At 42.1% G+C, this 71,434-nt stretch overlaps 3 protein-coding genes and 1 long non-coding RNA gene across 8 annotated transcripts in view; all 4 read right to left on the bottom strand.

Moving 5' to 3' along the window:
• The window catches only part of LOC104592338 (3-ketoacyl-CoA synthase 11-like), a 3,111-nt gene extending 1,945 nt beyond the window's left edge, over nt 1–1,166 (bottom strand). The window contains exon 1 of the mRNA XM_010251661.3: nt 622–1,166. The gene's annotated coding sequence lies outside the window, so the exon portion shown is untranslated. The remainder of the gene's footprint in view (nt 1–621) is intronic.
• A 35,395-nt stretch (nt 1,167–36,561) lies between these two features.
• On the bottom strand, nt 36,562–42,803 carry LOC104592337 (uncharacterized). Of its 4 annotated transcripts, XR_016079697.1 has the most exons (5): nt 42,507–42,795; nt 42,236–42,399; nt 39,385–39,504; nt 37,301–37,765; nt 36,562–37,118 (listed from the first exon to the last, which is right to left on the bottom strand). XR_016079697.1 is itself a non-coding variant. In XM_010251659.3 (4 exons), the coding sequence occupies exons 2-4, from the start codon at nt 42,387–42,389 to the stop codon at nt 37,548–37,550; spliced, it is 492 nt and encodes a 163-aa protein (XP_010249961.1). In that variant the 5' UTR covers nt 42,390–42,399; nt 42,520–42,803; the 3' UTR covers nt 37,252–37,547. The 4 variants fall into 4 exon arrangements, 3 of the variants coding, with proteins under 3 accessions (XP_010249961.1, XP_010249962.1, XP_010249960.1); XM_010251659.3 differs by lacking the exon at nt 36,562–37,118 and having other exon boundaries at nt 37,252–37,765; nt 42,520–42,803; XM_010251660.3 differs by lacking the exon at nt 36,562–37,118 and having other exon boundaries at nt 37,252–37,765; nt 42,525–42,802.
• A 915-nt stretch (nt 42,804–43,718) lies between these two features.
• On the bottom strand, nt 43,719–47,351 carry LOC104592619 (uncharacterized). 2 transcript variants are annotated; one of them, XR_016079699.1, is made up of 5 exons: nt 45,238–47,351; nt 44,902–44,987; nt 44,685–44,806; nt 44,321–44,596; nt 43,719–44,119 (listed from the first exon to the last, which is right to left on the bottom strand). It is a non-coding gene; the product is annotated as an uncharacterized LOC104592619 (long non-coding RNA). The 2 variants fall into 2 exon arrangements; XR_016079698.1 differs by having other exon boundaries at nt 44,321–44,534; nt 44,902–47,351.
• A 1,723-nt stretch (nt 47,352–49,074) lies between these two features.
• On the bottom strand, nt 49,075–54,783 carry LOC104592336 (uncharacterized). The gene is made up of 7 exons (XM_010251657.3): nt 54,098–54,783; nt 53,280–53,590; nt 52,179–52,916; nt 51,166–51,294; nt 50,447–50,650; nt 50,070–50,270; nt 49,075–49,588 (listed from the first exon to the last, which is right to left on the bottom strand). Exons 1-7 carry the CDS (start codon nt 54,360–54,362, stop codon nt 49,454–49,456), a joined length of 1,983 nt encoding a protein of 660 aa, XP_010249959.1. The 5' UTR covers nt 54,363–54,783; the 3' UTR covers nt 49,075–49,453.
• Between the last annotated feature and the right edge of the window lie 16,651 nt (nt 54,784–71,434).

Here is a 71,434-nt window from a genome sequence, read left to right as displayed (position 1 = left end):
GGTGAGCAAGATGAAAACAAACATAAGCAAGAGATGGCTTGGTGAAGAAAATAGCAAAAAGCAACAGGCCCTTCAGAAGTCGAAGGCGGTACTGTTTAACGATTTTCTATAAGAAAAATAAAGATATCGAAAGCAGAGGGTGAGTTCTAAGATCTATTGAAGAACAATGGTTCTGAAAACTGGATTTACTACTGATTCGAGAAAACCAAAATGTTCTTAGTTTGCCCTCGGAAGAACTGATGAATCAAATGAAGAAATAAAAATTGGAGACCTCTATATTCCATTTCAGGGGACTAAAGAAGAATCAGAAAAGAGGACGAAAAGGAACTAGTCCTTTTGGTGGCAACCCAAGTCCGGCAAAAACTGCAATGCGGGCCTGAGAACAAACCAAACCCCATTGAAATCAAAGCCCACCAAAAATCATTGAAACAAGCGAGAAGCAAAATAGTTTTCGCCCCCTCGCAGTTTTGCTCCTCCCAAAATGACCTCGTCTGTTTTCCTTAAAATATGGATCTAGAGAACATCGGCATTGCAGATCGAACCCAATAACACATTTCCATGTTTCCGAGAAACCCATTAAAGAAATTCAAACATAGAAGAAAACTCAAACAAAAGACTTACCTTTGTGCTCCAGTAATCAGTTCCAAAATCGGCAAAGAGAAAGAGGTTGCGGAAGAAGAAACGGAGAGACTCAAGAGGGAGATAGACCCTTAATTTTGAAATTATTTGTAGAATGTGTTGGACTCTTTGGCCTCGTTACGAGGGTGTTGACACCTTATATATGGAATTAACCGACCCGATAGGCGGGACAAACACGCGTTTTTAAGAGATATGCGGGCGGCGCCGGCCGAATTTGACCGGAAACTGTTACGAGTAATCACTGTAAACGAGTAATCAACGGTCGTGGGTTATTTTAATCCTTGGCATTTGGGCAAATCAACGGCTGTGAATTCTTTTGCTTTCTTGCATTTAAAATCATTTTGAAATCTGAGAAATAAGGGATCAAGAATAATTGTTGAATTTGAAGCGAAAAAAACAGAATTTAATCGTTGAATAATTAGTTGTCCGTTGTAATTGAAGTGCCGAGTTTAGAATAGGTACAGCTATTTGGATATGGAATTGCCCTCTTTCTAGAAGACTATGTTTCACTTAGGCTGCGTTTGGTAAGACAGTTAACCTGTTTGTTGTGTCCTCCTTAATCCTAATCTTCTATAGAATACAGATTGGAGTTGGACCCACCAGGAACACCTTAGCTTGGAGATCATCAATCAGTATGATTATTCAATCCTGACCCTTGGATGGTTATGACCAAGTTCAGAAGTTAGAACCATAGTTGTGAGTTGTGACAAGTTTTCTTTACTTTTGGCTTTATTCTTGGTTTTGTGCTTGCGTGGTGTGTAGTTCTGAGGCTCTGAGGCAGTATTTGGGTTGATATGCAGGTGGGTGGAGGAGTTCACCAGAAAAAGGAGAAAGCATGTGGGGGTGGAGACTGGAGACTGCAGATTTAGGACTCAGGACTGTGTCAAGCTTCCAAAGCCTCAAGACGAAATAATACACGTCCATGACACGTATCATGGTCTCTCGAAAACCTCTTTCCTTCTCTATTGAATCGACCCAATTTGATTACCAAAAGAAAAGAAAAACCCAATTTGATGATGCAAGAGTTCCTTCAGATATTGACATTGTGATGCAAGTATAAATTATTATTTGCTTTTCCAGGGAGTGGTTTTAACTTCTGAACTTTTGATCTGATCACCCAAACCCTTCCTTTAATGGGCTTTACTCAAGTAAGATGGAGTCTGGGTGACAAGTTTGGTGCTTGGCTTTCGGTCCTCTGGTGTGGTGTTCATCAGAGCTTTCACGGGTGGAGAATCTTGCATCTGACAGCTCTTTGGGTTTTGGTATCACAATATGCCAGTCTGGGTTTCGAACCCCTATGCTCCTTTAATTTTCCTGTATAAATCCTAATAGACAAAAAAAAAAAGTTGGCTTTTCCCCACTCAAACCCGGCTTGGTTTGCATCAACATGGCAACTTCTGCAAGCATCGAACAATTCAGCTACTTCCTGCTGGAGATGATTTGGCTATTAGCAACGACGGGAATTGAGAAACCTACAAGAGATGAATAAGAGAACCCGGGGTGGCTTACCCGGCGAGGTCACTCCTACGGTTAAGTTAGCACTTAGTAGAGAGCTTGAAGATGATAATAGATTGTGAGAGAGCTAGAGAGCAGAGATTACGCATCATATCGCCCTTGGGGAGTGAGGTCTTTATATACTGGAGTCATCGCGGGTTTGGTGGAGTAGTTCCTGGATCCCCGCTGTGATGGGATCCGTTTCCGTTTCTGTGTTAGGTGGGGATAACGTCACCAACCGGTAAGGTTGCCCATTTCCTCCTGAATCGGGGAGTGGGTGAGCTAATATAGCCGTTACAAGGCATGATCCTGTAAGACGCAGAGTACGGCGATGGGATCCCCAGGGTTGCCATGCGGTGGTTGGTCAACATTGCCTGAGCTCGTGCTCTTTAGATCCGACCTGATATGAATGCCGAAGTGCCTTGGGATCGAGGTGGTCCTGATGTGACCTTGCGCCGAGGTATACTCGTCCCGAGGTAGACTTGTCCCGAGGTGGTCTTGTTATCCGAGCTCGATTCGTTGCGGACTTGGCATGTCAGAGTGAGCTGTCGGCCTGCTAGTTTAGGTCGTGTCCACGTGCCTCCCTATTACTAGGTCGGGCCAAATTACCCTTCATCAATTGCCCCCCACTCCCCGAGCCAGGGGTCCTGACCCGGTGCGGGGAGTTCATGACGAGCCAAGTGGATTTGGTCCGAGGTCTAGGCAGCTAGCCAGATGATTCATGGGTCGGACTTGTTCGGCCACCCGGTTCAACCAGGAAAACCCAGGTCGCGTCTGGCCTACACGCGGACGTCACACGATCTATAAACTCCGCGGACGTCAAAAAGCGCGCTAAACCGATTTTATCCATGGGGTTGCGCAGCCGGTTCTCCTAGGAGTCGTTGGATCGCTTTGATCTCGACCGTTAGTTCTCGGACATAGCGGCTATAAATAGGGGGCCCGCGACTCATTTTTCTCACCACAAATTCACAAGTCTGTTCTGAGGTCGCGTCAGAATTCTTCATCACGCTCTTTTCTTTGTTTTCCGAGGTCATCCTTCTTTTCGGTGAGTCTGTGTTTTCGTGTTCTTCCTTTGTTATTTAATCATGTCCAGTTCTAGCGTAGACAGACTTTTAGGTAGTTCTAGCGAGGTTGAGGGTGCCGTGGTGCAATCCACAGCCCCTACTAGGGAGGTCAGCTCGCTGTAGTGTGACGGATCAGCCACCATCAGCGCCATCAGCACGCCATCAACACGCCTTCTAAGTGTCTTGGGTTGGGTCATTGTACTCTTTTTGTAAAGGGGGGGGGGGGTATGCCAATGGCAATTATGTAAATAGTAGTATGAATATTCAGTATTTTGATGTATCATTCTATCACTCCCCCAAAAGCTTAACATACTCTTTGAGGGGAGGTAGGTAGTCAAGTGAGCTCATAAGCGTGTAAAGGTTAAGCACGAGATCCCCTCGACATTGCACAGTGTGCTTGTGCTTACCACTGATTAATGCAATACAAGTTGCCTTTTGTCTAATTTGTGTGCATTCTTGTTTCCTTTTGTGTGTTGTTGCTTGCATTTGTAGGCTTTCTCGACCCCATCGAGCGCCGCACGGGACCCCATCAATTAACCCCGTGACAGTTGGTATCAGAGCCTCGTTGACACTAGCGGTTGTCAAGCCCAACGACTCCCTGTCGTGCCCCACAACAACACCAGCCCGATGAAGAATCGTGATATGCGAGAGGAGATCCAAGAAGGGATCTCACGGGTTTATGATGAGGACGAGCCTAGAGGTAGCTCTCCCAAAGACAAAGGCGTCAGCTCAAAGCCTAGCAAACGTGACAAGTCAGTTGACAAGCTTGCGACCATGGACAAGCGCATCATGTGCTGTGAAGCAGTGGTTGGGGAAACTCGTGACCGTGTGGACGAGCTTCAACTCAACCTTGAGTCCGTAGCAGCGGTTGTGGAAAGATTGGAGGACCAGTCCGGTGACAGCTCCAACAGGCCAGACAACCCACTAGAAGACTTGGTGAAGTGCCTACAGATCCAGCTCGACGACGTGAAGGGCGAGGTGACCCTTCTGAAGAGGCTAATGGCCAGTACAGCCAGTGCACCTGCTGCTCCAGCCCCTCCAAAGATCAAAGTCCGCGAGCCCACCTCATATGCAGGGACCCGCGATGCCCGGGAACTTGACAACTTGCTGTGGCAAATGGAACAATATTTCACCGCTACCGAACTCGTTGAGGAGGCGGCCAAGGTGCGTACTGTTGTTATGTATCTTACTGATGTTGCTATGTTATGGTGGCGCAGGAGATGTGCCGATGCGGAGCGAGGATTATGCTCCATTGATACCTGGTCCGTGTTCAAGAGCGAGATAAAGCGCCAATTCTATCCAGAGAACGTGGAGTACCAAGCCCGTCGGAAGCTCAAGAACCTAAAAAACACGAGCTCATTGCATGAGTACGTAAAGGAGTTCTCCGCACTATCGCTCGAGATCACGGACATGTCAGATAAGGACTTGCTCTTCAACTTTATGGACGGCCTACAACAATGGGCCGAGCTTGAACTCCAGAGACGAGGTGTGAAGGACCTTGCCACAGCCATGGTCGTTGCTGAACAACTGGTAGACAACAGGCGACCAAGCAAAGACGGCTCCAAACCCAACTCATATCAGGGCCTAGGGAAGATAGGAGGTGATAGGAAACCTTACTACGGGCCCAATGAAGACTCCAGGCCAAGTAAACCCAACACTTTTAAGTTCTACAGGAGACCTGAAGGGGACTCTGGATACAGAGGTGGCCAGTTTGTGAAGAGAACACCTCCAGCACCATGCTTCATCTGTGAGGGAAAACATTAGACCAAGGATTGTCCTAGTCGGGGGAAGCTCAATGCCTTGCTTGCAAAGCTTAGTGATGATGAGCACAGCGAGGAGGAGAAGGAACTAGAGGAGACAAGAATGAGGGCTCTACGAAGACTCAATGCAATGAAGAAGAAGGCGAGCTCGCAAGAAGCACCGAAGTTCAAGCCGAAGGGACTGATGTATGTAGACATTCGCTTGAATGGTAGGCCCACAAGAGCCATGGTGGATACAGGGGCTACACACAACTTTATCTCTATGGAGGAGGCATCCCGAGTAGAACTTGCACCTACCAAGGAAGTCGGATGGTTGAAGGCTGTGAACTTTAATGCCAAACCCATACAAGGTGTAGCTCGTGGGGTGGTCTTGCAACTTGGTGACTGGGAAGGGATGATAGACCTCTCAGTCATGCCCATGGATGATTTTCAGGTTGTTATGGGCATGGACTTCTTAACTCAAGTAAAGGCGGTGCCCATGCCCTTCCTCAATTCAGTGTGCATATTTGAAGATCAGGCTCCTTGCATGGTTCCAGTTGTGCCAGAGACCAAGTCCACCCCCAAGATGCTCTCAGCATTGCAACTCAAGGATGGAGTGCGGAAAGGAGAGACCACTTACCTAGCCACATTGGTGGACTCCAACCTGCCTGACCTACCAACCGGGCATATCCCGCCAGCAATTACAGTGGCACTAGAAGAAATCCAGGATGTCATACATTCCATATTGCCGAAGAAGCTTCCCCCAAGGAGAGAAGTTGATCACAAGATTGAGTTGGAGCTTGGAACTAAACCACCGGCACGCCCGCCATACAGAATGTCTCCTCCCGAGCTGGACGAGCTACGAAAGAAGTTGAATGAGTTGTTGGATGCTGGGTTGATTCAGCCTTCTAAGGCCCCTTTTGGAGTACCAGTCCTGTTTCAAAAGAAGCGTGATGGATCTCTTCGGCTCTATATTGACTACCGAGCTCTCAACAAGCTCACCATCAAGAACAAATATCCCATACCTTTGGTAGCCGACCTCTTTGACCAGCTCAGTAGGGTCAAGTACTTCATTAAGCTAAACCTGAGGTCGGGGTACTATCAAGTGCGTATAGCCGAAGGGGATGAACACAAAACAGCTTGTGTTACCTGATATGGGTCCTTTGAGTTTCTCGTCATGCCCGTTGGGCTCACTAATGCTCCAGCCACCTTTTGTACATTGATGAACAGAATACTTCATCCCTACCTAGACCAATTTGTTGTTGTGTATATTGATGATATTGTAATTTATAGTAGAACCTTGGAGGAACATGTTGACTACCTCCGTACTGTTTTCCAGGTCTTGCGAGACAATGACCTGTTTGTTAAGAAGGAGAAATGCTCTTTTGCCACAGAAGAGGTGGCCTTCCTCGGCCATATAATTTGAGCAGGCACAATCAGCATGGATCCAGCTAAAGTCAAGGCCATTCAAGATTGGGCACCTCCCACCAGGATCACCGAACTTCACTCCTTCCTTGGTCTCGTGAACTACTATCGAAGATTCATCTCTGGATTCTCAGCACGAGCCACTACCCTCACCAACTTACTGAAGAAGACTAGCATGTGGACCTGGAATGAATGTTGCCAAACAACTTTTGATGATTTGAAGAGAGCTGTCTCGGCAGAACCTGTCCTCGACTTGCCTGACCCAAGCAAGCCGTATGAGCTACACACCGATGCTTCTGACTTTGCCATTGGTGGGGTCTTGATGCAAGAAGGACATCCCATCGCCTATGAGAGCCGTAAATTGAATGATACAGAGAGGAGGTACACTGTGCAAGAGAAGGAGATGACAACCATCGTCCACTGCCTTCGCACATGGTGACACTACCTGCTGGGCTCCAAGTTCGTGGTCAAGACTGACAACATAGCTACTAGTTACTTTCAGTCACAGAAGAAGCTGAGCCCTAAGCAAGCTCGATGGCAGGATTTCTTAGCAAAGTTTGACATGACTCTAGAATACAAGCCAGGGCCGATGAACAGGGTTGCTGATGCACTTAAAAGGAAGGCCGAGCTTGCAGCATTATCCACAGGTGAATGTCCCTATAAAAGCCAGATCAGACTGGACCTCATTGAGCGCATCGAGAAAGGACTCCAGAAGGACCCCATTGCTCAGAGCTTATTGACAACTTCTCGTGAAGGGAAGACTAGGCGATTTTGGGTTGAAGAAGAACTTCTTTTGACAAAGGGAAGGCATGTATTTGTACTGAGAGTTGAAGACTTTAGGAAAACTCTCCTATGTGAATGTCACGACAGCTTATGGGCAGGACAACCTGGGTGGCAGCGTACCTTGGCACTTCTACAACATGCCTACTATTGGCCTCATATGGAGCAAGATGTTCGAGAATACACAAGGACATGCCTGATTTGCCAAAAAAACAAGCTTGAGCATGCCAAGCCTCTTGGACTCATACGACCTCTTCCAACGCCCTCACAACCTTGGGAGAGTGTTTTCATGGACTACATCAGTGGTCTTCCTAAGGTGGGAGACTATGCATCCATTATTGTTGCTGTAGATAGATTTTCCAAGTATGCCACTTTCATCCCAGCACCAAAGCACCTTTCAACTGAAGACACGACATACCTTTTCTTCAAGCACGTGGTGAAATATTGGGGAGTCCCACTGAACATTGTTAGTGATCGGGATCCCCGATTCAATAGTGCTTTCTAGACAGAGCTATTCAAGCTTCTTGGTTCGTACTTGAACTTCTCCAGCAGCAGCCATCCAGAGTTAGATGGTCAGGAAGAGAGAATGAACTCCCTCTTTGAAGAGTACCTCTGTCATTTTGTATCAGCTACACAGAAGAATTGGGTTCGATTGCTGGACATTGCACAGTTCTCCGTCAACACACAGAAGAGCTCCTCCACCAATCAGAGAGTCCTTTTGAAGTCATCACCGGCCAACTACCAAGATGTCCGCACAACATCGTCAACGACCATCAAGGGAGAAGCCCTCGAGCCTTCACTTTCACCAGGGAATGGAAAGAATGCCTTGACATCACACGAGCCTCACTAGAGAAAGCCTCCAAAAGAATGAAGAAATGGGCCGATTTGGGTAGACGACCCGAGAACTTCCAAGTAGGTGATCTGGCCTTAGTAAAACTCCATACCCATTGCCTTAGGTTCTTTCGAAGAGTACACCCCGGGCTTGTGAGAAAATATGAGGGACCCTTTGAAATCCTAACCAAAGTAGGAGCATCAGCCTACAGATCCAAACTACCTCCTTGGCTAAAAGTACACCCTATCTTTCATGTAGGCCAACTTAAACCCTACCATGCCGACAGCCAAGATACCTCCCGAAACCAAAGCCAATGCCCACATCCATCCTACCAACCACCCAAGAATCGATCCCTTGACTCCATCCTCAACCATAGGTTGTCCCAATCCTCCCAAACATCAGAATGGGAGTACCTGGTTAAGTGGAAGGGACCTGCAGAAGAAGTCACCTAGGAGATTGCAGAAGACCTCCTTCCGTTCGCAGTGAAGCTGGATGAGTACCTGAGGAAGAATCTTCGAGGATGAAGATTGAATTGAGTGGGGGAGACTGTGACGGATCAGCCACCATCAACGCCATCAGCACGCCATTTAAGTGTCTTGGGTTGGGTCCTTGTACTCTTTTTGTAAAGGGGGGTATGCCAATGGCAATTATGTAAATAGTAGTATGAATATTTAGTATTTTAATGTATCATTCTGTCACTCCCCCAAAAGCTTAACGTACTCTTTGAGGGGAGGTAGGTAGTCGAGTGAGCTCATAAGCATGTAAAGGTTAAGCACGAGATCCCCTCGACATTGTACTGTGTGCTTGTGCTTACCACTGATTAATGCAATACAAGTTGCCTTTTGTCTAATTTGTGTGCATTCTTGTTTCCTTTTGTGTGTTGTTGCTTGCATTTGTAAGCTTTCTCGACCCCATCGAGCGCCGCATGGGGCCCCGTCGATTAACCCCGTGACAGTAGGGTGACTCCCCTCTTCAGTCTTTAGTGGAAGCTTCTGCTCCCGAAGTTGAGCCATCCCAGCTCGGGGAGACCGAGGTTCAGGAAGAGGGTCCATCCTCTAGGATGGAGGCCCCATCTTCTTCCCGGGCTCGGGATCCAGATGACTTCAGTCATTCTACTCTAACTTCTGATAGGCTAATGTACCTTGTAGCTCACTATCGTCTTCCCAATAGCTTGGTTTTTAGCCTTCCCTTATGTCAATCCCCTTGGGGTCATGATCACCATGAGCTCGCGGTCTTTGAGGAGCAGCTCGTGGCCAGGCTACGCTTCCCGCTTCACCCTTTCATTATAGAGGTAGTTAAGTTTTTTAACATTACCATCGACCAACTACATCCGAACTCTATTCAGAATATAGTTGGTACTATCTCTTTGTTCCACACATATAACCGGCCTCTGTCCTTAGACACCTTCAGCTTGATCTGTGTGATCAAGCGAAACTCTGCTTGTCTATGCGGGGACGTTAGACAAGCTATTATATCTCATCTCGGCCTGGTTTCAAAATCCTGTTGGGCTGCCCGAACAGGGTTCCATCCCGGAAGAGGAGGTATTTCATTGTCTGAAATCCTGAAGGGTGATCTTTTCCAACCCACTAGAGGGTAGCTATCAAGGATCCCGGGGTGAGCTTGGATGAAGAAACTAGGGCAGTCACCAACTCGTGGAGGGACCTCGGCCTTGAGATGAAAGATTTCTTAGCTGAGGAGAAGCTTGTGCGAGTTGGTCTAAGCCCTCCTGGTAGGTTTCCACCTTGGTTCTTTATTTTAAAGTTCTTTTTAATTCGCGGCTAACCTTTTGCTCTTCTAGTTACCATGCCGGAGGTCGATGCTGAGAACCTTCTCAAGAGCTCTCAGAGAGGGAAGAAGAGGAAGGCTTCGAAGAAGCTTCACCGGGAAACCGGTCCTTTAGCCCCTGCCCCATCTGAGGTCCTGGCCGTAGAGTCGATCTCTGCTGAGCTCCTCGGGGAGGAGGTTTGTCCTCAACCCCCTTGTGGTGGACCTGGATGACGACCAGGAGGAGAGTGCTCAGTCTCGTGAACCGGGGAGCACTTCTGTACCCGAGCGGGAAAGTGTCCAACCTCGTAGGCTGGAGAGCACTTCTGCACCGAGACCCAGGCCTTCCAATTAGAGCATAATGACTCTCAAGCTCGCAATGTGCAAGAGCAGGGATGCCGCCTTCTATGACGAGGTCGCAGAATGGGCTGACATGTCCACAGCCCTGCTCGGAGCCCGAGCTACCGGTTACTGCATGGTGGTAAGTATCTTACTTTACAGTTTATTTCTTTGTTAATTTCAAATGTACTTACTTCGGTTTTGTTTGCTAGGTGAACTCCTCCATTCAATCGTTGATGTGTCAATCTGAGATCCGTCTGAAGCGGGCTTTGGAAGCCGAAGAAAAGGCACGTGAGCTTCATCGTGAAATGGACCAAGCTCGGGGTGAAATACTTCAGGCCAAGAATGGAGCCCGAAGTCAATAGGAGCTGATTTTGGCCATGACTGAGGAGAACGAGAAGCAGTAGGAACTAATATCCGCACTGACTGAGGAGAAAATGAAGCAACAGGAGCAGATCTCGACGCCGACCAAGGAGAAGGAAAAGCTTCAACGAGAAAATGAGAGTCTCGAAACGATGATTCAGGAGCGGACTGAGATCTTCGAGACCGCTATCCAAGAGGCGCGAGCTGAGGAAAGGAGCCACACTGTCGAACGCTTCAAGGAATCCTCGGAGTTGTACGATCTTCAAGTCAAGTATGGGTCGAGCTCCTATCGTTTCGGGTTCAAGCTGTGCAGATACTTGGTGTGACAGAAGTTTATGGACCTCGATCTCGGAGTCCTTACTATGTCGGGCCTTACCCCCGAGGTGGCGAAGGCGGCGAACAAAGAGCCCAGCTCATCCGAGGAGGAAAGTGACGATGAAGCCGAAGAGGCGGGCCCCTCGGGTCAGGAGGACATGGAGACCGACCCAGCTGGCAATCCTCCTGAGTGATTCTAGCTCTTTCTTTTTCCTGTGTTTTGGATGTATGCCCCGAAGCCACCGAGCTCGGGTTACAACGAAGTCTCTGTACTCACACTTTTTCATTCAATGAAATATAAATTTTTCTGAGCAATCCTTGTGCAAAGTAAAAATTGTATAGGTTACCCAAATTGCCGAGCTACCGAGCTGAACAATAAGTAAGGATAACCAAAGTAAAAATTTATCTAAGTGTTCGTTACCCCAAACTTTCTACTTGGACTATTAGTAGGGGCAACTTTACGTAATGCATGCCGAGGTGAGTGCTTGTGCAAAGTAAAAATTGTAAAGGTTACCCGAATTGCCGAGCTACCGAGCTGGACAACAAGTAAGGATAACCAAAGTAAAAATTTATCAAAGTGTTTGTTACCCTGAACTCTCTACTTGGACTATTAGTAGGGGCAACTTTACGTAATGCACGCCGAGGTGAGCGCTTGTGCAAAGTAAAAATTGTATAGGTTACCCGAATTGCCGAGCTACCGAGCTGGACAACAAGTAAGGATATCCAAAGTAAAAATTTATCTAAGTGTTTGTTACCCCGAACCGTCTACTTGGACTATTAGTAGGGGCAACTTTACATAATGCACGCCGAGGTGAGCGCTATTGCAGAGTATAAACCCGATCTGTCCGCACACAGGCTACTCATTTGAATGCCGATTGTCCCTTATGGGTCCAACCTGTTGTTACGTAGGGCTTATACCCGAGCCATGTATGCCTTAGGCATTAGAGGTAACTTGCCTATGCCAAAGAGGCGACTAGGACTTATCTGCCTATGCCGAAGAGGCGACTAGGACTTGTCTGCCCTTGCTGAGGAGGCGACTGGGACCTGTGAAGTGCCGAGCTGCCTGTGAGGTGCTGGGTTGACCAGGTGCCTAGCTGCCTAGGTGTCGAACTGCTTGTGAGGTGCTGGGATAACCAGATGCCGAGCTACCTGTGAGGTGCCGAGCTTCCTGTAAGGTGCCGAGCTTCCTGTGAGGTGCTGAGCTGACCAGGTGTCGAGTTGCCTGTGAGGTGCTAGGCTGACCAGGTGCCGAGCTGCTTGTGAGGTGTTGAGCTGACCAGGTGCCGAGCTGCCTAGGTGCCGAGCTACCTGTGAGGTGTCGGGCTAACCAAGTGCCGATCTGCACCAAGTTGTCATGAGGTGCCATGTGTCACAATATCATTGGAGGGCCAAATCTGCCCTCTTCACTTTTTGCCCTCCTCTCCCGAGTTGAAAGTAACTCAGCGAAGGGAGTAGATTTCTCCTTTTGTCCCGAAATTCGATGAGCTCGTAAGCGCTGATTCAATTCCTTAGGCTTTGGGAGCGACTTGCAGTCCACTCCTGGATTTTGCCCATGCCGAAGAGGTGATTAGGTCTTATGTGGTGCCGAGGTCTCTACCAGTTCGGTACTTTAGCCCTTAGGCTCTGGGAGCGACTTGTAGTCCACTCTCCTTGATTTTGCCCATGCCGAAGAGGCGACTGTGTCTTATGTGGTGCTGAGGTCTCTACCAGTTCGGTACTTTAGCCCTTAGGCTCTGGGAGCGACTCGTAGTCCATTCTCCTTGATTTTGCCAATGCTGAAGAGGTGACTGGGTCTTATGCAATGAGGAAGTCTTTTATCAGTTCGTTAGTTCGCGCTTGGGCCAGGCCGCCAAGTTGGCGGCCACGCCAGGTCGGTGCATGTGCTAGGCTGCCAGGCCGCCAGGCCGTGCACAGGCCGTTGGGCCGCACGCAGGTCGCCAGGCTGACGGGTCGGCGCCATGGAGCTATGATTGCACTGCATCAGCCTCAAGATGTTGGTCACCCACTCCTACAAGAAGCTACTAGGAGATCAACCTTCGGGGGCAACACTACTAACTTTAGGTCGCCAGCTCGCACGGGAGCCTTGGAAGGCTCGACCAGCAAGGGCGCCCATGTAGTCTGTTGGCCTTCAACTCCCGTGGAAGCCACGAAGAGCTCATCTTTGTAGAGGGGACCTCGCGAAGAGAACTGATGAGGTTTTATCTAAATTGAAAGTAAAGTTGGTAGAGCTGCTTAGTCTGCTAGCTTTCTGCATAGTCTTTGAGTTCATAAAAAATGAAAACTATAAAGCGAGAGCTTAAGTTTCTAAAAGGTGAGGACTTAGCCTTTTGGGAGAAGAGGACTTATCTTTTTGTAGGATGAGAACTTAGTTTTTTGTAGCGTTTCCCACAGAACCATAGAGGGTTCAGTGAATGTCGCGCCGACTACAGGAGGGAGTGGCGTGTTCACTTGTGCAGTCGCTTGGGGCATCGTTAGCGCTGGGACCCTAGCTGCAGTAAGCATTATGGTGAACTTACCTATGCAGACAGACGGGAACTGAGGTTTCCCCCCGGAGACGTTCGCTTCGTTGTTTTGCCTGGCATTGCTGAAGGAAGTCATGGGTTTGATTTTGAGTTTGAGACTTTTGAAATGGAGGCAAAGGCTTTTAATAGCGATTTCCCACAGACGGCACCAAATGATGTGACGATGGGAACTAAGAAACCTGCAAGAGATGAATCAAAGAACCTGAGGTGGCTTACCCGATGAGGTCACTCCGACGGTTAAGTTAGCACTTAGTAGAGAGCATGAAGATGATAATAGATTTTGAGAGAGCTAGAGAGCAGAGATTACGCATCATATCGCCCCTGGGGGGTGAGGTCTTTATATACTGGAGTCCTCGCGGGTTTGGTGAAGTAGTTCCTGGATCCTCGCTGTGATGGGATTCGTTTTCGTGTTAGGTGGGGATAACGTCACCAACCGGTAAGGTTGCCCATTTCCTCCTGAATCGGGGAGTGGGTGAGCTAATATAGCCGTTACAAGGCATGATCCTGTAAGACGCAGAGTACGGTGACGGGATCCCCGGGGTTGCCATGCGGTGGTCGGTCAGCATTGCCTGAGCTCGTGCTCTTTAGATCCAATCTGATATGAATGCCGAAGTGCCTTGGGATCAAGGTGGTCCTGATGTGACCTTGCGCCAAGGTATACTCATCTCGAGGTAGACTTGTCCCAAGGTAGACTTGTCCCAAGGTGGTCTTGTTATCCGAGCTCGATCCGTTGCGAACTTGGCATGTCAGAGTGAGCTGTCGGCCTGCTAGTTTAGGTCGTATCCATGTGTCCCCCTATTACTAGATCGGGCCAAATTACCCTTCATCAAAACCCATACCAGCAAAATTGAGAAATGAAGAAAAGTGTTGCTCATTGAATGAATGATGATAGAATGGTTGAGGTGGAGAATTGCATTTCGAATATTATGCAATCTGCAGTCATTGAGGATGAAGTTAATGTTCTATTTGGCTGCACGATAAAATGAAAAAAGAATTATTTTTTCTTTAGAAATTGTGATTTTATGGTGTTTGGTTGAATGTAAAATGCCTGTGGAATAGGAACATTTTTCAACAAGTAAGATTAATTATAGAAATTTACATTCCTTATGGATTGACTATCTTAATTCATATCTTGCAAAACTCGTACAATTCTCTACTATTTAGGTTTGTTTTCTAAGGCGCGCTATGATTGGTTTCATAGAAAGGTTCTCTTCTTTTTTAATTTTTATTTACTTGGGTATGTGAGTTTATCCCACAAGTGTTTTTCAATTAAAATTTGTCTGAATAAGTTTTATTTCAGCATTCTTGTATGACATAAGTTATTCAGTCAGATAAAGATAAAGAGAGAGGTGGAAAGGAGATAGCGTTATCAACGTGTGGGAAAATTGGAGATTCTAGAGATCTTTACTTATCATGAGACCTAATATAACAACAAATGAATGTAGGAATTGTGATTAATTAATCAATTAATAAACCGAGCAAAAATTGAAAAAAAAAGTGAACCCAAATTTCCTACTCACTCTCTACCCACAGTGAATTGCAGTCACACATCTCTCAATTTATAATAGAAATGTGTGGCTGTAATTCACGGTAGGTAGAAAATGGGTTGGAAAAGTGAGTAGGAAATCCCAATTGAGGGAAAGTTGGTAGGAAATTTTCCTGAATTTTCTGTTTCTATCTTTTTTTCTGTCAAACCAAACACTAAATAGACCTAATCGGAACACCATGAATTTTTGGGATATATGGTCAATTTTTTATTAAACACAAATTTTGAGGAAACCCCTCATTTTCCATCATCATACATGCAACCCTTGTAGCATAAGAGAAAAGTTTTATAAAAATACGCACTATTCAATGATAAAGAAGCTAATTGCTAAAAAGTGCAAATGAGAGACACAAGATGAACTCAACTATGGGGGAATCATGATTAACCCCTTTTATTTGAAAAATGAAAAAAAAAAGTGAACTAAGATGGTTGGCGATGTGTAAAGACTGAAGTAAGGGGAGTACATATAAAGCGCCGCCCCACAGTATATTCCCACCCACCGTATATTGAGAATATTTCTCGATGATAATAACAGTTTTGATGATTATTATCGGAAGATGTTCCCCATGGCGGGGATGTACTGTGGGGCGCCCTCTTGTGTGGCGGAGATGTGATCTCAAGGAAAAAAGACTAAAGAGGATGCAACCCAAAACAATGAAAAATGGTGTAAACTCTAAATTTGTCACAAGTGGCTCTTAATGGGATGCAAGTGTAGAATGGGACTAAGTAGCCACCTCAAAATAATTAAGGTGAGGTTTTGTTAAGTCGAGTTTAAGGGAACAAGTATAGGTGAATTACACGCCATTCTTATGGAACATTGTGTCAGTACATATGAATCCCATATCTCACTCAATGTTCTAGATGTCGTTTATTTGCAATACTCACTTTTTTTTGGAAGAAGCATTATCCCATTCAATTTCCTTAGAAGCCATATTCTTGTATATTCATCTATAAGGTAATAGGGGTAGGTAATTTTTAACTAGAGGTGTAAATCGGATTGTGTTGGATTGGCATGGTATGGTTTATGCAAAGTGTAAGTCATGTCATACCATACCGTGCTGGTCCGTGGGCTGAGCTGGGTTGTTCTTCCCTCCTTTGGAATACTTTGGGGGATCGGCTCGACACGGTCCATAGCTTGAGCCCACGTAGGCCTGTGTCGTGCCGTGGATCGAGCTGATCTATGGGCCGAGCCTTGGACCGGACCAAGCTATGTTTTTTAAAAATTTTGAAAAAAAATAATAAAAATTTTAACATAAATTAAAAAATAGACAAAATTAGAAAAGATTTTAAAATTTTATTTTATATATTTTTGATGTATACAATTATTTATATATGCAATAATAAAATGAAATAATATAATAAAATTGAAAATAAAATTATATATTAATATATTATATAACTATTATATAATATGATAAGGAAAACAACATTTTCATTGTAGAAAGTGCAAAAATATAGCTACAATATTCTTACATTTCCATCCATTAGGGCTATTCACAAACAATGCCAAACTGACCAACCCGGTTTGACCCAACCTGATTTGGCCGTTTTTTCTTCACCACCAGTCGATTTCGGGTTGTGATGGGTAAACTGATAATTTGGTTTGGTTTCGGTTTTTACACATGAAAATCGAAACTGAACCGAGTTATCTAACTAGGTTATCTCTATCCTACTTATTTCTAGTTACTTACTAACTTAGTTACTTATTTTTAGCATTAATTTTTTAGTTACTTCTTTTTAGTTACTTACTGACTTAGTTATCTATTATTTCTAGTCTTTAGGATTGGCATTAATGGCAAGCATTGCAAGGCAAGAAAAATCCGTAGTCCCTACACCTTTAGAAAGATTGGCTTCTTGCATTTTTTGAAAGATTAAAAGAGAGGTTCTCTACTCTCTAGGGTATCTTACTATCCTTTACAACAAATAGGCAAATAGGAGTCATTTCTTTCCTAGACTAAAGGTTCTCTACTCTCTAAACATTGCAAGTCCTAGTCTTCTTCCAAATTTCATTTTCTTTGACTTTTTCTTTCTTGGTTCGCCTCCTCAAGGCTCAAGCACTCTCAAGATTTTCAAATTTCAACATCACTTATTCACTTGGCTCTCCCATCTTCTCAAATCTCAACTCTCATTCTCTCAACTCTCAAGTTTCAACTTCTCAAGTTTTAAGCATCACATTCATAGGTTAGTATTTTTATTTAATATTTTTAAAATTTAATGCATATTAAAAGTCGATATATTTTATTTGTGTTTTGCTTAAGCTTTGAAAAAAAAATTCTAGTTATTTATGATATGATTGCACAAAAAACTTTGGTTTTAATTTAAATATATATATTTTATATTTAAAACTGTTAAATATAGATATTTCGGTTTTGCATAAAAACCAAAATATTTGAAAAAACTATATGATGATGCGCAATCCGGCCGGTCTTAGTTGTCAACGACCTTGCCTCTGAACTGAGTAGCAAAGAACCTGAAACGGAGGAGATGAGGAAGCTCCGAGGGGAACCCGACGTAAAGGCTCCGAAGCTTAAGTTAGAATCCTTCAAAGGCAAGGTAAAACCAGATAGCGCAAAGTTTGCATACCTCCTCTTTGGGGGTGGAGAGCCTTTTATAACCATCTCGCGCACTCACTCCTAGACTCCTGTCAGGTCGGGGATGAGTATTTTCGTGCTTCTGCCAATTCGGGTGTCATCGCCTCTACTAGGGCAGAACCGTCACTGCTCTTTTTGTCGGAGCCGTCTTTGTAATTGGAGGTAGCGGTGACAGGTGATGGTGGCAGGTGGCCGTTTGAAATGCGGCCGTCAAGCGTCAGATCCCAAGTCAGTCAGGTGCGCCGCCCCTGGATACGGACTCCTTCGGTGTCAGGTACGGCGTGGTTCGTCCAGTTCAAGGCTCCGGAAGCGAAGTGCCTGTAGCGGTGCGTGAGGCGAAGTCTTGAGTTCGGATAAGGGGGGCCCCGAACTGTCATAGGACGAGGCAGTTCGGGTCTCTGCTTTGTGCGACTCGGGGCCAAAGGGAGAGTTTGGGCTCCTCGTAGGGAGTTCGAGCACTAAGTAGGGAGTTCGGGCACCTTGCAGGGAGTTCGGGCTCCTTGTAGGGAGTTCGAGCTCTAAGTAGGGAGTTCGGGCACTTTCTAGGGAGTTCGGACCGCAGGTTTCTTCCCTTTGGCATTTGTACCCTCGGTACGCTGTTTTAAGTGCCGAGCTACTTGTTTTTTGCCACGTGACGTGATTTGCGAGGTCGGGCCAAATCTTACTTCATCAATTGCCCCCCACTCCTTGTGCTAAGGGTCTTGCCCTGGCGCGGGGAGTTCGCAAGGTGTCAGGTAGATTTGTCCTGCACTTTGAATCTTGGTTTTGCTGGCGCGAGGTGCGTTGTCAGGGTTTCTTGGGCTTCTTCAAGCGTCAACTTATGCGGGAAGCGCGTCGGCCTGTCTAAATGCTGATAGATGTGGCGGCGCGCGCGTTGTTTCAAAATTTCAAAAAAAGCGCGCCACATGGGGGCGCGATAGCAGGCGTTTTTTCAAATTTGAAAAAGACGTGCCGCTGCCGTTTTTTCTGAGGAGACGTGCACTGGCGTTCCGTCAGTTTTGAAAAGATGTGCGCCGGCGCTGTCAGTTTCAGAAAGACGTGTGCCAATCACGTCTTGGTCTCGGGGGACGTGCGGTCAGTGCGGCTGTAGGCTGTCGGATTGGCTTTGATCTAAGCCGTTGCCTTTCGGTCACTGTGAGCATAAATAGCGGGGGGGGGGGGGGGGACCCCAGTTGTTGTCACTTCTGTATTTCTCTCGAGCTTGCGTCTGAGTTTCAGCTCGCATCCAGTTCGCGTCCAGGTTTTTTCAGTTCGCGCTCAAGGTCTTCCGTTCGTCCGAGCTCCTGTGGTCTACAGCTTTTGTCCGGGTGAGTACTTTCCTGGATCTCATCACTCCGATGTCTAGCTCGGATGGCTCAGATAGTCCTTTCAGCGGGTCTGATGCAGGTTCTACGAACCAAGTTGCATCCCCCGATAGCCCTAGCGAGCCGGAGGTAGTGCTCGAGGAAGAGTTCGAGCTCGTAGGCCATGGTGCTTCGGGCAGTTTGGCGTCCACTTCTCGCCGGGGTCGGATGTTAGACAAGTTCGGCCCTTCGACCATGACGCCCGAGGGGCTCCAATCCCTCATTACTTACTATAACTTTCCTGGGGAGTATGCTTATTTCATACCTTCGGGTGGCTTTCCTTGGGAACACGGTCCTGATGAGATCATGATATTTCGGGAGCAGCTTGTCGTGGGGCTGCAATTGCCTTTCCACCCCCTCTTTGTTGAAGTCTTGAACCACTTGCGTGACGGTCGGCCAGCTTCACCCGAATTCCATTCGAAACTTGGTGGGGACAATCTCCTTTTTCTGTGACGAGAGCTTTCCGTTGGACTTGGAGATTTTTTCTTCAATCTTGATGCTTAAGAAGCAAGCGGGTCCCCTCCCCTGGCGCAGGCGGGCTTACTACCTGTCTCCTCGCCCGGGCTTTAAGCTTTTACACGAGCTCCCCAACAAGGTCCCAGCATGGAAGCGGGACTATTTCGGGGTGCAAAGTGTGCTGGGGTGGCCTTTTCAGACCGGGTGGGGAATGGCCGCTCCTGACTCCGGGGTTACGCTTGACAAGGAGACGGCGAAGGGCCTCCGGCAATGGGTGCGGCTTGGGCTGAAGTGTCAACAGTATCTGACGGAGGCCAAGCTCATTGCGGCCAGCCTGAGCTCGGGTAGGTTCTTCACTTAGAGACTCTTATCTTGCTGTCTTTCTTGCTTTTTACTGATGGTGAACTTCTTTTCGTAGGTGTGATGGATTCGCGAGGGACCCGGGGTGGGCACTTGTTTCAAGGTATGAAGAGAAGAAAGCGGGTTGCTAAGCGAACTCGCGCTGAGACGCCTCAGGATGCGGAGCCCAAGGTGCCGGGCTACCAGTCAGAAGACCCGTCTAGGGAGCCCGAGATGGTCCCTCCGATGCAGGAGCCGGCAAGGGGCCCTTATGCTGAGACTACATACACAGGGGCTCCTACATACTCCGGTGCTCCTGCTTACTCCGAGTCTGCTCATACGCAAGCTGGGTCCTCGGGCTCAGGGGCCCTAGGGGATTTCAGGAGTGTGTTGACGCCGACCCATGCTCTTCAAAAGAGTAAAGAGGCTATCTTCCCCGAGGAGGTCGCGGCGTGGACTGATCTCCCTCTACATCAAGTGGCCTGCCGTGCCGTTACCCATGCCATGGTGGTAAGTGTTTTCCTTTTTTAGAGCTCTTTGGCTTTTGTTTTGTTGGTTCTTTTGATCATTCGGTCTCTTTTGGTAGGTGAATTCTTCTATTCACGCCTTGGCGGCTCAGGTGGAGAGGAGCTCGAGGCAGGCGCGAGCTGCCGAAGAGGCTCGTCGTGCTGCCGAGGAGGCTGCTCGTGCTGCTGAAGAGACTTCTCGTTTTTCCCGGATCAGACAGGCGAGGTCTTAGAGAGATGCCGAGGCCATGGGAGTGGTGGTGAAGCACATGGCGGACTTGAGGCTGGATCTGCAGCATCAGGTCGAGTATATTCAGGAGGACATCAAGGAGAGGACGCAGATCTTTTCTCAAGGTATTGAAGATGCCAAGAAGAAGGTCGTCGATGAGTACATTGCTTCGCCGGGTTTTGATGATCTGATGGTGGATTCATATAGGAGGGGTTTTAAACTAAGCCGGTGGATGATCTGGAATACGTACCCCGAGCTCGATGTTAGCGCCATATCCACTTCGCGCATAACTCAGGAGATGGCTAATGCTGCTGACGCCGAGCCAGACTCCGAGGGCGAGGCGGGGCCTTCGGGTTTTGTCGAAGTGCCTTCTGATGATGAAGAAATAGCTCTGGACTTGTAAATTTTTTTTTTTGCACTACCCTACTTTTGGAATGGAATGACTTGTTTAAGTGTTGGTTATTCTTTCTCCCGAACTGAGCATATTTGCCGAACTAAACGTATCTGCCGAACTGACTATACGTCCGGTCTGTTTTCTGCCTGGGTTATCGCACTCATGCGGCCTGTTTTCTTTGCTTGCTTGTGCCGAGATTCCTTCGTTAGCTCGGCATCCTAGCCCGTAGGCTTTGGTGGTGATTTTATCCACTTTGCTTGGCGGTCTATAGGTAGTATCGCCTTAGGTTGACAATGTTCCATGCTCGGGGTACTTGTTTTCCCTCTAGGGTTTCGAGCTCGTTTGGTCCGAGTTTTCCTACGCTGGGTTCGGGTACCATGACCTTACGGAGAACCTGGTCGCCGAGCTACCTTTTGCTGGTAGGCCGCAGTTTGGATGTGCGTGAGGTTGGTGTGTAACTCGTCTTCGTTTGTCTGCTTGTCTTCGTTTGTTTGCTCGTCGTATGCTTCTAGTCGCAGTGTAGGTACTTCGATTTCCGCCGGGATTACCGCCTCGGTGCCGTAGGTGAGGTTAAAGGGGGTCTCTCCTGTGGCGGTTTTTTACGTGGTTCGATGAGCCCAAAGAACACTTGGTAGCTCGTCCGCCCACAACCCTTTAGCTCGGTCTAGTCGTGCTTTCAGTCTGCGGAGGATGGCTCTGTTCATTACTTCTGTTTGGCCATTTACTTGCGGGTGTGCGACCGACGTGAAGTTCTGACGAATTCCCATACTTTGGCACCATTCTTGGAACTTGATATCCTCGAACTGTTTGCCGTTGTCGGAGATCAGTACCCGAGGTAGCCCGAAGCGACATACTATGTTCTTCCAAAAGAAGTTCTGTATGTTTTGGGCTGTAACTGTTGCCAGAGGTTCAGCTTCTATCCACTTTGTGAAGTAATCTATTGCCACTACTAGGAATTTTCTCCCGCCTATCGCTGGTGGGAATGGCCCCAGAAGGTCGATGCTCCATTGGGCGAAGGGCCATGGACAGGTGAGGGATTTGAGGTCGGCAGCATGTTGATGGTGGATATTGGCATGCTTCTGACACTTGTCGCATTTTCTGATGAGCTCGACGGCCTCTGTCTTCATTGTTGGCCAGTAGTATCCTTGTCGAAGTGCTTTTTGGGCGAGGGCTTTGCCCCCCAGGTGTCCGCCGCACAAGCCTTCATGAGTGTCGTGGAGTACGAGCTCGGCTTCGGCAGGGCGCAAGCATCATAGGTAGGGGAGCGTGTAGATCGTCGGTACAATCGTTTGTCTATTATAACGTATTTGGCTGCCTGGCGCTGCACCCTCTTAGCTGCATTGCGGTCCGCAGGAAGGGTTCCGTCTAGCAGGAAGCTCGCGAGTGGGTCGATCCAGCTCGGCCCTGCTCCAGAGACGGGAGCAAACTCTTCTGCCCCACCGAGAATGCTGGGCCGAGGTAAGTCCTCTATGTACACGGTTCTCATGGTGTTGTGGCTCGTGCTGGCTAGTCGGGACAGGGCGTCGGCCTCAGTGTTCTCTGACCTCGGGATTTGCTTGATGAAGTATGACTGGAAGTTGAGCAGGGCCTCCTTTACTTTTGCCAAGTATGCAATCATAGTGAGCTCGCGTGCTTCGTACTCTCCTGTAACTTGGTTGACCACGAGCTGGGAATCACTGCAGATAACTACATGCTTTGCTCCGACCTAGTGCGCTAGGTTCAGCCCTGCTATCAGTGCCTCGTACTTTGCCTTGTTGTTGGATGCCGCGAACTCAAAGCGTAGTGCGTATTCCAACTTTGTTCCGCTCGGGCCGCGTAGCACTATTCCAGCCCCGCTGCCCTGCTGGTTCAAGGAGCCAGCTACGTGAAGGATCCAGGGCTCTTCATCCCAGTTCGCGTTTGGTCTAACCAGGAGAGATGCTACACTGGCTGCTACTTCACGGGGTTTAGACTGTATTGGCTTGGGAGCTCCGAGCTCGCCCGAGCTGGGGATCTCGGGCTCGACCGGCTCAGGGGCTTCGAGGCTAAAGGTGCATTCGGCGATAAAATCTGCCAAAGCTTGGGCCTTAATAGCAGTTCTTGGCTTGTACTGGAGGTCGTACTCGCTGAGTTCGATGGCCCATTTCGTCAGTCGACCGAAAACCTCGGATTTGATTTAAACTTGTCTCAGAGGTTTGTCGGTCACGACGATGACGGTGTGAGCTTGGAAGTACGGGCGGAGTTTACGAGCTGCTATCACCAGTGCGTACGCTAGCTTTTCTATCTGCGGGTACCTTATCTCTGCTCCTAGAAAAATTTTACTAACATAGTATATGGGTCGCTGGACCCGGTCTGTTTCTTTTATTAGTACCGAACTGACCACCTCGTCGCTTGTCGAGAGGTACAGTTCTAAGACCTCGCCCTCCTTGGGCCGGGCTAAGGTTGGCACACTGGCGAGGTAACCTTTTAGCTCATCAAACGCGAGCTGGCAGTCTTGGGTCCACTCGAACCCTTTGCCTTTGATTGCTTTGAAGAAAGGTAGGCAGCGGTCTGCTGATTTGGTCATGAAGCAGCTCAGAGCGGCTATGCGGCCGTTTAGCCTCTGAACTTCTTTTACTTTCCGAGGTGGTCTCATATCTTGGATGGCTTTTATCTTGTCTGGGTTGGCCTCAATACCGCGCCGATTGACAATGTAGCCTAGGAATTTCCCCGAGGTGACGCCAAAGACACATTTGTTGGGGTTCAATTTCATGCTAAACTGACGCAGGATTTGGAAGACAGAATCTAAGTTTTGTATTAATTCTTGTGAAAACTGTGTCTTGACGACCATGTCGTCTACATAACACTCTATCTTCGTGCCAATCAGGGGCCGAAACAGCCTATTTACAAGTCTTTGGAAGGTCGCCCCGGCATTTTTTAATCCAAAGGGCATGACCTTGTAACAATACAGGCCGAACTCGGTTATGAAGCTGGTTTTTTCCTCATCGGACTGGTCCATCCGGATTTGGTTGTAGCATGTGTAGGTGTCCAGGAAGCTTAGCAACTCATGTTCCGAGGTCGCGTCCACTAGGCGGTCAATTCTGGGGAGGGGGAAGCAATATTTCGGGCAAGCTCGGTTCAGGTCGGTGTAGTCGACGCACATGCGCCACCAGCTGTTCGCCTTTTTTACCAGCACAGGGTTGGCCACCCAACTCGGGTAATGGACTTCCCTTATGAAGTCTGTTGCGAGGAGCTTCTCGACCTCCTCGTCGACCGCCCTCCAGCGTTCTGGGGCTAAGTTGCGTTTCTTCTGTCTAACGGGTCTGACTACAGGGTCAGTGCTAAGTTTGTGAGTTATAAGGCCAGGGTTAATACCGGGCATATCGGCCCCAGACCATGCAAAAATATCTAAATTTTGAAGTAAAAAACTCACCAGTTCGGTTCGTAGGGGCTCCTCGACGGAAGCACCGATCTGGAGTGTGCGAGTTGGGTTCGTAGCCAAAGTTGGGATTGCGACTGTTTCCTCTATGGGCGAAGCTCGTTCCTCGCCTTGCTCCGCAGGCCACTCTAGTTCGAGGTTGTCGGCTGCCTTGGTTTTTCCCTTCAGGGCGGCAACATAACACTTGCGGGACTCGAGCTGGTCGCCCCGCGCTACCCCCACACCGAAGTCCGTAGGGAACTTCATGGCCAAATAGTAGGTGGAGACCACCGCCCATAGGATCGGCCGCCCTATTATGGCATTGTATGGGGAGGGGGTCGCGATCACCAGGAAATCATGGTTGAGTTTGACCGCACAAGGCCATGTGCCGACTTCCACAGGTACTGTTATTTTTCTGAGGGGTCTAACTTCCTCTCTGCTGAAACCCCCCAGGGGAGTGTTCGCGGGCTTCAGTTCGCTCCTCTGTAACTGTAGCTGGTCAAATGCTGATTTAAAGAGGATGTCCGCCAAGCTGCCTGAATCTACGAGTACGCGTCTGACCTCGAAGTCGCTGATCCTTAGTTTAATGACAAGCGCGTCATCGTGGGGGTAGTGGACCCCTCGCGCGTCGTCCTCCGTGAAGAAGATTGGTTCTTCGGTCTTTGGTCTCTTTGGGGGGTTCCGTTCTTCGAGGGCCGCTTCACGAACTGAAGTCCGGGCTGCTGCCGAGGTACACCCTGCTACCACCAAACCTCCCACAATTACATGGATGGTTCCCCAAACTGGCCTCTCTTCCAAAGGTTGTCGCTGCAACGGTTCGACAGGTCTGCTGCTAGATTCGGGGGCATCCTTTTCGTGCTCCCCTTGCCGACCTGCCTTATAGTTATTATTGTTGTGCTGTACAAAGTTTCTCAAGTATCCACGACGGATGAGCCCCTCTATCTCGTCCCGGAGATTATTACACTGCTCGGTACTATGACCATGGTCTCTATGGAAACTACAATACAAATTCTTATTTCTTTCGTTCGGATTTCCCTTTAGGCGAGGTGGCCACTTCACGTATGGGGCATCCTTGATCGTCATCAAGATCTCGGTCCGCCTTGTGTTCAATGGCGTGTAATCCGTTCGAACTGCTAGGGGAGCTCGGAACGACTGGTTTGGCTTCGGCTCTCGGGCCGGGTTTTTCCTGTCGACTGGGTTGGAGGGCTCGCCTTCCCTCTTTCTTTTCTCGTTCCCGCCCTCGGTTCGTTGGTTGATTTCTTCCTCTGTCCTCATGAACTTGTCCGCGAGCTTGAGGAATTCAGCCACGGTTGCGGGCTGGTTAGCTACCATGTGCCATTTGAATTCTTTGTGCGTTACCCCTCTTTTTGCCGCCGCGAGCTGCTCCGCGGGGTCCAATTGCGGTATCTGCAAGCATGCTTCATTGAATCACTTGATGTAGCCCCGTATGGATTCTCCTTCCTTTTGGACTACTCCGAAGATGCTTTCCTCTGTTCTGGGGCACCGTTTGCTGGTGACAAAGTGTGCGGTGAAGACCTGCACGAACTGAGCCCAGCACTTTATCGACCCGGGGGCCAGGTTCCTGTACCAAGCGCGAGCTACCCCCTTGAGGGTGGTGGTGAAGGCCACGCACATGCACGATTCGCTGGCCCTGGCGAGGTGCATTTGGGATTGGAAAGCATCAACGTGGTCGTTGGGGTCGAAGGACCCGTCATACTTGTCTAGAGGTGGGAGCTTGAAATCTCTAGGCAAGGGGACCGCCAGGAGTTCTGATGCGAGGGGGAAGGAACTAAGAGAATCGGGGCAACTCCTACCTCGTCCGAGCTCGTATCTTCTTTGCCTCTAAGCTCTAACAGGACAAGGGTGACGGTTCGGCGACTTCGCCGGCGCCTTCATTGTTGAGTGGGCCTTGTATTAGCGCTGCTGGCCTCCGTGTTGCCGAACTCGATGGGCCCGGAATGCTGGTAGTCTGCTGCTGCCAGGGCGTCGAATCGGTTTTCCGTGAGCGGGAACTCGGGCTTGGAGCGCCGAGGTGCCGATCTCGCGGGCGAGGTTCCCGACCCACCTGCGAGTTGCGAGGCGGGGATGATTTTTTTTCTCTCTTCAGCCTAGGGACGAGGCCTGGCTGTTAGGGGGGTTTTGGGGCTTGGAGGCCTTTCCTTGGTGGGGACATCCATCCTGTGGGGAGGCCTTGACCGGCCTCGGAGCAGGGTGGCGAGGTGGAAGTAGTGGTTGGTTCAGTGGCAGTTGGGGGAACTGCTGTTGGTAGTGATACTGGGAGATGTTGTGCAGCACTTGGTGCTGGTGAAGCTGGAACTGTTGCATTTGGGCTTGCATTGCCCGCATGCACTGCATCAGGTCGTCCAACTGGTTTTGGCTGGCTGCTAGGGGGACGACAGTCGGTTCAGTAAAGGTTGTCTCAATAGGGGGAGGAAAGGGGATGCTTGTGGCAGGAAGGTTTACGGGCACCACTGCTTGTGGCGCATTCAAGCCGGGGATTCCATCCACCGAAAGGGGGATGGTGAACTGTCCAACGCACACCACGGGAACTTGAAGTTGTTCCCTGGTGGTGTTTGTCTCCGTGCCACGTCCGGCGTTGCTGGAAGAGGCCATGAGTGTTGGGTTTTTTGAAGAAGAAAAGGGGGTATGAGAGTTTGGAGGGAGGCTTTTTTTGAAGCGTTCCCACAGACGGCGCCAATTGATGATGTGCAATCCGGCCGATCTTAGCTGTCAACGACCTTGCCTCTGAACTGAGTAGCAGAGAACCTGAAACGGAGGAGATGAGGAAGCTCCGGGGGGAACCCGATGTAAAGGCTTCGAAGCTTAAGTTAGAATCCTTCAAAGGCAAGGTAAAACCAGAGAGCGCAAAGTTTGCATACCTCCTCTTTGGGGGTGGAGAGCCTTTGATAACCACCTCGCGCACTCATTCCTAGACTCCTGTCAGGTCGGGAATGAGTATTTCCGTGCTTCTGCCAGTTCGGGCGTCATCGCCTCTGCTGGGGCAGAACCGTCACTGCTCTTTTTGTCGGAGCCGTCTTTGTAACTGGAGGTAGCGGTGACAGGTGATGGTGGCAGGTGGCCGTTTGAAATGCGGCCGTCAAGCGTCAGATCCCAAGTCAGTCAGGTGCGCCGCCCCTGGATACGGACTCCTTCGGTGTCAGGTACGGCGTGGTTCGTCCAGTTCAAGGCTCCGGAAGCGAAGTGCCTGGAGCAGTGTGTGAGGCGAAGTCTTGAGTTCGGATAAGGGGGCCCCGAACTGTCATAGGACAAGCCAGTTCGGGTCTCTGCTTTGTGCGACTCGGGGCCAAAGGGAGAGTTTGGGCTCCTCGTAGGGAGTTCGAGCACTAAGTAGGGAGTTCGGGCACCTTGCAGGGAGTTCGGGCACCTTGCAGGGAGTTCGGGCACCTTGCAGGGAGTTCGGGCACCTTGCAGGGAGTTCGGGCTCCTTTCAGGGAGTTCGACCACTAAGTAGGGAGTTCGGGCACCTTGTAGGGAGTTCGGGCTCCTTGCAGGGAGTTTGAGCTCTAAGTTGGGAGTTCGGGCACTTTCTAGGGAGTTCGGACCGCTGGTCTCTTCCCTTTGGCATTTGTACCCTCGGTACGCTGTTTTAAGTGCCGAGCTACTTGTTTTTTGCCATGTGACGTGATTTGCAAGGTCGGGCCAAATCTTCCTTCATCACTATATATTCTGAAAAAATATCTGTTAAATATAGATATTTCAGTTTTAAATAATAAATATATATCTGAAAAATATATTCTAAAATATATCAGATATATATTTCCAGAAAATATATATTCTGATATATTTGTATATATATTTTCGTTTTAAATATATATTTCAATTTTAAATATATTTCCAAAAAATATATTCTGAAATATTATATATATAATATGTATATTTCTGAAATATATATTTCAGTTTTAAATGCATTTTCAATAAATATATTCTCACTGAAATATTATATACTATGTATATTTCAGTTTTAAATATATATTTCTGAAATGTATATTTCAGTTTTAAATATATTTCCAGAATCGACCTAAACCGACCAAGTCAGTTTTGCTTAATAGAGGGTCGGTTTCGGTTTACTCTTTAGGTAACTTGACCAACCCGTGAACAGCCCTACCATCCATTTTACATTGACAATATACATTAATTAATCCTTCACAAAAAGAAAAACATGAAGGAATTTTAACATCCCTCAAATAAGAAGCCAAAAGCAAATTACTAAATTCTAAGCAAACATTGTTTTGAAACCCAAGAACTTACAAAATTGCATATAGAGTCAGAAGAATGTTTGCAATCTCACTAAGTTCAGTTTCCCCAATACAATATAAATCCATGATGTTAGAATGTCAAAGAAATTCCTTTTGGTGTATAGATTACTTTAATCATACACTCATACATACATTCAACAATTGGAATTTTGCATTTCTTCAGATGCTTGGTTATGTTTACATGTTTTGCAAAAGATTTTTACTAAAGCATTCAAATGGAAAACTGGGAAAATAAGGAAAACTAGGAAGGGGGTTTTTATGCAATGGCTTCTGGCTTTACTAGGTGGGCTTCACTTGGATAGCCTTTAAACAATGTTTGATGACTACCCTAGCTCTCTTAGAGCCTAAAAAAGAAAAAAGAAAAAAAAAAAGCTTTCAACCAAGTTTTCTCCAAGGTAGGGGTGTTAATGGACCAGTTTTAGGTTGGACTTTGTCCAAATCAAAATTAATTTAATGGATTGAACGGACCAATAAGATATATTGAATTGAACCAATCCAAACTTAATGATACAAAATATTATTTGGATTGAATCAGACTTGATTTATTTGTAATGAATTTATTTTGGATTGAACCAATATCTGATCGATTGATACAAGATAATAATACATATGTCAATAGACCAGGTTTGGGATGGAACCAATCTAAAAAAGATACGGTGAAGTATAGTATCCTTTTACATTAATCATCCTATTCCATCTCACATGGAACTGGATGGTAAGTACTACTCAAAATTAAATTCTTAGAAAATATTAAAGGTGCTTTTATTGCCCTAGAGTTATGTCTGTAAGGGTGTCTTCTCTCTAAGCAACTTAACTTCACTTTCCCACATAGATGCAGTGGATTCATTAATATTGGTGTACTATTTTGTTTGGGGGTTCATTTATTAACCGTTTTTTCTTGAGAGTTTTAAATGGAATTTACATATTTTTCATATTGACTTTCAAAAAAGGAAAAAAAAACCCAAAAAAGGGAGAATTGTTGGGCCTCTCGTACCTTTTATGTGCTTGTGGAAGGCCATCCATTAATAAAGGGCATTTCGTGTAGGTCACGTGGATGGAACCCAGTAACGTTATCGGGATCTCTTCTTTGGGTCTTACTAGCTGTCACTTCGTCCAACACTCATGATGTATGCCAGAGCCAGAGGATCCACATGTCAAGAACGCGTTTGGAAAATTTTATTTCATGCCACCGTTTTTGGCATCAGCCACCGACCAGATTGCCCCCCACAACGGCCCACAGTACATCTCCGCGGTGTATTATCATCATCGGGAGATGTTTCCAATACACGGCGGGGCTGAATTGCTCTCGCTAAAAACAAGCTTGTCTCTGAGGCCACCGGACGCGTGGCACAGATTGGTGTATCACCTGTGAATGAAACATGGGTCCCAAGTTGATGTTTCTATTTTTTATACATTAGGATGGTAAAACTGGAATCATTTTATAAATTAATAATGATTTTAAAAACCGACGTAAAACTGGAATCATTTTGACCATTGGTTTTTGGATCAAATGGTCTGATTGTACGGTCCAAACTCCGGTTAGATGATTTTTGGGTTCAAAATTGAACCAGAGCAATAACCGGTTCTCGGGTCAAATGATTCAATTGTTCGATCCGATCCGATTTTCAAAATCATGATTCATGAATCTACCGTATTTGTGCTTTGTGCAGCCACTTTTCAAATCAGTATTCAGATTCCAAACGACGATGGATTCTTGATTCTCTGAAAATAGGACACTTGGCAAGTTATGGGAGACCGAAACCGTAAACAGCTTTTCAGTGGCCCAGTCCCAACTCCCAAGACCAAGATATTCTATGACATAAAAAGTGACCCGTGAAAAGCAGGACTGATCATTATTCGGTTAAAGTCGAAAAATCGAAAAAAAAAATTCGATTTTGATTTTTCCGGTTTTTGGTTTTTGGTTATTTTGGTTCTGTCAAATTTTGATTTCGGTTTATGCTTTTAGGATTAAAAATCCGGTTAACCGAAAAAGCTAAATTAACCGAACTTTATTATCTATAATATATATTAACATATAATACATATATAATATGTATAGAATATATTATATTGTATTATATTATGTATTAAAATTTATAATTTATTATATATAGTATATAATTGACGAGGGGTAATTTGATCCTTTGAATTACATTACCACACGTGGCCTTCAAGCGACATCTAGGCACTGAGTAAACGAACTAACTCGACAAGTTGGCCTAAAACACCTTGCCCAGGCCGACCTCAACTGCCTCGGTCGGGCCAGGTTAACAGGTCTCCTAACATATGGCAACCTACCTCAGAGACCAGTCGAACTGTAAGAACATGTGGCGACCTACAAGGCGAGCTTGTTGACTTGTCTCATACATACATTACCAACCCAAGATCTTCGGAGTGCTAATGAATCAACCGTTAGGCCGACCTATTGCAACGCACACATAAGAATTAATTGGACGGACCATAACCCCAACGCGGATTATGTAACCGATATAATTACTCTCCCGAGTGAGCGGAAACGGCTCCGCAAGAACATGAGACCCATTGTGAGAAGACTCAGGTCACTCACATCTATATAAAACCCTCGTTCTTACTAGCGAATATATGCTTGATTAAGCTCTCAGACTTTTTTATCTCCAAAAGAACTCTCAAATAACTCTCTAACTTAAGCATCAGAGTGCCCACCCCAGGTAGAAACAATTCGGGCACTCTAATTCTATCTCTCTTGTAGAACAAAACAGGTCAGCCATTTATAGCTCAGCCTAGCATAGCTGGGCCTTTGACAAGACTAGCATCCGAATCATTAGACATGCGAGAACGACCAAATTGCTCTGCATCAATAATATATATATTCTTAATATATATTATATATTAAAAAATATATATGTTAAAATTCGGTTTTAGCCGAAAACCGAACCAAAGATTTTAGTTTTAGTTATTTTGGTTTTTCAATATTTCAGTTTCGTTTCGATTATTTCGTATTCGTATTATCCCCAAGGAGGAAAAATCATGCGATATTTAACGGATTGGGATTGGCATGGGTTTGCATCAACCCTAATTCGACCTGCTAAAAAATGCATAATTTCCTAACCCTACACGATCCTATAGAGTCTAATCTGATATCAACCCGCTTGACCTGTAGCATTTCAGTAGTGCTTCTTTAACATGTTTACACGATCCTATAGAATCTAGCCTGATATCAACCCTCTTGAACTGTAGCATTTCAGTTGTGTTTCTGTAACATATTTTGAAAATCAAGAAGTCATTAATTTAAGTTTATAATTTATTTTATAGATTTTAAGGTGCCATTTTTTTATTTAAAAAAAGAAAAAAAAAAACTAAAATCAATATGTAAAAAAATCCTAAAATTTAAGATTATAGAGTTAGAAGAATGCTATATATATAGTATCATGATCCGGCGGGGTGGGTTAGTCAAAACCCGAATCTGACCCGAACTCAAATTTGGATAAAAATAAATAAAACCCTAACTCAACCCTAAAACGGTAAAACTGAATATGCCTGACCCTAATCCAACCCTATAGGTTTGGGTCAAGTCAAATTACATGCATGGAACTCGGGAACTTCTAGAGGGTAAGATAGTTAAGCTTTGTTTGTCCAAATGGGAGCCGAGCCCGTCACCATAGTTTCTGCCGTGAAAGAAATTCCAACAAGTCGTGACCTAGGGTTGATGTATATATATAGATTATAGCATTGAGACTAACAAGTCTTGATGTTTTTGTATCCATGCCAAACTTTTTTTTTTTTTTTTATAATTGTATTATTTTCTGGTATAAATCCTTTTCTTCCTGGACATATGTTAAGGAATTGTAATTGAAACTATATGTATATATATATAATAAAACAGAAGAAAAGATGGTTTAATTCTTCTATCTTATAAGCAAGTAAGCTGTTACTGAATAGCATTGAGACTAATAATTAAATACTGAGGTCAGCCAGCTACCTAATTAGTGACTGAGAACTCTGCCAAACGATGCTGTTTCATAGAAGCACAAAGTCTGCCTACCTTAGATTTGGAAAGCAATGGGAGGAGTAATTAAGGACGCATTTTGATTTGTCAAACTCAAACTTGGTCATTTTTAGATGGATACATTGTACTGATCTGTAGTCTTCATCTTCTAACCTGTACATCTCATTACGTTGACGCATTTTCAGTTGAATAAATCTAAAATTGACATTTCTTTGTGGACCAATTCGCTTCCTGATCATCTTCCAACCCTCCCCAACGCCCCACATCAAAAAATCAATTAGCTAGGACGACAAAGCTACGTTTGTTTGAACTCGGAAGATTCTTTCAAGGTTTTACCATTTATGATCAGAAACAAAGGTTACGTGTGAAAGAAATACATGTAATTGTTTATAAATTAATCCCAACGGTTTCTTCTCGTTCTTGTTGTTAATTAGCTGCGCTTTCATCTCTTCGTTGAACAAACTTCTTCCTCCATCCAGCAATACTTGTATGGAGTTCGACTTTTTCAGTTTTCTTTTAACTTGTATGACGCTGTATGTTGGGGATGGTGGTTCATTTGCACTATACAAACTTCATCCCATGCATTTGTTTGCCAGAATTAAATAATATAATGGTGATCTGAAGCAATAAAGGAAGGGGGAAGGTTATTTGTTTGGGATTTGGGAGGAGTTAGATATGAAGCAAAACGATTTGGCCTCTGTTGTATTGGCAGATAATTAACAAATTTTGTGTCGATGCAAAATTTGCATTAACAGTAAGTGAACATAAAACAAATTATGCAAAATTTGCATAAAACATGCAAGAGTGCTAGCTAGTTATAGTTATAAACTAAAATATTGCATGGCATGATTAAATCCATGTATCTGGATTAAGTATTATTGTGAGATATCCGTTTGAATCACAAAATGTTGCATGCATTGTGCACTTGTAAGACATGAATAAATCTGTATGCTAAATGCCATATAGGAATCCATTTTACACCACAATTTTGGAACATTATCCCTGGGCCTCACGTCAAAGACAACTGTGCCATAGATGCCACTTGTGGCTGGCCTCCTATTTAAAAAGAGAGGTAAATAAACTCTTTACTTAAAATTTGAAGAAGTTAAATTGCACCAAGTGTCATTCCTTCAGATAAAAAGCCTTAAATTAAATCAACGAACCATGCAGCCTATAAACCATCGCATAAATCAGCGGCGACCATTACAACGACGACAAGTCAACCATGAATTTATGGACTTGGGAGATGTTTCCGATATAATCTTGTGGGGGCTGATTTGATCGCAAACCCTGTACCCAATAATAAATGAAGTGAGATCTGAGATATAAGTATTGCGTGTGTGGGCAGTTTTTTGGTAGAGCCGTGACCGACTCCATGAAAGCCTTTGTTGAACTTCCACGTACGTCTGATGCTTCTTGCACTATTTTTGCCTTGGACAATGTTTATGTCCCGACGAAGCGTTTGGTCACCATCTCTGTCTCCATCGCCCCATCTTTGTCTCCATTAGATCTAATCTCTAATGAAATTAAAATACAATAGTTCTTACTGATATGGCGATGAAATGCTACTAGCCATATCTTCCACCGTATTAATAACTTATTGGCCACTAGACTAGATGGATGCCACAAACTTGTATCCCAATATTTTGAACGTATGTGGTAGGGCTGTAGGGAACCAGATGTAATGAAATAGGTAATTTAAGCTATCTGAATTTGAGTTGAGCTTGTGCTTCTCTAAATCTTTGGGTGAGCTTGTGCTACTAGCCATCTCCAGGCTACGTCCGGTGAGATGCCATGTTTAATCTTTGGGTTGAACTTGTGCTTCTCTAAATCTAAGTATGTATCTTGCATGTAAATAATGATGATGATGATAAGCCCTGAGCTAAGAATCCATTGAATATTAATCCTCAATAACTTTTCCTCCAACTTTCACTCTTATTTTCTATCAAACCAAACAGTCTTAACAAGCTATCATTCTGGAACCATGTAAGAGTCCATCCATTATCTCCCACCTGCCAAATGACTGCCTGAATGATTTTGAAGTTGAATCTTCTTCTCTTTAGTGAAGGGATTGAAGAAAAGCTCAATTGACAAAACTGCCACTCTTTAGCAACTACCATCCTCTGAGAAGAGGATCCTAGCTGTTTCTAATGATAAACCGAGGATCCTAGTTTCTAATGGATCGCGTGCTCTACAGACGGCACAAAGATTCATGTAATCTACAACATAAACTCTCAATGTGAAAAATTTGCGTAATACTTTGAACCATGATTTGGGCTATATTAAGATGTACTAGTAACTAGATATAGATTATACCCATGGATCTTGATGCAGCGCATTTTGGCAATTCTCGGCTGGCAGGTGATTTAGATGCCTGGTTGAATAATCCCTACCTGGAATGTGGTTTGGATGTTTAGCTGAATGGTTCCTATCTAGAAGGTGGCTTTGATGCGACCTGCAAAGAAACAATGTCAGAGTGCCTAGGTTGCTTTATCAGGGGTGGGCACTCCGATGCTTAAGTTAGCGAGTCAGAGATTTTAAGAGCCAAATGCGAGAGAGTTGGGGAGCTGCGAGAACTAAATTGCGCATCTCCCCCCTATTGTTGGAGGTAAGACCTTTATATAGGCATTGTTTGTGCCTTACTCGATTTCTCACAAAACATTCAGTGTGAGAACTGACTTCCAAGAGACTCGGGAGTGATGGGATGCATGTAAAAATCGACGGCGAGCACGTCTCGTAGGTCGTCGGGTCAGCAATAGGGGCAGGTCGCTAGGTCGGCGCTAGAGGTAGGTCGCCAGGTCGGCACCAGAGGCAGGTCGCCAAGTCGGCACCAGAGGTAGGACGCCAGGTCGCTAGCTGGGACTCCATCATTTTGGCCAAGGCAAGTTGTCGCCTAGGTGGTTTTGGGTGTCACCTAATTGTTCCGAGATGCCATGTGTCATGATGTTAGTGGAGGGCCAAATCTGCCCTCATCAATTGCCCCCCACTCCTGAGCTGAGATCAGCTCAGCAAAGGGAGTAGATTTGTGCTTCGTTGTAGGTCCTTAGGCCTATTACCAACATATTTTGGGGTTGGCTTAGGGGTCCTTGATGTTGAAGGCAGTTTGGCTTCCCCTTGTGATATGTGTGTCAGTGTTGGAATTTAAATAGCGGGTCGGTGCCACGGCTGCGCTGTATCGGTCCTTTAAGGTGCTCGTCGTCTACTCCTACGATAAGCCACAAGGAGCTCAACCTAAGGGGGCTGCTTTACAAACTGCAAATTGCCTGCTCGCATGGGAACCTTGAAAGGCTCAACCCACAAGGGCGATTGTAGTTTGTTGGTCGCCGATTCTTACGGGAGCCACAAAGGGCTCGATCTGTAGGGGTGACCTCGCCAACAAGGCTGACAAGGCTCGTCCAGGCTGATTATGTGTGTCACTAGGTCGGCGGAAGTAGGTCGCCATCTTGGCGGTAGAGGCATATCGCTAGGCCGGTGGGAGTAGGTCGCCAGGTTGGCGGAAGCAAGTTGTCAGTTAGGAGATAGGTCTCCAGGTCATCGGAATTTTGATAGTCCAGTTTTTCTCTCAGCACCTCGACCTACAGACACCTCGTCACCTCGGCAAGACTGACCTGTGAGAGCGGCTCCACAACCTACTGGTCATCAACTCCCACGTAAAGCATGGAGTGCTCAATCTGCGGCGCGGCCTCACAGTTTGTTGGCTATCAAATCCCACGAGAACCACGGAGGGCTCGACCTATGGGGTGGCCTCACATTCTATTGGCCATCAATTCTCGTAGAGAGCACGTAGAGCTCGACATATGGGAGTGGCCTCACAGTTGGGGAGATTCTGTCCGAACAAGACTGTAAAAACTCGTTTGGATTAATCACTTTGCTTTTACCCCCCTAGGGGGTTCTTTCGATCAAGCGCTATTGTTGTTGCTTGAAGATGTTATTACTTGAGGCTCAGAGAATTGGATGAGGACATTGCCTTTTATAGCGTTTCCTACAGACGACGCCAATTGATGAAGTGCATTTCGGAAGCTCCCGACTGGCAGGTGACTCGGATGCCTGGTTGAATAATCCCTACTTGGAATGTGGCTTGGATGCCTAACTGAATGGTTCATACCTGGAAGGTGGCTCTGACGCGACTTGCAAGGAAACAATGTCATAGTGCTCGAATTGCTTTACCCGGGGTGGGCACTCCGATGCTTAAGTTAGCGAATCAGAGATTTTAAGATAGCCAAATGTGAGAGAATTGGAGAGCTGTGAGAACTAAATTGCACATCTCCCCCCTATGGTTGGAGGTAAGGCCTTTATATAGACAATGTTTGGCGTGAGCATCACGCAACACGTCCGGGATCTTCGGGAGGACATAAATAACTACTCCGAAGTCCTCGGAGGTAGTCGTGCACATAGGCCAATATTTGCGCCTTACACGGATTTTCCCAAAACATTCGGTGTAAGCTGACTTCCGAGAGACCTAGGAGTGATGGGATGCATGCAGAAATCGACGACGAGCACGTCTCGTAGGTCATCAGGTCGGCAATAGGGGCAGGTCGCCAAGTCGGCGCTAGAGGAAGGTCGCCAGGTCGGCAATAGGGGCAGGTTGCCAAGACGACGCTAGAGGCAGGTCGCCAGATTGGCACCAGAGGCAGGTCGCCAAGTCGGCACCAGAGGCAGGTCGCCAAGTCGGCACCAGAGGCAGGTCGCCAGATTGGCGCCAGAGGCAGGTTGTCAGGTCGGCGATAGTGCCATGTCGCTAGCTGAGACTCCATCATTTTGGCTAAGGCAAGTTGTCGCCTAGATGGTCCTGGGTGTTACCTAGTTGTTCCAAGATACCATGTGTCATGATGTTAGTGGAGGGCCAAATCTACCCTCATCAAATCTACTAAAAAATCTGAATCTAAATACAGTAAAAAAAGCAAATATATGTTTGTCGTAGTAAAAGTGCAGGTACACCGACAAGCATTCATAATTTCATATGTTATCATTTAGTGCCTTACTTTACATGGTTTCACAGTTGGAACCGAGAACAAATTCCTGTCAACAACAAAACTTCGTCCTGTTATTAAAGAGACTGGTATGGAATTCACGAAAAAATATAAACAATGATTAACATAAAACATATAAACTAAAATTTCCATATTTCAGCATCCTTAGAACCTTAACAACTGGGCCTTTAGTTTCCTGTTTTAGTCCAAGCAGGCAATAATAACCACTGCTTGTTTGGAAACAACAAAGTTGTAAATATTATTTTCTGGTTTGAGGTTGACTGATGATCTTAGTAAGAACATAGCAGTCAGGCGGAGTAATGTTCATGTAGTAGTTTTGAATGGTATCCGTTATTTCAAACCCAAATTTCTTATAGAAATTGATTGCGTCTTCATTGTTCGTTTGCACATGCAGGTAGACCTCCACAATTTTTTGCTTAGAGCACAGATCTAGAACATGGTTCAACAACTTGGTGCCTGCAAAAAATGTGGAAACAATCAACCGTCAATCCAATTCAGCTTGCTCAGAAAAGAAATTGGAAAATCTTTCTCCTGAACAAATTATGAATTTCCACCCAAAAAGAAAAATTATTTAAGTGCACTTGGGATTTGGGACAACAGGCTGTCCTCAGGTTTCAACTGCCTAAGTAGGATATTTTATCTCATGCATTCATAGGATATTAGGATGTACTGATGCTGCATAGCTAGGATTTTAACTCTTCTGGAATTGACATAACAATCCAATATAGCGGTTTTTAAAACAAACTTACATCCTAGGTGTGAATGATCAATTTTCCAATTGAAAAGTTCCTAATCCAGCAAACTATATTCTATGACAGCTCTTAAAAGAGTAATTGGAAACCTGAAAGCTCAACTAGAATAATTGATTTTGAGAAATAAAAAAATACTTTAAAAGTTATGCATATTTTCAACAACGAGTTTGTCCAATTAATCTGTCTCATCCAGAAAATGTTTTTCTGCTGAGTTTTCTCCCTCCATAAAATGAGCATAAACCTTTTCAGACTGAAATACTTTAGCTATTATTTCTGCTCCTTTTACGGGGAAAACTTTGTTTTCCACCCAATCTAAGTTGGTTTCATGCAAATAGCAAGGAAAACTAAGTTTCCAAAGGGGCAAAAGTATAGCTCAAGTATTTCAGCCTGAAAAAATTTCAGCCCATTTTACACTGAAATACATGGAGCCATTACGGGAAAAAACCTGTCTTTTGAATGTCCACAAATAAAGTAATAGGGAAAATCTTCAATTGTTCAAAGAGCTCATGGCAACAAAAGAATATTCACTATTAAATGATCTCATACTTGAAGCCTTGACATTGGAGAGTATGAATTGATTAAAATGTTTATAACTGCATAAAATAACTTTAGCACATTAAACTGCAGAAATCAGAAATTCTCTGATTTAGAGAATCAACATCCATCCCATTGAAAGAGATAACTCGTCTGGAACCAAGTTAGAAAGATAAAACTATTTTTGATGCATTAAACAGGTTATCCAACAGCCTAGCTGATGGTCCAGTGAGAGTGGAAAAGAAAGCCTGAAGTATTGGGGTTTCAGAATGCCAGGGTGTCTTGGATGTTCCATTCTAATTATAGCAGGGTATAATCAGCATAGAATAGAAAAGAGAAGGATTTAAACTGGATAGTAGAGCAAAAACAGAAAAATTAACAAGCTCTCTCTCTTTTTTTTCATTTTTTAGGTAAGCAAAAGTAATCTGATTGTTTGATTCTTGGTTCTTGGAATTATTTTGCAGGTTTGACAAAGTTGAGTAAACTAATGCCAGCATAAGGATGGGGTAGCTTACAGGTACAGACTCTTGAGGGATAACCCAACATGTAAAACAGACTTCACAAATCCGGCCAAGTTGAGTCAAATCCAGTGTTCTGATAGATAGGATCAAGTTTTATCTAAAATGTCTGACAATGAGAACACAAAATCCAATTGGATCAAGACAATTTTGATGAGTCTTAGGAAATTTTAACTAGAATATATGAACTCCAAAAACTAACAATAACGAAAGCCATGATCATGTTGTTAGCAATAAGTACAGAGTTGATGAAGATATGTTGTATACTGACCAATCCCCAGGCCACGATATGGGGCCAAAACACCCAATGTCATGATATAAACGCAAATGCCTCCTTCCTTCTTCTCAAGACGGCAGGCAATTGAACCAACACAAATGTCACTGTAGTATGCTGCACACAAGGGAAATTATTTTTGAGGAACTGCACTATTGATGTACTACATGTTCGTAAAAAACTATAAATACATAAAAAAATTACCAAAGCAATATTTTTTGGTGAACAATCAAAGTATTTGATTAAGAGGGTAGGCCTTGGCACAATGGTTGCGTTGCTTCATTGTGACCTGGGTGACTAGGGATCAAATCTTGGAAACAGTGTGCAACTGTGCATGTGCAGCAGTAAGGCTGCATATGTCTGTCCCTCCCCAGACCACCACATTGCATTGGCAGGAGGCTTGTGCACTGGGCTGCCCTTTTAATCAAAGCATTTGATTAAGGTATGAAATGATAATGTATAGATATACAAAAAAAAGGCTCATTGGGGAGAAAACAATAGAACTTTATTAAATATCGAAAGAAGAGATAAACAGAGGGCAAACAAGACCATCAGAACAAGATTAGCAAGGCCAAAAACCTCAAGTCAACAAACAGTACAATAGTTATTGGGACAAGAAGACAATCTCTGCCCAGCAGGCTTGCACCCTAAAAAAGTTCTCTCCTGTCCATTCCATTCCTAACCAGCCTTTCAGCCAATGAATTGGCAGATTACATGATCCAGAAATGTTTGCTATTGAATCCAAAGATATAGCCTTCCTGATAGCATCTAAACACCCTCTTGACCATCCCCCATCCACATGTGCACCTATGAATCTACCTCCACCTCTGTGATTATATCTAAGAGAATGATGATGCAAGGGCAATCAGGAGGCCACATGGGACAATCCCTAATTACATCCACAACAAAGAAATCTTTAAACTCTTCTTTGGCACAGATGTAGTTAGTCACCCCAATACTGATAAGGATAATGAGGGTCTCCAAAGGCTGATTCTCATCTTAGAAAATTGTAGTATTGCTTTGTTCTCAACCAAAGCAGTGGAATCTTCAATCATGTCCATATGATCTTTTCCTCTTTTCCCTTTTAATCGGAATGTGAGGAAAAAAGGCATCTCAAATAGCCTAGGAATCTCATCAGGTAGAGACCTACAGGTGTGAAAAAACAAGAGAGAAAATGGCTCCAAATCAACAATCAGAAGATAAAAAAAGAAGGCTCCCAAATTTTAGATGTTTGGGAACAAGATAAAAATAAATGATTATAGTCTAACTACTATCCCTGCAAAGAAAGCACACAATAGGAGCCATATTGGTTTTCCGCTTTGGAGAGTAACCATTAGTACTGATCTTTATGTGTATTCTTTCCAGAAAAAAAAAAATATTTAAGGGGGGTGCAGGCCTAAACAAATTGCATTTTGTGGGGACACCAAAAGGATGGGTCAGAGGAAACAAAACTGAGAAAAGGAGAATGGAAGTCAGAAGAAAGTACCAAGAATATAAAAAAAAAAAAAAAGCATTTCCACTATTTCCAGGTACAGTACCAACCTTCCAATACTGTAGTAATTTTTTTAATAGATATCTTGCTGTACTAAGGTATCCACTTCAAGTTCCATTTCATTTGGAAATGCAAAGCAGATAGTTCCACCAAGCAAACAATAAGCACTTAAGCTTCATTTCTAGATATAACCATCATCCAATGCTTACCTTCTTTTTAAAATAATCTCACTGTAAATCATGATAACTAAAGGCACTGTTTATCCCTTGTTCCACAGAGTTTAGAAGCATCAAGAGCTGATAGATTTGTAAAATCTGCAAAAGCCTTCTGGTCCTCAATATTGTGGTCTCATAAGCATGAAAATTGTCATTTAAGGGGGTCAAACCTCTAAGGTAGGATTCTAGAGCTCCTTCTTAAATGTTCCATAGAAATTTCCGTTTGGGATTATTTAGTAAAATTCAATTCATTAAATTAAGAGAATTAGTTGTCCACCTCAGAAAAATGATTCTAGGCAAATGCTTAAACTTGCAAGTGGAAATTCAGGAAATCATTTCAAATTGTTGGGTCCTTCTGAAATCTCAACCTTGGCCATAATTCAGAAAAATAACCAACTTGACTACATGCCTATTACTCCGCTAAGTAAGCATACATTATTCTTTTTTCGAGGCCATGGTCTCTTTCTGTATTAATTGGTCCAGTCACTCAGTTTATCTAACCCCATCTACTGATCATGAAAGTAAGATAAGCCTCCCTTAGCTAGAACAGAGCATTAGACCTCTCAATCTATTAAAAGGCCAAGGAAAAAACAAAAGTGTAGTTTATTGGAATGGCTCCTCAGGCAATTCACTTTGAATTTATTGAAAGGGTTCCAAAAGCAACACATCCCCTACATATTAAAAAGGGAATTACATCCTAGATTGCATAAAATCAAAATATTGAGCAACTAAATGCTATGCAATTCCACAATTACTGACTAATATAATAAAGATCATCTTCTAACTTATTAAAAATCCTACTTCGTTAGATGATTATATAAGTTAAGTGCTACACAATTCATGTATGCTGCGACATCTTACTCAGCTAACATGACTGATTCAGTAGGAAAAACAATTAAAAGATATAAGGGGCATTACCCCATCATCGTTTCACCAGGACAGAGGACAATAGGACATCCATTAATGGCTCGATACAAACTCAGATCCTCCAAATGTACAAAACACAGACACTATAATTTAGAACCCAACAAGCAAAGTACACTGAACGATAAAATTTTAGCTACATATATTATCACTGTCGGTATAGGAAAACAAAATGGGAAAAGGAAAGAAAACAAAAATCCATAACAGTATTTCATACCTAACTTTGTAAATTCGCCAGAAGCAAGGGCATCCGCGTAATATTTGTCATTGTAACGAACAGGGAAGAGAGCCGTGTTCAGCTTCTTCAGCTGCATCAGGTTCTTGTCTCTCACTCCGTCCAATGAGATCAGAACCTCATGACGAGCTCCCATTTTTCCTTATCTGAAGAAAAAATAAGTAAAACCAGCAGAAGAAAAGAAAGTAGAATAAAAATAAAGCCCCTAAGAAATGAGGAACAAAAAAGAAAAAATAAATCTAGCGATGCATACCGAGAACCCTCACCTCACCTCTGTTTCGTGAGAGAGTGAAGTGTTGAGGGAGACGTAGAGTTTTTTCGGTTTTCAGTTTTCACCAGTCAGCTCGGTTGCTTGAAATTAGAAGTTGGGACTTTGAGAGTAGGGCAGCAAACGGATCGGGTGGAATCGCAAATACTGGCTTTACCCAATAGGCCAATATTGAATTCAAAATTTATCCATCGGGTTTAAAATCGGTTCATGTGAGCATGAGCTTACCCTTGTCAAAGCCGATCTCGTTTGGTATAGATTCAGTTTAATAAATAAATGTTTGTATTTGATTTGTATTCAAAACTGAGAAAAGTAGTTGGGGGAAGTATTAAAATAAAGCTTCCCCCCTTCCCCCAAGAATTGATAATTGATGCACACATAAATCAAAACCCACTTTTATGAATATCAATGTGTGCAAATGAATATAATAAAAAAAATTCTGATTTAATAATGACATTTTGGTAAATATCTATCATCAAACACCCACCCAATAAAACACATGCTAAATCAATGTGTAATGCCCTATTGTCAATTAAAGAATATGCCTATCCACTTATTAATTATTTTTAATAAATTGAATAAAAAATAAAAATATAATTGAATAGAGTTTTAATCGAACAGTTCATATTAATCCATGACTCTAGTAAATTAATCGGTATATATATTCAGACCAGTTTTACTAATAGATTCATAGTAAAGTCAGATAAGATTGGATTTATCCACATTGATCTAAATTATAAATGGCTGGACAAATGGACACCATTTGCAGTCATGTAAATGAGAGTTGATACACGAATAAATATTTCAAAATTTTATTGTTTTGTTTTAAAATAAAAACATAATTTGTTAAGTCAGACTGAATAAAAATTAATTATTAGAATAATCGCTCAAAATTGGGTTGGGAAGAGTGCAAATATAAATATCTACAGTTATTTCCAAACCTTATATTTGCACCTATATTCATATTTGTATTTGCACTCCTCCCAAACTGAACCTTAATACCTCTTGTTTGTTCAATGAAAGTGAAATTATAAAAGCAATACCCACTTGTTGACAAATGTTCACTTTCTGCACTCCTCTTAAATGTTCATTTTCCTTCATTTTAGGTGCAGTCAAGAGAGTATCGAGAGAGAGAGAGAGAGCTTTTTTTTTTTTCAATTAAAACAATGAAGGAGAATCTTAAGCAAGGGGAAGAAATGTTGAAATAACCACAATCAGTACCAAAAATTCAATAGATTTACATCTTTGCACTGGAACTGGTGCAACCGAAGCATGCCTACATTTTCCTTTTCAGCTTGCACTATCAGGAGCTCCTAAAACAAATCAACAGGAAATCCTGTACAGAGAATGTGCCCTAATTTAATTAAAATTCACTATTGCAATGTGAATTCTTGAGGGTGGGCCTTGGTGCAACGGTTTGGTGGTTCTATTGCACCTCGGTTAACGGGATTTAAATTTTGAAAACAGCCTCTTTGTATGTGCAGGGGTAAGGTTGCATACATCTGTCCCTTCCCAGCCCTCGCTTAGTCGGAGCCTTGTGCACTGGGCTGCCCTTATTGCAATGTGTACTCTTCAAGCCATATCAGCACCTCATTTATCTTCAATGCAATCCATGTACAGAACAAAGGCAGAGAACAATCTCAGGAAATGGATGATTAAGTGAAAGGAAAGTAAACCTCTGCAACTATGTAAGTTCAAAATATTGATGCACGTTCAAAGACTTGGTTGTGCAGAACAGAATAGAAGAAAATCAGTAATTTGCAGTTCAACTACATAAAGTATAAACTAAAATGGTGTACCATTATGACGCTCCATGTCTGACCAGGATCATTATAGCAAGCAAGCAAACAACCCTCTTTCGGTCTAAGACCATCACTAAGAAGTTCAGAGCGGAGTGCTTTCTCTTTCTCATGAACAATGTCTTCAGTGGGTTTTCCACTGAATTTCAGTACAGCAGCAATGCCTCCTTCCACCTTTTTTAAGCTAATTGATTCTTGAGTGGGATCTGGGAAACTTCTCATTATGAGAAAAGGAAATTCCATATCAACAAAGGGCCAATTTAATCCTCCTTCCACCTTGCAAGATCTATTTGCTAATCAAATATTTCTTCTTTTATAAACAATTCATATTAGTTATGAACCACATGGGATATAAATTCATTACCTGCTCAAGTATTTCTTTAGTGGTAGAACTATTTGAATGGATACCTCAGACAAATCAGCATCAATCGCCCGATTGAAGACAGGGGTAGTCAATCCATTGAGGACTCTTTCGAAAATACATACCTAGACAGATAACATTGATGACTCTCATAAATTCTAGCTTAGCCAAAACAGCATAAAGATCTCTGAACAGTAAATAGAACAGTGGAAAAACATACCCAGCAATATCATTAAAACCAGATCATCCTGACAACTTGTCCTTATATGCTTCTACCACAACAAATGGAGAGTAGTACTCTCGCACCTGTACTACCACAACAACTTGTCCTTAGGTATAGTGAAAGCAGAATACTGGACTGCTACAACTGGGAAAATTTGAACAGGTGGACAATCTTCCTAAGGCTCAGTTTGGAAGGAGTACAAATACAAATATGTGGAGTACAAAACCTAATATTTTGTATGTATTTGTATTTGTGCTTTTTCCAAATTGAGCCAAAGCAACAATTGAATGGATTTGGAGTTAAAACAGAATACAGTGGACGAAGAAAGATTACCTCATAATTTGCAGTTCTTTTAAGTATTTTATAATTTGGTAGTTCAAAGTTACATTTTCGTCTGCAAAGAAATACAAACTACAGTGGAAAGCATAGAAGAAGAGTTCACCCACTAATTAAAGTTAAACAGATTGATCAAACTTGTTATGAAATACTGTGTACCTGTTGTATTATATCCAACAAAGTTTCTAGAGAAAAATAGAAAGGGCACCTCTGAGAAATTAGTGGCCCATAAAGGGTACAGAAGCAAAATACACGCTGCAATGCTTTTGTAGCCTTGTTTTCTCCCTTGTGTTTAATTGGGAAAGAAAAGAACAGCTTACCACGTGGCTGCAAAACCTTTTACCCATTATAGATGTCGCTGTGACGACCAACTCTGGTTTCCAAAGCCAAAAGTATGAATCTCATTATTGCAGTCCATCTTGTCCTTATCTCATAAGGTCCTGTCTATACCATTAAATCAATAATAACAGAAAACAGCAATCACCTCCCCCCTTGGCCCACCGAGAGAGACAGAGAGAGAGCTATAATTTTGGCCGTTTACAGAAAACACATTATGCTTCTTCTACATCGAAACAAACCCAACCCTGGTTTCATGATTTCCAACAAGGGTAGGGTAAGATATTCAACCATATGAATAATTTATTTAGATGATTTGGTTTTACTAAGCTACAATACTAGATGAAGGTGTAAGCTGGCTAAGCCAACTCGGGCTTGGCTCATTAAGTACTTGAACTTGGCCCAAAGATTATTGAGTTGAGTTGAGCTTGATTCTAGTCAAGTAGTTAGTGGAGTCGAATTCAGGCTTCGTAATACCTGGCTCGAGTAGCTTGTGATTGTTATTGTCTTGAGACCACATCTCCTGTATTCTCAATACACGGCGGGGATGTATTATGGGGCGGAGATGTGGACTCGTTTCAAGCTCCGAGTTTTTAAGTTGAGCTCGAGCTCGAGCTCAAACCTCTCAAAACTTGATTCAACTCGGCTCGAATACACCCCTAAAAACAATCACAAAAATAGGGAAGAAAATTAAAAGTTGAAAGCTGACAACAAAGATTGTAAAGAGGCTATTTACAATGTTCATCACATGAAGGAAATGAACTCTGACTTGTTTCACATTGTGCAACTGGATTTCAAGATCAAACAACCTTAAGAGAGATCAGCGTATAAGATCACTGAGGGCATGATATTCTTTTTGCTGACAAATGCCTCAACCACATAGCATGAAGTTTAGCCTGCATGGGCTTGGGCCAAATATACATGAACTGTATATATATAGATTTTACTAATTAAGGCCGGGCTTGCGTTGCCCAGATGAGGCTTTAGCCCAAATTTACGGGGGCCCATGTTAGAGTTGGTCCTGGTTTTCACTATATACAACTACTCCAACGCATGGTCTCCGGCCAAAACAAGTCGTATACGTACTGATTTGGTGCAACATATGAATTTTAGTGGGATCGGTCCATCATCCATGTACATGGATTGATTATTAGGAGGGAGGAGATCTTTAGCAGTCGGCGGTCGTCATCTTCTATGTATAGAAAGGACTCAGCAGCATAACGACTCAACAATTCAATGTCTAGTTAGTGTAAACTTAAAAAACACTAAAATTTGACGTCGTCTTGTACAGAAATGTGAAATCAAATCAGTAAGTACTTGTTTCATGTCGTGCAACTGAAACTCCGATCGGAAAAGCGTCTTCAAAAGCGCCAGATTGAAAAGAAAACCATCCAGATTGTCGTGTTTGGTGACCGGATCTCGGTATCTGATGCACTCGTCGTACACCATTTGAGCAAGCTCTTGATCATCAAAGATATGCAGGAAATCCTCCTTCACGAAATCCAGTAGCGAATTCCCTTCAACCGTTGAATTTGGTTGGAGGCTTGGTTCTGCTGAGCTTAGTCTAACAGCCCACTTGACTTTTGGCTCAGTTTCAGCTTTTGTTAGTTTTGGTTTCCCAGAAAGCTTGGATGGTGAATGAGAAATCCAGGTGGGTTTCTGATTCAGGGTGGTTATTTGCCGGGTCCCGGGATTCAAACACAAACTTGTCCGGAAAAAATGGCTGGACGGATTTGTAACCATTGGAATTTGGAATTTGGTCGGAGTACGTGTATGGGCTTGTTTTTCAGGAGAGGGAAAAGGTTATAAATAGACGAAGAGCTAGAAATGCTAGCGTCACGGTATAATTTAAGAGTTCCTACACGCGTTTGAATCCCCATGAATATGGGGATGGGGACATGTTCCTAAGTCCTAACGCATGTGATGGGTCCGGACGTAGGCACATTAGGTAGTCACAACGAGGGAGCAAGTAATAGTTGTATGACACATGTCTCAATTAATATGCCTTTCATCCAAACTTTTTTATTACTTTAGATAGAAATTATCAAATATTTTATTATTTTTGTTAAAATAATTAAAAATAAAAAACAATGAAAAAAAACATAAATAAATCCCAACTTCTAATATATTTAAATATTTTTATTGTTTTTATTTTTAATTATTTTAACAAAGATAATAAAATAATAGATAATTTATATTTAACGAAACAAAAACATTTGGATGAAAGGCACGTTAAATAAAAGATGTGTCACACAACTATTTCCTACCTCTGCTTCTACTTTAAAGGTTGAGTTTGAGATGGCCAATAAGCCAAGGGTAAGGGTCTGCTTTGGCATTTCAGACTTCTCTATTTGGGTTTGGGAGAGTCTTGTTTGCCGGGGTCCAATGGTATTCTCTATTTGGAATTTGGAATGGATCTGTTATAAACACGTGTGAAACCGACTGCACAATCAATCACGAATTAACATGTCAGATGAGCCCACATTTAATGTGGGTTCCATGTGGCTTGGTCACACACCATGACACCAACACTCTAGCAAATCCATGTCTGTACTTACTGGAGGATGCATACAACTTTTTGATGTCTTCAATTTCATATATCGTGTGCAAAGGTCTCAGGAACGTTTCACTCTTGGTGCTCATCAGTGCTATTCCTTTCGTTTTAGCAGTTTTGACATGTTTCTAGGTGGAGTATTTTTCTCTTTTTCTTGTTTAGATTGAGTCAATTGTTTTCAACTTTCTTGCTGACTGTTTTTCTTGCATTGTACTCCCAGCATTTCTTAGTGATTTTTTCCCTTTCAAGCTTAAAAGAAACACAGGGGAAAGAAAAGGAATGTAGAGAAATACATTAAACAATGTGAGTGGAAGAAGCCAATTACTGCAAGCTATTGGTTTTGACCCACCAAACATGCAACAGTAGTGAAGAGAGTTTACACTTTACAGTTACGTACATCTCTGTGTCTGTGTGCACGCGTGGCTGTTTGTCACTCCGATGCCAGAAAGACTAGCAACCCCACGAGGTCTCAGTTCTCACTGATGTGTGTTGTACTAGCACATTAAGCATTTTAACCTTTCCACCAATTTTCTGTTCTTTTTTTTCATCTTTCATACTTTCAAATAGGCAGGATTTTTTTTTTTCATTTGACAGACAAAAAAACTATATTATAAAGCCATTAAAAGAGTCTGAGATACAAGAGGAAGCCAATCAGGTATACTATCCATCCACATATCCACACACCCTGACACCCTTTGGCAAATTGAGCTATAGCATGAGCTTGAATATTTACACCCCTATTTACATAACAAAAAGACGGTAAATTTCTGCAGCAGAAGTTTTGTTTTGTTGCACAAATACTTCGATTGCCAAGGGAGCATGAGATTAGAAGACTGCAGGGCCTGGACCACAGGTTGGGAATCTGAACAGATGAGAATATAATTCCAGTGCAAATATTTAGATAAACAGGTCAAATAAAATGATGTGATAATAGCTCAACTGAGTAAAGAGAATAGCTTTTTCATTTGATATGGAACAATCCATCTGAACTGATGAATTATCATTATCATCACTCTAAATAATATACAAATATATGACATTTTCCACTCCCTTGGTGGAAAACTAGAATCACTGTTCAACAAGCATCACAGAAAAAAAAAAAAAAGAAACTCAAAAAGGAAAAGAAAAGAAAGGAATACATGGGAGAGCTCAAAAACCCTAGAGGCCAGAGCTAGGGCCTGGCTCCAAGCTACATCTCAAAAATACCCAAGAGGAGAGTGGATGTTTAGCTCTACTCTTGATATAAATAGAAAAGAAATAATAATGAAAGAAAAAAAGAAACTTGCATAACTATTGCGCACACTAATAATAAGTTAAAAATTGCTATTGTTTTTGCAAGCTCTGCTGATGGTCTTGTGATGACAAGATTCTGGTTATAAATGGTGATAGCGCTGCAAGTAATGCCTTGGGGCACTCCTCATGTGGAAGGTGGCCACATCCAGATATTGCAACTAGTCTCTACATCAATACAATTCACAGTCAGATAAAAAATGATCAATATGATTTCAAATTTTAGAATATAAAATAGAGCCATACAAGAAAGAAACATGGTCAAAAAACCGTGGCCTATGCTCAACATGGGGGGATACATTACGGAGATGTTGCTCTGGACACAAAACTGTAGCCAATGCTAACATTGGGGCATACATTATGGAGATATCTTTCTGTTAATCATATGCTAAACAGGTAATCCACAAAAAGCGGCAACAATTATCTTGGTCACAACGTTACTTAGACATGCCATGAACTTCATGAGTGATCCATGCCCAACTGCTTGAATGGTACTAAAGATGGGTTAAGCCATTGACAGAAACTGGCAATAGTAGCCCAATGGCCGGGATCACTAACTTAAATTTCTTTGCAAGAAAATTGCAGCATATTGTAACAGTAGCCACTAATGATAAGGATAAGGGCGATTAATTTAAAACAGAATACTTACAGAATTTACAAACTTCGAAGCTATAGCTTGAGAACATTTTAGAGAGACTAAGGAATCTTCTGCACCTGCCACAACCAAAACTGGCAGGTCTTCAATTGCTTTTAGCAATGCTGCAGCACTGTTTGATGAAAGGACTGTTTCAAATGACAGTTTAGATATCTCATAAAGTGCTTCATCCCAACCTTCCACACATAATGGTGCCTGATGAATGCATAAAGAAACAGTCAGAGAAAGCTAAATGGATTTTTTACAATGCATCTTTTACTTTGTCAGTATATAAAGAAGACCTAGTGAGTAGTGACCAATTTATCCTGATTGAAAAGAAAAAAAAATGCTACATATATAAGACTCTGGCATTGCCAAACATATAAAACTACCTTATAAAGGTTCAAAACTTCAGTTGTAAGCTTTGCAGCATCATACCAAGCACGTCTGTTTACCACTTGAGTAATCTCAGTTCGCAGAAGAGGACGGACCAGGTGCTTCTTCCCCAAGGAAGTGCGAAGAAGGATTCTGGCAAAGGCAGGGACAACTTCTCTTGACAGGCTGACACTGAGAAGTACAACACCCTTAATCTCTACCTGAGATGCAGAGAAAGAAGAAATAAACAAATTGAAGAAAGGATGGAGAAAGATATGTAAACATTTAGCTACATTGATAGATATTACTCATAGCACATCCAGTTATTTAAGAATTTAATCTGATCCAGTTGTGTTGTTCGTATCAAAATGTATCAAGCAACAACCCAGTACAATATGCTGGCCATACAATGGAAAGACAATAGGCAACCTCACAGCACCTTGTACCATTCAAGCAAAGGTCATTTCTACTTACTTTCCAAAATTATAAGGTTTTGCTCTCCAAAACTCTAAAGCAGAAGAATAAACCATTTATATAGAAGTTCAGAATTACAGTCACAATGAAGAAAATCCTCTTTTTATGTTTATTAAGATAAGATTTAGTTGAAACTTCACAATTTTGGGTGCTTGTGAGAGTAAATTTAAAAATCCTTATCAGGTGAAGGAATTCCTTTTGTTTAAAGACAGTAAACAAAAAGATGTTTAGTTGGAAAAGAAAATCTAGCAGGTTTACTCACATGGGCAGAATTTGTAGATTTCCTAACTTTTTGTACAGCCTTCAAAGCAAGCAGGCCACCATCATCATGTCCAACAAGTACCACAGAAGAGAACCCCATCTCTGAACAGAAAGAGAGGAGGAGGTCAACCTGATGCATCGGAACAAGACATATTAATCACATGTAGTAAAGAAACCGGGAGGGGGGGTAATTACTTACAACCCAAACAACTACAATGTGTGTCTCAACAGTCGAAGCTAGCAGATATAATTTCCATTTCTATTTTTATTGTTAAAACGGTGTCTTAAGTTTATAAGGTCACTTCCTATATTTCCTTACTTTGAAAGAACGAATGTACTGGATTGGGACAGTTTCAAGAGCTTGACTTCACTTCCTATATCTCCTATTTTTTATGTTCACAGGAAAGGCACCAGATTAAGCTTTTTAAATATTTCAATTGATCACAAAAGAAATGAGTTCATGATGAACATGTACAAGAACTCCCAAAAACAAACTTCACTGTTATAATCTGAATTTCTTTCCACTGATAGGTTGGAGACAGAAACCAAATATTCCTTTCATAAATAAAGCTGTCAAAATATAACCATAGATGACCATAGATGTTTCTGAATCCTCTCAACTGATAAATTGAGTAGAAAAATATGAACATAGATGTTCTAGAAAGCAACATTTTAACTAATTTGCATTTGCATTAGATGAAAATTTGCATGCAAACCTTGTCTAACTTCCTAAACAAGAATAGTTATGCACTTTCCTACCAAACCATCTTATTTTATTTTGCAAGCCGAGTTAGTTCTTTAGATGCAAAGCTTCTTGTAGTAACTTCTAGTTTGACCAGAGTATATGGATTAGGACTACTTTTAAATTTCAAAAGAGTAGACATTTCTTGATAGACTTTATGGAAGCTGCAGAAGCATTTTCCTGATAGTTGTCTAATACTCCCCACCAATTCTAGTACCCAAGTAACACACAAAAATTTAGAGAAATAAAAATGCTCATCAATGGGGAATTACCTGTGTATCAAGCTTATAAGGATTAGGCAATTGCTTTTCTTCCCAATCCTTTCTCCGTGGCCGAGAAGTTAATCCCCAACCAGGTCGATCAAAAGCTGCAACCGTGCAACCAACCTTATGTGCCAGAACTCTCATTACATGTCTCCATGAGAAAACTCCTCCTCCAAACCCATGGACCAAAACAATACCAAATTTTCCAGATGCCTCTACATCTCCTTCTGAAATCACAGAGTTGGAGAGACACGTTTCAGTCTCACCATCATTTAGGCTCAAAATGGGAATATCTTCAGACACATAAGCAGGTGAAACTGCACAACTATCCAATAACGGGTCATATAAAGAGGAACCATGAAATTGGTTACTGATGCTCCTATGAAGATGGTACTGGATTTTAGATGGGATGGTTAAAGGTGATCGATCAAGCTTTAGTCTTCCAGATGTCATTCTTGGTGAAGTGCAATTGATATTGGGATCGAGAAAGGTAGTGGAGGGCCTGGAGGCTAAAGAGCGAGGAGATTCAGAGAAGCTGAGTTTGTAATGAAGAGTGAGGCCTTGGCAGGCTATAAATAAGCTATCAATTTCTGCAAGTAATCTGACTGGGAGCTCTCCTTCATAGCGAGCTATAGCTAAAGGTTTTTGCCATGTTTCACTGTCACTCTTTGGGGTCTTTCCTGAAGAGGGTGTAGGAGATCGTGGGACCTTCTGGTAACCAGAGAACACACTTTTGCATGATAGAACCTGTGATTTAATAGAATGCTTGTAAGATGACCAATCCAAAATCTAAATGCTGTGTAGGTTAATTCTTTAGAAGAATTTGGTGAAATGCAAAGAAAGAAGGCTTTAAGATCTGTCTTTATATAATAGCCAAGAAAAAACTTTATGTTTCAAATTTGGTCAAGGGTAGGCAAAAACTGGGTTAAGACTTAAGAGAATCAATTTATGCATTTAATAACGTTGTCTTATTGTACTTGGACCGAAAGAAATCTGGAAATAGATAAAGGTCCTGGATTTGAAAAACCAAAAGGAAGTCAATGCAAAGAAACACGTCGGAAATGATGAGATATATATAGGCAATGAGAAAAAGAACACTAATAATCTTACTGCTTCTGGGTCAACTCTGTGGAAGAGGAGCTTCCTCCTCGCTCTGCAGCTAGTTCTGTAAGCCACCACGATATGCCCAAGTGCAAAGACTAGTGAAGAGAGGAACAAAACGGGCATCCCCCAAGACTTCTTCAAATGGAGCTTCTGCCTTGCCAGAGAAGATGATGAAGCTTCTGCCTCGATTTCCGAATTTACAGTAAAAGTACATGCCTTCACTGATAGAACGAGAATGGAAATAAAGGAACAGAGCGTGACTGTTCCAAGATAAGGCCCGTGTGAGAGCCCAAGGCCATCACACATTGAATAAACACCTGACAAGAAAAGTAAATTTAAGCCAAGATAAGCATTTGTATAAAAAAAATCATTAACCATCAATTAATCCAATTTGTTCTCAAAACTGGTGCTATTGTCAATCATCTTTTCAAATAATCATCCAAATCATGCATTCAATTTATTCAAAAAGCCAGCCATGTTCACATTTCCATTGTTCAATTACTCCGAAATCAACCAGAAACACTCTCTTTATCATTAAACCCGGCTCATAATCCATTCTTTCCAAAAATTGAATTAAAAAAAAATATATATATGAAGACTTATTTCCCCCGAAAGGGAAAATTTTAGCCAGTTTTTCAAACCAGAGGAAAAAAAGGACATTGAAAAACACTATACACGGGCAGGGATGTTTCTAGGGTAATGCATTAGGAGCGTGGGATTTCTGGTGTATGTATAGAGAAACCAGCAACATTCTCCAATCGTCGATGAAAGATAGCATATTAAATAGGGAAAATTGTCGAAATGAACAAAGAGAAATATCATACAAGTTATGACGAGAGATCTGATGACGGAAACAAGAGGAATGTCCACCAGAGAACTTCTGAAGCCATATCTCTGCAAATGCTCTTTGAGGCTATAGCATCTCACACATGTAAAACTCGAAACCAATACAAACGGCACTAAAATGTCTCCGACTGCGACGAGTAGAGGTGCTGACAAAACCAGAAGCGATGCTACCATTGTCAACATGAACAAAACCGTCCGAATAGCCCTCCTAATCCTCTCCAGATTTCCTTTTTCTGCAGCCATGGCTAGAATCTCCGTCGAACGCCGCCGGAAACGGAAAAAAATGTAATTTTTCTTCCCGGAATCTATTCCTCCGGTCGATCAAACAATCCAATCTCTAAGGTCATCGATCAAGTTGCGTTGCGAAAGGACTAAAGATGGAAAATGTAATGAAACCCTATCCAACGACATGGTAAGAGAAGCAATTGCATTCTCCAGCGGCTTTCCGTCCATTATTCGGCAACTAAGGCTAGCACGGTAATTAAAAATGCATAATGCTTTGACGACAGGAATCCGTTGAAGGCACTAACGGTTGGGGTTTCAAAGATCACAGAAACCAAACCAGAGGAGAGAGATTCGCTTCCTATTCTCCTTCCTTCTTTAAACTACAATGTCACAGGAGATGCACTGCGGGAGGCTGGTTTTATTATCGGATGCCTCTCTCTCTCTCTCTCTCTCCGCCTGATTTTAAAAAAAAAAAAAAAGAAAAAAAGAAAATTTACTTGGTTTATTTAACTGTGTAATTTACGAAAATCTTATGAATCTGGCTCCACTAAAAGTTACACCACACCTGTTATATACCTGGCAGCTTTTCATTTCAGAGCCCTTCTCTTTATATAAATTGCCTTCGTGTCCCCACAAAGTTAGAGTACTTTATAATTCCAGGAAGAGAGATTTGCCCTTTACCAGTTGGAAAAGGACATCACATTGAATATAAGAAAAATGAGGAAAGTAGAGTAAGTTAGATGAATAAGAAGACGGTCGTTTCGTTTCTGTTATTTTCATGGGCGGAAATCTGCCCCAATTTTCTTTTTGGGAGGGGGGGGATTGGGTAATTTCATCGGCGGGGTACTTCCCGAGAACGTGACCGTTGGATAGGGTGGGGGTGCGAGACGAGATCGTGGTCGGGACCAAAAATCTAAAAAATACGAAGGGTTCGTTCACGTCGAATCTGTTCTGCGCTGACCATGTGGGGCTCACGAGTCTGACTTGTCAGTATTAACACGTGGCGACACTCTACGACCCTCCAATGCTCCAACGTGCCTGAGAAAGAAATCGAAGGCGGAAGGCGGGAAGCCTTTTTAACGGTCAGATAATTATTTGCTTCTTTGATACTGTTACTGTATCGTACGGGGGTTTCCTAACGATCTGACGGTCGTTTCGGTAGTCGGTAACTCGGTAAGTCGGTATGTCTGTCACATGCTTCCGTCGCAAGATTTTGACGGACATGTACCGGAAACTTACTGTAGCGTCAAATTCTGACTCAGATGCCGGAAACTTACCGGCATCGGGCAACCCGATTTGCAGCCCTATGTCCATGATCCATCATCTTTAGATTCACTTTTTTTTGGTAATAGTATTTTAGATACTCAAAAAAAATCCACATTTTAGGTTAATTATGTATGATTTTTTCCAAAACAAAAATAAACTGCTACTGCAATTAAAATAATATGATTTTGTTGATGTGGTAGTTGAAAAACAAAATTACAGATATTGGCTAATGCCCCTTCAATTGATATTGATATTGGCCGCATGTTAAATTTAGACCTAACCAATCTTGTTAAACATTTTAATTTTTATTAGTTCATGATTTACAGAATGCATTCTCATGTTTAAAGTTTAATAAAGTGTACTTTGATGTTCAGTAGGACATGAATAAAAAATATCGTTAATTCATGTTTTTTGCTACATGCAAGGTTCAAATATTGGGCGTATGGATCTGTATCTTGGCTCGTTTTTTATTTTTTATTTATTTTTTTCTAGTTCAGAGGAGTTGGTTTAAGTCCGTCTATCTCTTGAACCAGGTCAAACCTCAAAAACACCCCCGTATGGGTATATAGAGAGGCCACCGATATAATATCAGTCAATACAGCCTAATACGTGTCGAAATTTTAAACCTTGGCTACACGTTTACACAATGCAGCAAATGCACAATAAAAATTTGCCTAAAATATATTAAGTTAAATTGACCAAGAGAAATTCGACAACAAAGAAAAAACCATGCATGAATCCTACAAATAATTCTACCAAAAAATCCGACAAATATGCATTTTCCTTGACTTGTGCTGCAACTCCGGTGCTACTACAAGTTTCATGGCCTATCAAAGAGATGTTTAGCATATTGCCACTTTAGCTTCTCAAAGCTGCATTTGCAAGTGGAGTTCCGACATTGTAAACCCGGACCTTAATAGACTCTCTTGGGTTATCCATGTCTCCAGCTTATTAGTCGGACTAGCAATTAATCCAGTGCAAGAAACAGTAGAGGAACCTTAGAGGTTGTTTGGTATCTATGGCGTTTATAAGATAAATGTTTTGTATTATTTTTTTACACCTCAGTTCTATTAGGTGTCATATAAGTCAAATAGTAAAAAAATCGATCTTGAAAATGAAAAACATCAAAATTAGTGTTTTTTTGATAAACAAACCACACGATTTTCAAGATAGACATTTATCAGATAAACTGTTCAACCAAATAAAATTTTGGGCATTTTTCTGTTAAACTTATCTACAATTCTCACTTGGCATGTTAGCTTGCACTTTTGAAGAAACCCAAAATTTGGGATTTCTTTTCTTTTTTGTGTGGGTGTGTGTTTCTGACCTGTCTTGACGCACCTAAAATAGACAAGAATTATCAGATATTTAAGGGCCTAACCGCCTAAAGAAAAGAAAGAATATAAAAATGAAGGCATGAACTTCCAGGCCTATGTCGATGCTTCTACTTTGAAGACCCTATTAGTTTTTCAATTAACCGTGCAATGAATGTAAATAAAACAGATTTAAGATTATTTTTTTCCTCGAGAATTCAAAAGAAATGGGCCTTTCCATTAATTAAGATGGAAGACAATAATCAATGCGAGGGAGGAATTAGGAGTGAGCCAAAAAGGATATAAAGGGAGTTTGGACAAAAGATATAAAAACGAATCATCTCGTGGTCATTCCAACTCAGGAGGCTACCCTAAATGGGTTCCACACTTGCTTACTACTTGTGTCAGTTAATGATTTTCCTTTTTGATACAAGCAAATAGTAATGGCTAATGAGCGTATGGGAGGGACCCTTATTCCTCTGTACCTTAACACAAAGTGATTTCATGTTGTGGTGGAAAGTGGGCAATGACACGCTAGAGCTTAGCTTTCGATAATGAGATCCAATTCACTTTTCTTCCTCTTGGGTTTCCTAAAGGCCATATATAGCTGCCAGCTCTAACTCCTCTAAGCTTCTAACCAAGTTTTCTTAATTTTTTGTTCTTTCTCATGTCTTTTCCTTCTTTTCTTGGTGACTTATTAGTAGGTTTCTTGTTTCAAACCAATTAATCCTCTACATTTTGGCAGCCAAATGGGTTGTCATGACCCCATATATATATATATAGGATTCATTAATAGACTGCAGTGAGAAGAAAATTTGAAATGGTGAATGAAGGAATGAAGGATAAGGTTTCACATGACTTGCGCCATTCAAGGCTGAAGAATCTGCTGACTTTTCTGAATTAATGTGAAGATTTGTCTCTTGTTTTCTTATATAAGAAAATCCACTGTCCCTGTTTATGCCAGCAATGTAGACTTTGTTAGGTACCATGGATAAGTCTGAAAATTGCTAAAATGCTGCATGTGATCTAAGAGCTGCTATTGTCTGTATTAACGTTGCTGCAAGGACTTGACTCCTGCATGGTCTGCTGCTATTTAGGGAATGAAGTGCCTCCACTCATTTGGGCAGCTATTTGCAGAATCGACATCTATCAACTTAATTTAATAGCAATTTGGGGTATGGCAAAAATGTGAGACAAAGAATCAGTTATATAGGGCTTAGTAATTTGATTTCAACAGATGAAGATTGGAAAAAGAAAATCATTGTTAAAATATAAGGAGCTTTAAATTATTGTCTTGGGATACTTAGTTGCTGCTTCACAGGTTGAAAACAATTTGTTGTATTTTATATGCAAGAGGGAGTATATCTTATTCAATTAATGTTTTTCTTACCAATAAAATATAAACTTTTGTTTTATAATTTATAGAACACACACATATGGTGAAACATTCAGCCTTAGTACCACCATAAGTATAACAGTACCAAGTTTATTTGAGACAACTAGTTTATGTTGTGGATCTCATGTATGGGATCTGCTAGACCAAAAAACAGCTTGATTTGATGCCTTTAATTATTAAATGGATTGTTTCATAGAGAATACAATCCATTTAAGGAGAAGCAATTTATTGCAAATTGCAAGTTGAAGGGGCCAGGAGTAAAGCAAAAAGGACATGGATCGTTGCCAAATGATTTAAGTGCTCATAATTTAACAACCGATATGACATTAAACAGATTCGAATGACAAAATAGGATTCATGTAACTGATTTATTTAATTGGGATAAGGCTTAAATGATGATAATCTCCTAGATAATACAATAATTCTTGTTTCCCAACCATTCAAAACAACTTAATCTTGTAGTTGGTCCAGTTAGATTGTTTTTAATTAATTATTATAGACAAAATCTTCAGTATATAGATAATAAACTGAACATGTTGCGTTAGTGAGAATGTGTGGCATCTAAATTATATATGTTAATTAGTTCAAAGACTATCTAATAATGCAATGGCATATTTGAGGTTCTTTTAAAAACTGGAAAACAATCAACGACTTTTTCACATAACTATTAATCAACTTTTCAGTCCTCAACCTGAACACAAACCTACCTCGGTTCAACTGACTTTTGGTTAGGATGGGGATAACTTAGCTAGGGTGAAATCAGTTGCTAGAAAGAAATTAAGTAAAGCCTCATAAAGCTTAAAATCTATTTACTAACAGAGAATCTGGTTAAGGGTGATCATTCGATCTATTCGGTTAAAAATCGAATCAAATAAATCAAATTTTTTAAAATCGAAATACTAAAATGAAAACCAAAACCGATTTTTAATAAAATCGAAATTAACCGAATCAAAATTTTCTGTTCAGTTTTTGGTTATTTCAGTTAAAAACCGAATTTAGTTATTATTATATATTATAACCTATAATATATATATTATTATAATATATTATAAAATTTAATTTCATTATAATAGATTATATATAATATATTAATATATAGGTATATAGCATATTATATATTGTATATTATATATTATATATTATATATTATATAATAAATTTTAGCATATTCGGTTTTTCGATTAACCAAATTTCTAAATCTGAAAATCGAAATCGAAAACTAAAATTATTAAAAACCAAATTTCTCAAAAACCAAAATCGAAAATTTCGATATAATACGCACCCCTAAGTCTGGGTGTCAATTGAAGTGAATTATTTGATTGTCATTTTAATTTATATTTTAAAGAATAATTTCATCATCTAAAATGGATGCATTGCCACCTCACCCATTAAAGTTTTGAGATAAATTCATCCCAAATTTTCACGAAAGATCAAGTCATTTCCATTTTGTCTTCAACAACTGGAAGTGGATTCATTCATATGCCAGAAGCCAGATATTATATATTCAAACCACGGTCTGAATGAACTGCATGCATGCCTCATCAATTTTTATGTCTGGAAAGATAAAGGTTGATCAGATTCCCTCACTTATTTTCTTCCAAAGAAAGGGAAAAAAAAAGAAATAATGACTCAATGTTTTGAGCTATGTCGATTGTCTTTGTTTTCATGTAGGGAGAGTAGGAGATTCCTGGGTTATATATAGGCCGGGGACCTGTAAATTGCGACCTTGTATAAGTTGTCAGTGGTTGCATGTTTTCAGAACCAGAGAAACCAGACCTCCCCCACTTGACACATGCATGCAATTTCTTCTTTTCTGTACATTTTGTTTTTCCTTTTCATTTGTCCTTTTTATAAAACCTCTTACAGACTGTTATTTCGCAGTCGAGAGGAAGCGGTAGAAGAAACACGGGTGTGATCTGTTTGAATCTGATATTGTGGTCCAAAGTCCAAATTATTCTAGAAATTAGAGAATGAAGAGACCGTTCGTTCCATTTAACAGTAGTCAATCTCGAAACCCAAGATATGATCGCTCCTTTCTTTTCATATAAAGAAGATAGTTTATACGAAGTGAAGTCAATTTACCATTTCATTAGATCGAAAACCTTAAAATACAAGAACAAAGCTGCTGCTGCTGCTGCTGCACGATGCATGGCGTTGTAGAATGCAGAAACCAAAAGCTAATATATTATATTGTAGCTATTTTGAAGTTTGAACCCTGAAGAAAATCATACGGGACTTCGAATCTCCTTTCCAATAATTTTGTCCACGTCTACCCACAACACACTACTCCAGTGCATTGAGGGCAGGATATCCGAACTATTCGTCATTGTATCATCAGCTACCGAGTGAATCAGCAGTTGTCACAACTGACGTGGCATAAATTTTTCGTACTTAACACACACTAACTTTTCAGTTTTCAACTAGGTGGTAATAGCGGGATTGAATTTGCATCTGGGTCTATCCAACTAGCATACCAACCGAACCACCATTTTGTTGGTACGTGGCATAATTCATGACCAAATGACATCTATTCAACATAGGACACCTGTCAAATCTGAACACAAAACGGAGGTTGCCATCTTGTATTATGAGATGTACCGCTGCAGTGTACAGTGGATAGGGCGTGGGCAACAAAATAGGCAGAGAAAACTGAAAAAATTAGTAGGAAATCTGGGTTCGAATAGACATTATCGGGAAAAACGCGACCAACAAAATGGGTAAAATATAAAGACACCCTTGTACTAATACCCCTCTGATTTCTTTTTGATAAATAATACCCCTCTGAATTTTTATTTGCAACAAAGCCAAACCTTCACTTGGACCCTAGGTGACTTTACCCGCCGAGAACACATAGATTAAATTCTTTACTAACTATCGAGTTCATTATGTGAGTATATCCCTTTCACTTAACACCCCCCCCCCTACTGGCTGATATTGCTATTTTTGGCTCAGTTTGGAAGGAGTATATAAATGCAAAGTGAGCTTTTTAATTTATATGTATTTATATTCTCAAGGTTTTTTAAAATTGACCTGGACAACGAATTTGTGAAGGGTCCGGTTCTTGGGTTGAACAGTCTGAACGTTCGAATTGAATGAATGATTCGTTCTGATAAAAAATAAATAAATAAAAAACCGGTCAAACTGTTAAACGATTTAAACGGCTCAACCACTCAGGTCAGTGGTTTATTGACCAAATCAATGATTTTGGGGGAAATAATGGTTCGGTTCTGGAGTAAAACGGAACTGATCATCTTCCTGATTTTTTTGGTCTGACCGTCCGATCTGGTTCGATTTTGAAAACCATGTATATTGTACATATTTATATTTATACATTTTCTAAACTAAGATGGTGTTTGGAAGCGTGGGCGTTTATTGGGACCGATTTTCAAGAAAAAACGTTCATGCTTCCAAGACTTGCTTTTCACAAAAATAAACGCTTTAATTTTGTTTGAGAGTGTTTCTGCCATGCAAACAGTAACAACACTATGCTGTTTGGTATAGTGATTTTTATCACCGTTTTTCTTGTATGTGATGATAGGTAAGCACCACATAGGATACATGTAATCGCCAATTAATCAACCGTTTGGGAAAACAGTTCACCAATGCATGAAACGCCAAATTCGATGGTGTCCCAATTTATGAGACATGCCCAATTTTTCAATAAACGCTTGAACAAAATAATAAAATATATGGGCATTTGTTAAAATATCTATGTAGATCCGACGTAGCACCGTTTTTTTGAAAAACGGTCACCATTCCAAACATCCCCTAATTGAGCACACTTAGGCCAGTTATATTTTGTGATAAAGCCCCCGGAACACTGGATTCCAACAATTTGGTCGGGCCATTAGCATTCCATTGCTTAACTTGGTAGAATATTTCATTAAACATTTATTAAACCCAGTTTTTCATTTTTCTTTCAACTTTCTTTAATAAAGTTCATTTGGAAAAGACGTTGAGAATGATAAGAAGTAGATCCAATTAATTCGGTTCACACACTAGTAGATCTTAAGTCTGCACATTTATTCAGCATTCCTTTTATATATAATTTGAAAATCGAAGATGGTTTGGAATGGTAGGCCATCTTTCAAAAAAAAAAAAAAAATTCTCATCATAAAAGAAGGGATATAGAACTGGAATCAATATACAGTGGTCCCTTTAATTTAATTTGGCCCTCTGTTCCACCGACCATCCTGCTTTGAACCCTTCCAAAAACATCTGGAAGATGGGCCCATCCTTCTTGGATTTCTTTTGCTAGATTTAAAAATTAAACAAAAAAAGACTGTTTCACAAAAAAACAACAGATTTGATTTCAAAAAACAAAGAAAAGAAGAAAATAATACATTTAAACAACTTTTAATTTAGTTTTGCCGCCAGTAGGTTCAACTTTCAATTTTCAACATTCATACAAGATTAAAATATTTACATTTTTTTAATTGGCCAACATGATGGGTTTTTTTCACTATTTATTAATTAATTATAATAGTTAAAAATTTTTTTGGTAAACAATAATATTTAACAATTAAGTATATGATATGGTACCTAACACTCAAATCATAAACAAATGGCTTATTCCACCCGGAATCTGTGGGCAAGCTGTGAAGTAGCATTGATTAGAAGATTTTATCCATAAAATTAATTTAGGGCTAAACAAAACTTGGATCATTAAAAAGGGTTTTAACTTAACTATATATTTAAATATTTAATTGCAGTACAAGCACTGCGGCCTTAAGGCTCAGTTTGGAAGGAGTATAAAAACAAATATGTAGAGTGTAAAATCTTGAATTTGTATTATTTTGTGTGTATTTATATTTGTATTCTTCTCAAATTAAGCCTGAAGGGGAATTTTAGGGTTGAAGCAAGTACCCAATGAATGTAAAATTGCCGTTTTGCGTTTGAATGATTGACATTTACAAGACCAACCCCATCAAACTATCAATTGGTTGGTTGATAAGGCCTCCTGCTGGTTGTAGGGAAGACCATGGTTTTTGAAAACGAATGGGTGATTGAATCGGTCAGGGGTTTGGTTACTGGTTCGAGTGGTCCGATCATTCAACCCGAATGATCGGCTCATTTTGACAAAAAAAATTAAAAAACAGTCAAAACTATTCGAACGGTTCAAACAATTAACTGGCCAGTTCAGTGGTTAGCTGACCAAAATCAACGGTTTTGAAGGAAAAAACAGTTTTGGAGGAAAACGGAACCGGTCATGGATTGGGGGCGGGGGGTCATGGGTTGGAGGATTGGCTACCCCCTATTGCGTAGGAGTTAAGATCTGCTACTCAGAATGCGCCTCACATTATGTTTCAGTCATGAATTGAAAACATGTCCTCATAAGCATCTCTTCCGAGGTCCTTGTGAGGCGTTCTCTATGAGGAGAAAAGTTAAGCTGATGTGATTGAACTTTGAAGGGAAATTGCAGAAATTGAGAGTACTTCATTCTCATCCTTCAATATTCTTGTCTACTAACTTGTTACTCAAGGTTTTTAAAACCGAATTTCTAGGTCCGGTTCTCGGGTCGAATGGACAGAAGGACAGCCCATTTTGACAAAAAAATAAAAAAGTAAAAAACGACCAAAAAAACCAATGTTTGGGTCAACAGTTTGACTGCCCAGGTCATCAGTTCACTGACCAAGGTGGCATTCGGAACTGTGTATATCTCGTGGACGGGACCGTTTTACAGGATTTAGTCTCGTTCGGTTGGGTGTGGACGGGACCGGTCCACGTCACACCCCAATATAGCGTGGACCACTCCCGTCCACACCCCAAAATCTCGTAAACAATAAAAAATCATGGTTTGGTCCCTTCCACGATTGATTGTTGATCATGTGCTTCACTACTCTTTCTGAAACCCTACACATTACCGTTGAAAAATAATATTTTTCAATGTTACTTAATATTGTTTTATAAAATATTAATTTTATAATTTTATAATTTTTAATATTTTCATCAATAAAGTAATACATATTTTTTTTAATGTTTTCATCAATAAAATAATATATTTTTTTTAATTTTAATATTGCTTTATAAAAAATTAATATTTATTGATTAATATTAATTCATTGATGCATTTTTTAAAATATCTATCATACAAAATGCAAAAATAGACATTTATGATTAATTGTGTATTTCATTCATAAAATGTACATAAGATACATGAAATAAACGGTTTTTTACCAAAAGCTGTGGGTGTGAACTGGTCCAATCCACACAGTTGATCCACAATTCAGAATAACTGTGGACTGTGGTGTGGTGTGGATTGATCCTTGTCATAGGGTGTGGTGTGAATCAGTCCATACCTACCAATTTTTCATCTACAGTACAGAACACCCTCCAAATCAACGGTTTTTTACCAAAAGCAATTCTTGACTGAAACGGAACTGGCTAGATGACCAGTTCCTGGCTTTTCCGGTCCAACGATCCAATCCTGTCCAGTTTTGAAAACATTATTGTTACTAATCACTCCATATGATGTGTTTGTTTTCTCCACGAAGCTTGCCTTCCAATAAAGAATATTAAATGGTACCTAAAACAAGGGAGTAGACCTTCTTGGCTTATACCGCTTCTTCTTAATTAGTAGCCCTGTGACCTAATTTTGGTCAGGCATTAGTCCCAAGATAACCAAATTCCAAAGGCGACTGCTACACATGATTCCAGGCTCATTTTCAAGTTGGTCCCAGTAAACAGGGATGGATTTGGAACCACTTTTGCTAAAAAACATCTCTTTCATTTTATTTATAACAAATTGTCTGTACCGTAGCCTTGGAAGTTGGAACTAGTATATTTATATTATCAAATTCCATTCATCATTTCATCTGTATTCACAGTTTCACACCTGAAGCATCTACTGCATTAAACAAAAATCTAATATTGCCAATTTGGTGACATTAAAAAGCTTTTTTGGTTAGTTTTCCAACAACCAAAACAATCCAGTTAGAAATGGCCAAAAGCTGAATACGATCTCTATGTAAATCAATATTTCAGTTCTTTGGAATCATTTGTATGGATTATGACGGAACACGTTTCTATTAATCAGAGAATGCTACAAAAATTAATACACACAAACAAATATTGTCTGCAGACTTTTTTTTTATTTTTAGCTTTGAGAAAGTTTCATATTCAATCTATTATTATTGATTTTTCTTTTCTTTTCTTTTTTGTCTTTTCTCTTTGTAGATAGTACGTTTGTGAGTCTTCTTCCTGAAAGAAACTAAACATAAATATCAAGACATCTGAGAAAGGATTTCCATAAAAAAACAATAAAAAACAGAGAGCATCTGATAAAAGCTCTTTATACATCGGAATCTTAGTACTCCATACTCTTGAATGCGAAAGGTTGTGTAAGGATTCAGGGGATGGGGGAATGTGAGTGGAAAATGTGGGACGGAAGTACTAATGGAGTAGAGTCTATTAGCTTTGCAAACCCGGCAGAAGGTCCACTTCCCCTCCACTATAGAACCAAATAGAAAAATGGGTTAGGTAGCAGAGCCACTGTGGAACCAATCTAAGCACCGCTTATAACAACATTAGATAACAGTTGAATTGGTTGAATTGAATTGCTTATCAGTTTGACCTTAGTAAGTGAATGAACAGTTAGCTTAGGTAGGTGCCAATTGCTACGAGTCATCGCTCGGTTGGTTGAAAATTAGATTCTGTTTCAAAATAAAATTGATAGAAAAATTTTCAACTGTAATATGTCAGTTATATTTTTACATCTAAAAATCTTTTATGCTCAGTTCAGTTTGGAAAGACTAAAAATACACATATGTACAGTGCAAAATCATGGTTTTGAAAACCAGATCAGACCGGATGGTCAGACCACTTGACCTGGGAACTAATCAGGCAACTGTTTCCGTTTCACCCTATAACCACTTCTGGGCCAAAAACCGTTGATTTGGTCAGCAACTCGTTGACGCAGGTGGTTGAACTGTCAACCCGTTGACCTGGATAATGATTTTTGGTTATTTTTTGTTTTGATTTCTTTTTTTAAATCAGAATGGGTCATTCATTCAAACCAGACAGTTGGACTGTTTGACCCAAGAACCGATCCCCAAAACGGCTCCATGTCCAATCCAGTTTTTAAAACCTTGGTGCAAATACATACAAAATACAAGATTTTACACTCTACATATTTGCATTTGTACTCCTTCCAAACTAAACAGGGCAAAAAATTTGTTTCCATTACAATTAACATCGCAACAAATTAGAGGGGCAGAAGATGAAGTTTTACCATAGGGAGACGTAGCTTAACTATCTCATTCTAAAAAAATTCTCTCTGTTTTACTTTGATGGGGCAATTACCTTGGGAATGAAATTTAATCTCAATACTAATAATAAACTTCAATTGAAATGGGAGCTTATTTGACTCCAAGAAAGTATTTCCCATAGGTCTTTTGGGTGGGCAATTAAGGATCTATTTGCATTTGCACTGCTGCACTCTTCCCAAACGAAGCCTAAAGGGCTATTCTCCCATGTGAAGATATCAAAACCATCTGCTTTTAGCCTTTTAAAACAAAGGGTAAAATACTTAGTCTTATACATTTCTGATAAGTACTTAAACCTCCCCTCATCTTTAAATGTTGCAAAGACCAACATTACCCTACTGATGAGGGCGGATTTGGCCCTCCAATGACATCGTGACACGCAGCATCTCATAACAACTAGGTGACACCCGGAACCACTTAGGTAACAACTTAGCCAAGATGATGGTGTCCCAAACTGGCGACCTGGCACAGGCGCCAACCTGGCGACCTGGTGACCTGGCAACCTAGCACAGGCACCAACCTAGTGACCTGGCAACCTGGCACAAGCGCCAACCTGGAGACCTGGCACTGACGCCGACCTGGCGACCAGCCTTTATGCCGAACTAGCGACCTCAACCACAACTCAGGTCAGCTAGAAGCACCTCGTCTAGGGCTGACCTGCAACACCTCGTCACTGGCCGAAGTGACCTCGATGCAAGGAGCGACCTCCCTCGAGGGCGTGCCGGCCTGACTGAGGTCCAGGTGGCGACTTGTGAAACGTGCTCGCTGACAAATTTGTCACGCATATCCCAACATTCCCACGATCCTTGGAAGTTGGCCCACATGCCGAACGATCCAGAGGGTGGTCAACGTGCATAGCGGTTACCTCCATGAATCTCGAACCACTTAGACGACCTCGCAGAAATCTCGGATATGGTGCGTGAAGCCTACGCCAAACAATGCCTATATAAAGGCACCAACCCCAATGGCAAGGAGGTGAGTAAAAAAGTAAGCAAGTAGGCAAATTCTAGCTCTCATACTTTGTGATTTTTAGCTCGCAGTCTACTATGAGAGTACTGACTTAAGCATCAGAGCGACCTCACCGGATTAGCCACCCCGGGTCCTCTGACATTTGGTTCCTTGAAGGTCTCTAAAGAGCAACGAAGCTCATCAATCCAGCTCGCCGCCTGGTCAGCCTGGCACCTCACAGGCAACCCTGCACTTGGTCAGCCTGGCGCCTCACAGGTAGCTCGCCACCTGGTCAGCCTGGCACCTCATAGGCAACTCGGCACCTCACAGGTAGCCCTGCACCTAGTCAGCCCGGCGCCTCACAGGCAGCTCGCCACCTGGTCATCCTGGCACCTCACAAGCAGCCCTGCACCTGGTCAACCCGGCGCCTCACAGGCAGCTCGCCACCTGGTCAGTCTGGCATCTCACAGGCAGCTCAGCACCTCACAAACAACCCTACACCTAGTCAGCCCAACGCCTCACAGGCAGCTCGCCACCTGGTCAGCCTGGCACCTCACAGGCAACTCAGCACCTCACAGGAAACCCTGCACCTAGTCAGCCTGGTGCCTCACAGGCAGCTCGCCACCTGGTCAACCTGGCACCTCACAGGCAACCCTACACCCGGTCATCCCGGCGCCTCACAGGCAGCTCGCCACCTGGTCAGCCCAGCACCTCACAGGCAGCTCGGCACTATAGTCAGCTCGCCATCTAGCCTGCCCAATTCGACTCAGCTCGGCAGCCAAAGTTCTCCACTTCGGCCTGAGTCATCAACCACTTGGAAGCAAACCAAATGACAAGGTAGATAGCCAAAAGATTGATACATGACCAAAAATCAATTCATCACCTACTATGACTATTAACCATTCTTGCTTAGTTTTCTATTCTCCAAGCTTCGCCCAACTCACTCTTCTCAAGGATTCTGCAAAATAAAAACCCCTACGTGCAAACAACAAAAAAAGACTACGCTAAACCAGTATAAGGATATTTTGGTCCAAAAACAAATGATTCATGGGTAATTTGGGTATTTGAAAAGTTAAGAGAGGTTTAAGTATTTATCAAAAACATCAGGAGAGGCATAAGTATTTTGCCCTAAAACAAATTCGTTTTTAAAACCAAAACACAGAAAATGTGGACTATAAAACATCCCTGGCTTTTCAACCATTTTCTTTTTTTGATAAAAAGAGTTCACCCGAAACTATCTCAAAGAATTGAAACCACCAATCACCAGAGAAGCAGGCTCTGGCCTGTGGAGCGTGGTTATCAGGTTAGTAACCTAGTTGAGCCCCAGGCTTCCCAGCCTGTCTTGGGACCACAAGGGGCCAAGCTGAGCCCTGACCTCACCTGTCATGGACCGAGGGATGGCTCATTGTCAGTCAAGATAAAACCAATTGGCTGTAGTGCTGTACCATGAACTTTGGCAGACTTCAGTGTATCTTTGAATGAAGATTTGAAGCCCACAACCAGTTTAAGTTTCCAAGGACCCCAGCCCAGCCATGGAGGATGTATGGACTCCATTGCATGTCAACAACAAAAAATCACACAAAACTTTACATGGGAATTACTAGAATCCTACTCCCTAGCCCATGTCAATAAAGTATTGGGGCCAAAATCCATTCATAAATTAAAGAAAAGGCCAGTCCTATATTCCTATTACATTGACCGAATTCAGGATGCTCTTTGACTATAATCAATGGCAGCGCATCAGAACGTCATTGCCTTGAGGCTTGAGGGACAGGATGAAACCTATGAAGAAAAAGCAAAATGAAAAGAAGGTAAAGTAACTAACTGCATCGGGACCTTAGCAGATCCTACAAAAAGGTAAGAAAAGTCATAACACCTTTACTAGGGGTGTTCGTGGTCTGATGGCTTGGTCTAGTTTGGACCAAACCAGAAAATTAGGGTTTAAGAAATTTTCAGGACAGGACCAAATCGTTTTAGTATAGAAATCAGACCAGACTAGACCACTTTATTACAGTCTGGTTCAGTTTTTAATACAGTTTGGGACTATTCTATTGGGCTTAACCCAATTAGAAATCCGAAATATGACATATATACCTGCATAAATAACAAACATAATTCAAATATCAATTCAAGTGTTAACAAATGTCACCCGTTATTGTCATATAAATTAAATTCACAACTTCTCAAACATAAACGGGTCCTTGATCATCAAATTACAAGTTCAAAATTAAAACAAACAATAATAATATAGGAAATACAACAATATGTCTTTGAAATGTAGAGCAACATTGAAAAAAAGTACAGTCCTGATCAACTCTTGATGCAAAATTTTAAAATTTTCCAGATCAAGATCAAACCAAGCTGTCATCCGAAATTTCAGTTTGGTTTGGTCCAATTTGGCGGTTTGGATCACAAATAAAAAGGGAGGTTCACCCACAGTGTTAGATGGGGTTGGGTTGGTGAGGGTGCCTTAATTGGTCTTGGTGGTGTTGGGCAAAGAAGTTGTTTGTCCCAAAGTCACAACAGTAGGTGGCTCACATTTCACAGTCGGGTCACTAAGTTAGGTCATAGGTTAGGGGTGCAAATTGGGTTGGCCCGAATAAACAGTCGGGCTTGGGCTTATTAGGTTCCTCCTTTTGAGATAGACTTTACATAACCATATGTATATTCTTATTGAATTTCTCAATTTCTTACCACAAAGTGCTACCAGGCAAAAGCATCCATGATCCATTGCCTCTACCTTTCTCACATTTCAGTATTTTCACTGCCCCACCAAACCATTGAAAAGAAAAAAAAAAAATCACAAGCAGTTTCCCTGCAACTGCAAGCACCCAAAAAAGGTCTCACTATGAGATGTCAACATATTCCGCCCTTTTGGCTTTGGCTGTCTGCTGAAGTGCCAGGGTGTTTCCACATGGCACATCCTTCATGTGCCGTATGTCGTTGTCATCATCCCTCACATATACCCTAAGCCTTCCTCCACACTTCTCCCCGTGCTAGCCTTCTACCTTCAATGGCCACCACTATAGCACTACAGTCCCCAACCTCAGACCCATCAGATTTACATTCTAAAAAAGCGAAATGAGAAAATCTCATTCCCTATGAGAGATATTCTTAATGTGCGAAGGGGATCAACTGTGAGGCATGCTTTTGTGGGGATTTGAAAGGGGCAAGACGGATGAGAAATGCAGTTGTGCACATCCATGACCGTCTTGAGTATGGTCTAGCGACTCTAGCCTCATAGATAAGTGGGCATGGAAGGACATACTGGACAAAGCTTCATTACCAAGCTCCTCCAACTGAATAAAGCTAGCTTAATTTGTGAGGTCAAGGCAGAGGAGCTTAAGCATGCTAGTAGTCTTTCTTAGGCTGCAGTCAATGGCTAAAATCTCGGTCTCACAAGCATATTAGAATATGGGTTAGAGTCTGAGAATGGCAACTTGGTTGGGGAAAAAAAAGAAATGATGAAGGCTAGCTAGGCCTGTATCCAAATCCACTCTTCCCAAGACCCCAATAGTCATAGGCAGGCCAACGTTGGGCCATGGCCCCTTATAGGCTGTCAGCTGGTACTTGGTTTGGGGGTCCAAATTGAGTCTACATACATGTCCCTTCTCCTTATCATCTGTTAATGGGTAAATTTGAGTCCAAAACACTTGTCAAGCGTGATCCTTATTTTAAGGATTTATTTCCCTTTTGCAGTTAAAAAAACTCATTATTTATAGAGACATTTTAACTATAAAAAGGAAAAAAAGTCGAGGAATGTCAAAAATGCAGCCTAAATAGATAAATGGGATTTTGTTTTGCAAATTAGGCTATTGGCTTGAGTAATCTGTAGACGTATTCAAGCGACGGAAAACACATGTTATGATGTTATCAAAATCTAACAAGTAAAATCCTGCCGGA

Source organism: Nelumbo nucifera, chromosome 8, assembly GCF_055504915.1.
Source record: "Nelumbo nucifera cultivar China Antique chromosome 8, China Antique-T2T, whole genome shotgun sequence".
NCBI classification, from domain to species: domain Eukaryota; kingdom Viridiplantae; phylum Streptophyta; class Magnoliopsida; order Proteales; family Nelumbonaceae; genus Nelumbo; species Nelumbo nucifera.
Note: the sequence above shows the minus strand (reverse complement) of the source record. Positions and strands in the feature narration are given on the sequence as shown.

Bases quoted from the DNA above. Each gene is read 5' to 3' on its own strand.
- LOC104592337 (XM_010251659.3), bottom strand. From the start codon at position 42,389: ATGGGAGCTCGTCATGAGGTTCTGATCTCATTGGACGGAGTGAGAGAC. The intron at 39,505-42,235 runs GTATGAAATACT...CCTTGTGTGCAG, and splicing joins TGGCGAATTTACAAAGTTAG to CATACTACAGTGACATTTGT. The intron at 37,766-39,384 runs GTCAGTATACAA...CATTTTTTGCAG, and splicing joins ATATCGTGGCCTGGGGATTG to GCACCAAGTTGTTGAACCAT.
- LOC104592336 (XM_010251657.3), bottom strand. From the start codon at position 54,362: ATGGCTGCAGAAAAAGGAAATCTGGAGAGGATTAGGAGGGCTATTCGG. The intron at 52,917-53,279 runs GTAAGATTATTA...ATTAAATCACAG, and splicing joins ACAGAGTTGACCCAGAAGCA to GTTCTATCATGCAAAAGTGT. The intron at 49,589-50,069 runs GTAAGTATTCTG...GTATTGATGTAG, and splicing joins CTTCGAAGTTTGTAAATTCT to AGACTAGTTGCAATATCTGG.